The following is a 70317-nucleotide window of genomic DNA, read 5'->3' as shown; positions in this document are numbered from 1 at the left end:
CTCATGATCTGCCTCTGCAGCAGTATTCACATGGTTCACACCCATAAGCGCTTCAAATGCTTATAGATGTTATTTTAAGGGGAAAAAAGGGACTATAGTCATTGTACAAGTCAAGAAGAAAAGACAACATTTTGTTAGACCCTTTGAGTCAACTAATGAACCTTAACTACTTAATATTTTCTTGTCGCACTTCCAATGGTCCTCCAAATGAAATATTGGATACCTCTAGCAAGGACTAGATCAACATTCAAGTTGTTACTTTATCTATGTTATGCTACACGTATATGAGCCAAATGATTTTCTTTCATCCAGAATTAAGCCACATATCAGTTTCCAGAGATAATGAACTCAAAGGAAAAACAATCACAGGCATGTGCAAATTGTACCATATTTCAACAAAAATTTACCAGAGATACTGGCATGAAGTTTAAGAATTCAGATTATGACATAGTTGTTTTTAATACTTATAATCCAACATGTGATGCACCAAGAGTATGATGTCCAATATGTGAAATAAGCTTAAAAGCATTCAGAAGAAGTAAAATAGTAAGACAAACCTCAAGGGGCTAACAACGGCTGGAGGAGCATTAGGAAACCAGGTCAAAACAAGCCTAACAATTAATAATGTATTATAGATGTTCAGGAAATTCAGAATCCCATTAGTAACCACAATTCCAGCAACCGAATCGCCAGGTAAGATGGCTGCAAAGTTATGGTTGGACTGGGCATCCAAATGTCCATAGTTTCTGCACCGCATCTGTAAGGTAAAGTAGAATCAGGTGCACAAGTTCAGTGGCCACAAAGATACTCCTCTATCAATGACATTTTCCAATGCATTGAAAGGGTTAAAGAACACAAAAACGTTAATAACAAACACAGATATTTTAAAACGTGCTTGACTGAATCTTGAAGCAGGACTTTTTATACACCAAGTAACTGCACAAGCCGTTATTGTTAAAATATGTCGTTCAAACTATCTACTCTAGTAATAAATATTTCAAGCAGTACAAAGAGGGAAAGTATCTTGTTAGTCAGACAAAATTATGTTCATCTGATTCCTTTTTAGCCTTGACATTTGTTACATGTTAAGGCTAAAATCATACATCTAATGCCTGGACACAGAACACAAATAAGTCAGTCTGCATTCCCATCCAACTGATAAAGGATTAGATAACAGAGGTTTCTGATCCAATTTACATTAATTATTGGTCCTTCTATTTGTCTTCCTAAACTAGGGAAGTCAATGTTACCAAAATCCTCTTCTCCTTAAAACAGGCACACTTTGATCGCTTCCTCTGTCTTCTCCAGATTCAATTTTTCATACCCTTCTTCTCGTTTTCCGTCTTTCTCTTTCGGCTTTCCCAAAGAGGCAACAATATAAGAACAATATGAACTGCATTCTGAGCTCTGATTATTAACACTACTACTATATACCAGAAACTAAGGGCTGTTCGTTTTTCTATTGCGCAACGAAGAAATCATGCTTCATAGGCATAAAGAAGTCACAAAAAATCCCTCTCCGATCCTTCTTCTTCTCAACATTGTATTCATTCATCCTCTGACTACTATTCTTTCTCCAGTGTTTTCATTAATTTGTCCTTTGAATCACTTGTTATGACTATGACAACATTAATCAAAATAAAACCTCATCAAACAAGTCAGAGAAAAATGCTCAAGAGGAATGCTCTTTTGTGGAATGTATTGCTGAGAGGGGAGACACGTTTGGATTAAAGGAGAGGAGGGAGTGGCTGATGGGAGGGGCAAGCGGGGCAGGCAGGTAGAAGGGGGATGAAAAGTCTCTTTTTTTTTTCTTTTTGGGTATCGAGAATTACTGATGAATCTCAACGTAATGTGGACCAAAACTTACTCGTGTCTTTCTCAACTTTCTCTTAGCCCTCTGATATTCCAAATTTAAATCCCACCATAAATTTCATCATCTAGCCATCCTAAGTAATACGATTTTGCATAATCTACACTGCCCTAAAAGCTCAGTCAACCAATCTACCCCATCATGCTTAATCCACATATTTTCAAGAACAAAGAACGCATGCCAAATAAGTAAACTACATAAAACACAAACAAAAAAAAAAAAGAAAAAAGAAAAACAAAAGCAACCCACATCAAATATTCCTGCTGTTGACAAAAATCAAATGTTCATGCTCTTGCGAAAATCCTGCCTTGCAACCGACCATTCAGACTAAAGTTTGAATCTTTTCATTTAGTTTTATGCAACTTTTTCTCCAATAACCCAATGACGAAAGCCAACAAACAGTTATTATTTCCTACACTCAAATGCTTCTATTGACAAATTTACAATGTGAAAAAAGAACAGACGAAAAATATGGAACACATACCTGAGAGCTGAAACTTTGGAGATGAGAAGAAAACGATAGAAGTCTGCAGAGAAGGGGATTCTGTGAAGCTAAACCATGCAGCATGCTGAGGAATTTATCAGCAGATATGAGAATGGAATCATGGAGTTGAGTGGCAACGTGGGACGCTGCTACTTTTAGTAACTGTAGGTTTGGCTTCAAATGTGGAGGAGCCGGTTGCCTGAAATGCGGGGGAGCTGAAAAGGGTAGTAATGTTAGACAATTTGGGGTGGATTTTTTCGTTGCAAATCTTTCTTCTTCCTTCGACATTGTATCTTTTGACAATGGATTGTCCGAAGAAGAAGAAGAAGAAGCCATACCTTTTTCTTCTTTTGCACTGAAAAATGTGGAATTTGAGCTTTAGAAGATAAGGTGATGGGGTAGGCTGTTGTCTGTAGAAATGGGCGAGTCCGGACGGCGTCGCATTGATCCGCCGCTTTACTGCTATGCAAGAAGGCGTGGTATTTATCGGATGCTGTACGTTACGCTTTTGGAGAAGCAGACCAGCTGAAAGTGGGCCGTGTTTCGTTCTTCAAATGGGAACCCGGGCCTCTGTCTTAACCAATGCCAATTGCAGTCTAATACATATATAGTTAGTATGTTTGGATAGTAGATTGTACGGGAAAATTTTTTGAAAAAAAAAATATATTGTAGCACATTTTTTTGATATGACGTATGTAAAATAAAAGAAAATCAAAAAATGTGTTGATAATATATACAAATAATAATTGACAATTCAAGTAAGATATTCAAAAATAGATACTGAGGCCCTTGTTTGATAACTCAATTTAGCACTTAATTTAATGAATACAAATCTTAACATGTTTAGACGCGTTTAATAACAAAAAATTGAACATCTGAATTAATTAAAGTAGCACTGAATTTTCTAAACAAAACTTGTTCTAAAAAAAAAGTGATAAGCTATTCACTTATCACTGAACGTGTGACATACACCCAAATATATTAGATTTAATATTTAACAATTCAATAATTTAATGGATTCAATTTCAGTTTTCAAACTTCAATTTTATCAAACGCGCTACAGTTTTACGGAACGCTTTACAATGAGATTTGCAGCGTCTCTAAATACTAATCGATATAATCGATCAACCAAAGAAGTCGAGAAAATGAGATTTGCAATCTTTGCATTTAAAGATTTGCGATTGATCCTAGAAAGAAAATCGAACTTGGGGGAACATGTTTTGATGTACAGTTGTATCATTTTGTTGTACAAGTGAATTTTGCATTTCTTTTTTTTTTTAAATTTATGTATAAAAGCGTGAATTTTATGCCCTTCACAACTTAACTAACACTTTAAAGAAATAAAAAAAAAAAAAAAGAGGCTATCAACAAAAAAAAAATTTAAAAAGGGGTTACACATTTTTTTATGGAATAAGGACCCGCACTTTTTTGGATTCCAAAAAACCACCACGCCATTTTTTCCACCTGCCACCATTGACCTCCAGTCACCACCAACCATTTCTGTCCATCATTTATTTTTTCTATATTTAATTCCTTTCCACCACAATTTTGTTCACGTGTTAATCATGCCATCCTACTCATCAAAACTCATTTTGTATTAGTATGATATTATCCACTCTAAAACACATTTATTTTTGTATTAGTATTATATTATCTACTTTAACTAACATAAGTTGATTTAATTTGCCAGAATGAAGCACTTTTTCACAAAAAATCATCTGAATTCTACTGCTGAAGCGAGAACTGTGTTGATAAACTATCTGCGAGAACCTTTTTAAACGATTTATGATACGAAAGATATGTCCTGACTGACTTGTAATGGTGACTGAAATTGAATTCATCCAAATTTTGATATTAAAAAAAAAATTATTCAATCTTGACCATGAAAAGTTGTCAAAGAAAAACACACTCTCTCTCCCATCTGGCTATTAAACACTTGGATTAATTTTTAATAGTGATCTAATTCACGCCTTCAAATTTCTGATTTCTTTCTCTCAGCTCTTTCTTCCATTCATTCATTTCCTCGTCTGGTTTTCGGACAATGATGACGTCAGCTTCAGCTGCCGATCTTCTCTGCTTCCCTCTCTCACTCCCTCCGCACCCTTCTTACCGCTACTCCTCCTCCTGCTCTAGTAGCTCCTGCATTCCACTCCTTCAGAAACGGCGTCGCAATGCTGCGTCTCAGCATCCTTTTAAGCTGCTCTCTCACAATTTCCCCAACCGACGCCGTTCTACTCTCTCTGTTTTCGCCAAGGCCGTCGACTTCAAGGCTCCGTTGACGGAGAGCGTCGGGCCAGACGGAGACGGAGAGCCCAACTCGACGGTGCTCCTCGATGTCACGGGGATGATGTGCGGGGCGTGCGTGTCACGCGTCAAGTCAATTCTGTCATCCGATGACCGTGTTGACTCCGTCGTGGTCAACATGTTGACCGAGACGGCCGCGATCAAGTTGAAGAAGGCGGCGGAGCTGCCGGCCGGGGAGGAGTTCGCTGAGAAGCTGACGCAGTGTGGATTCCCGACGAAGATGAGGGAGTCGGGGCTGGGAATTCAAGAGAAGGTGAAGAAATGGAGAGAGATGGTGGCCAGGAAAGAGGCTTTGCTTCTGGAATCGAGAAATCGGGTGGCGTTTGCTTGGACGCTGGTGGCTTTGTGCTGTGGAGCCCACGCTTCGCACATATTGCACTCCCTGGGCATTCATGTTGCTCATGGTAAGAGCAAATTTTTCAAATTTCTGTCTTTTTATTTTGCAATCGTTAAATATTGCAAGCAGATGCTTGAAAAAAGTCGAGCTTTTGATGTTGAGAATGTGGAACAGGGTCTGTTTTTGAGGTGTTGCATAATTCTTACGTCAAATGTGGTTTGGCATTGGGAGCTTTATTGGGACCTGGACGAGGTTAGTGCATTTAATTCTCTTTTAGCTTCCCGAATCTTTCTTTTCCTTATTAAAGCTGTCAATGCCACTTGTCTTTTTGTGTTGTTTTCAGTTTTTGGTTTGATTGTCCATTTGTTGCATTTTAATCTTAATTGAAATTTCTCTCACCATGGCGCTTTCTTTGGACACAGAAATTTAGACGTTCTTTTCATTTTCTTTACACAGTGTGATCATTTGTGAAATTGGTCATGTTCGAGTTATTGAATTTATTTAGGCTTTCTTTGTTGGTTCTCTCTCACAGTAAAAATTATATTGAATTTGGAATCATGGAATATTCACATTAAGCTACAATGCTACATGTTGCAGTTCTAAATTTTAACTCAATTCCAGTTCTGGTAAAGAACCAAACACAGCCGTAGTAAATTTTAAATTAAGAGTGCTATGAGAAACAAGGTGTACATTAAAGTATAGGACCACGGAGATCACATTCTATTGTTTTTTAATGTTATTTAGATTGAAAGAATCTTTCTTGGACCTTGGACATGACTCCTCTATGATTTGTTAATCTTCATCAATAGAATCTAGTAATACAATCATTGTCTTGTGGACCTAAACAAGATTTCAAACAATCTTTGCCTGAATATCAATCGGAATTTCATTGCTTAAGTATGATCCTTGTTCTCAATGTCTACAAATTTTTTTTTTTTGGGGTACAAATTGTTGGCTTGTTAGTAGTTCTTCAGAACTCCAATTTATTCACTTCACTATTGATGAAATTCTGTGTCAGACTTGCTTTTTGATGGTTTGAGAGCATTTAGAAAGGGATCGCCCAATATGAACTCTCTTGTTGGTTTTGGATCTATTGCTGCATTTGCCATGAGCATGGTAAGAATCTAGTCGTTGCCTGTCTGAAGTTCTTCAAAGAGAACTAGTGTCGATTTTATTCATTATTTGTCTACATCTCACAAGCTCTTCTTTTTTGCAGGTCTCACTACTTAACCCTGAACTAGAATGGGATGCATCATTTTTTGATGAACCGGTTTGTTTTGTTGTCTCTTTCCTTTTCTTCTCCTTTAAGAATATCTTTGATATGTACTTATTTTTGTCTAATCATTTAAGTTCATTGCCTCAGTCTGATTTTCAGAAGACTTTGCTAGTTTGAGGACTGATTAGTATCCAGAATTTCAGATTCTGGTCATAGAGGAATTCTAGCTTATATGTCTCCTCTGATGTCTGTGCAGACAAAAACACTAGATAATTATTAAGAAGCATTGAACCTAGATATTTTCCTGGCTAAATAACCTTAATTAGCAGTAGTGCCCCATGATATTTTCCCATTTGATCTTTTTGTTTAAATTTCTCAGTCAACCTTGTTATTTTTTAGTAATCAGGTCATGCTTCTTGGTTTTGTACTATTGGGACGCTCTTTAGAAGAAAGGGCGAGGATCAGGGCATCAAGTGACATGAACGAGCTACTGGTATGCTATGCTTTGGTTCAGATAACCAAAATTTCTTGCCACTACATGATGCTTATGAGAATTTCCATAAAGAAAGTCATCCTGAAAATCGTATGTTTTAAGTGAGTAGAATCCTTGATGCGAAATGATGCTAGTGCATTATGTGTGGGAAAATACATGTTGATGTTTTCCTTCACTAACCACTGATGAAGGAGACTAACACTCTGAAACTGACATTTTACATATGCGTATCCTCATAGCATCTGACTGGATATAAGTTACACTCTATAGACCCAGCTTCGCTGTTGCAATCACAGTACTTATGCATAGTAGAAGTGTGAGTTTTAGCATCAGAAGTTAAAATCACAGTGGGACACTAGTTTCCTTAGAGTGGGCATGGAGATTTAGATGCACAGGGCTTTGTATAATTAATAAACGTACACAACAAACTAGAAAGACCATGTCATGCTTTATTGAATTGTAATGATAGACAATTCATATTTCAGGAAAATCAAATCCTGAATATTGGATTGACTTCAACTTCTAAACTTGAATATTCATTTTTTCTTGAAGTTTTCCTGATCAGTCAGTTTTTGTTCAGTCACTCGTATCAACTCAATCTCGCCTTGTGATTGCTCCCTCTGGAAGTGAGTCTGCTGATGATAGTGTGCTCTGCACTGGAGCAATGTGTATCGAAGTTCCCACTGATGACATCAAAATTGGAGACTCAGTGCTGGTTTTGCCTGGAGAAACAATTCCAGTGGATGTAAGTAAATTCTGGTTTCTGTGTTGAGTTTTTGCCACTTTAGAATTTCATACCACCTCAAATGGTTTCTATCACATATGCAAGCACCCTTTTATGAATGGTGTGATTTCTTATTAAACTTTGTACACTTAGAAATTTTGGTCACCTGTAATGCAAGAAAACTGTGTGTGTGTGTATTTAATATGAAGAACATATGAAGCCAAGCAATAAGTAGTAGTTGTTTATGAATTGGTTTTAATTTAATCCAGTTGTCTGATACTTGTAATCAACCTCAAGGAGGATTGGGCAAGTTGACTGCCTGGATTGTTGAATCTGCATAACCTTTTCTCTCCATGCCATATTCTCTTTCAAGAGTATCAGACCATAAAATAATAGAAAAGGTTTATTTGCATTTGATTTCCGTAAGAAATATGCAGAATTGCAACTGATTGCCTCTTTTCATGTTTTGCCTTTTGAGATGTCAGGTTAAAGCTCCCCTTTCTTGTCATGCATGCTAATTTGACATTCTGCACATATTGATTGAAAATCTCAAATTGTATATACAGGGGAAAGTACTTGCAGGGCGAAGTGTTGTGGATGAATCCATGCTCACTGGTGAATCTCTTCCAGTATTCAAGGAAAAGGGTCTTCTGGTCTCCGCTGGAACTATAAATTGGGTAAGTGCTTTTGAAGATATAGAGAACCTACTAACACGAATCTTTTCTGTTTTTCTTATTGACTCAAAAGAATTTTTGTTTGCCTTCATCAAAATAAGATGTGATTTTCGTCAAGTAAAAATTGGCTGAGGCTGTATGTAAGGTCCCATTACCTGTGGTATTTTTTTCAATATGAAGCATGAGCTTTAATTTGTCTCTTGATTTTTTCATTCCAATATATGAGCTTTATTTGAGTCAAAGGAACCGAACATCGAAAATGTTCATGTTTCTTCACATGATTCGCTATAACCTACTTTAGTACTGTTGCTAGGAAGTTACCTGGATATATACTAGGGAAAGAAATTGTTCTAGAAGCATTTATGACACAGTCTTCTCATTATCGATTTAGTCTTTGATTGAAAATAATTATAGTATTGCTATTCAGGATGGTCCTTTAAGGATACAGGCAACCACTACAGGTTCTAATTCAACAATAACCAAGATTGTTACCATGGTGAGTAATATGCTGCTTTTATGATAATCATTGCCGCATTTAACTGCTTCCTTCAGCTTCAGCAATTGCTGATATTGCATGAATTCTTGGTTAATTGTTTGATAATTTGCTAAAATTTGCTTCTTGTGTACAATATATTCCCCCCCCCCCCGCGGGGGGTTTTTATGTAAGAGGACTTAATAGTGAAAAGTTTGGTAAAAAAATGAGCTTATTGGAATCATTCAAGTAACAGCCTGTATCCATACACCGTACTTATGGTTGGCTGGTCTAGAATGGGTTCTGACCTGAGAAGTGCTAATTCAGTTCGGATAGACTTCATTCAAGAATGCCGCCTCTGGAACCATAAGAAAAGAAGTGCTTGATTTGTATCTTGGCCAAGTCACATGCGACCAAATGGTTGACTTTTTGTTGGCTGGTCTAGGGTGGGATATTGATTCATATTGCCGCCCACTCAAGTGACACAAAATGGGAAAGGGGAAAACAAGGATTGCAACATACTGAGTCTTCAGAACTTCTCTTTTCCATAAGGGCACTGCAATTTTAGTAGCTTCAAATGTGAGAAGCAGCGAGTTGGAATTGTGTAATTTGTAGGCTTCCAGGGAATATCTCTGTTTCATTCACTCTCGATCTAGCCTACTACTTAGCTTTTGTCAGTTGAAGTACTCTGCAGCTTGGTGCCAATTTTTGTTGAACTCCAGAAGTTGTTGAGCTAGTGCAAACTTGCATATGGCATACAAGAACCACTTCGCAGTCTCTGCATGTTGTGATACTTAAGTCACAAGTCCACGTCTTTAATGCGCATGATGCTAAGATATTGGGTGTTTGTCTCACATTTGATACAATATTGACAGTTTGGAACTTGGGGGTTGGTGCCATTGACAAAAGCTTGAGGATGTTGTTCCAGTGATTGTTAGCGTTTGTCCCAGTGTAATATCTGAGCTGGAAGTCCCCTGTTAATATTGGATGCACGGTAGCTAGGCATACTATTGTCTCTATTTTCAAGGATAGTCCTTTGCTTGTTTCATGTCTTGGGCTTTTGTGTGAACATTACCTAGATGGGTTCAAGATTGAACTTATGTCCGTATCCTCGCTCCTCCAGGTTGAAGATGCGCAGGGCCGTGAAGCACCTATTCAACGGCTAGCAGATTCAATTGCTGGACCATTTGTGTACACTGTAATGACTTTATCAGCTGCAACATTTGCTTTTTGGTAAGGCTATTACCTCTTGCAGTTCACTTACTTCTAAAGCTGATAGCATGCAAAGAGTAAAATGTCATTGAGAAGTCATTGGAATGGCTCTCAGAAGGATGTAAGGGTAGTAACATGATGCAGTAGCGGAATCACTGCATCATGTTACTACTCATGGGTTCCTCCATTCCTTCGTAGTGGTATTATGCTTCAAGTGTTTTGCTCCTTTTGTTGTTATCTACTAATTCTTTCTAGTTTGAACTTTAATTGAACTTACAAATAAGGTCTTTTATGCTTTAATTGATATTTGCTGGCTATATTGTATAAGGAACTATATTGGGACACACGCTTTCCCCGATGTATTGCTGAATGATGTTGCGGGGCCTGAGGGAAATCCTTTGCTCCTTAGTTTGAAGCTTTCTGTGGATGTCTTGGTGAGTTACACTCGAACGATTAACCTTTCAAGAGTAATGACCTGTCCAAGCTTAGAGTACCTGTCCTTCTGTAAGAAGTGGGATCTTTTCCTGGTTATGTATATTCCCTTTTATTTTTGCTTTGTTACCGTGGGTGGCCTTGTTCCTTGCAAGAACTGTGTTCTACCATTGCCGCTGATGCACATAATTTACCCAGATTCTCAGATGATTTCTGTGTGTATGTTTTAGTTTTTCGTGTCAAACACTGAAGTTTTCCTCTATTTGCGATTGATCAAAATGAATTTGTTGCATAAATTCAGATTAATTGGCTACATGTTCTTTTCTCCAGGTTGTCTCCTGCCCATGTGCTCTAGGTCTTGCTACACCAACTGCGATACTAGTTGGCACCTCTCTTGGTACTTCACTTGAGCTTGCTCTTACTTCGTCCTGTTATTTAGATGCATAACTGGGGCAACCAAATAACCCCAACTCACCACTCCCCCTCCACAACCTCTACACCAAAAATAAATAAATAAATAAATAAATAATCTCTCCCTGCTGGAGGTAAAAAAGGGTCGTCAGGATTATAGGAAGATATTAGCCTCCTCCAAGGTAATGACAGTTTCGTATTTATGGTCTATATGATGAAGATGAAAATGCCAAATTTTCATCTCAATTGGCTGACCTTTTAATGCTTTCAATTGAACACATCTAAAAATTTACCTTCAGATCTTCACATGTACTGTTCATGACAAACTTACTTTTGTTCCATCTATGACTGAATAGGAGCAAAACAGGGACTTCTTATTAGAGGAGGAGATGTGCTGGAGCGCTTGGCTGGCATTGACCATATCACCTTGGACAAAGTACGTGAAAAGTTTTCTGAAGCATTATGGAAGTGGTGCTTTTGTATGCTTAATTTTTATTTTTTTTCATACATGTGGATGGAGAGCCTGTTAGATCTTGAGAAAATTAGTATGCTGTACTCCTCTTAGAAGCAAAAAAAAAAAAAAAAAGTTTTCTAAGTACTTTATGCTGGTGTTGACTCTTTTAACTTTGATATGCCTTTTTAACTTTCAGACAGGAACTCTGACAGAAGGTAAACCTGCTGTCTCTGGTGTTGCTTCCCTGAGCCATGGAGAGTCAGAAATCCTTCGGATGGCTGCTGCAGTGGAAAAAACAGCCTCTCATCCGATTGCAAAAGCTATTTTAACCAGAGCAGAATCATTAAACTTAGATCTTCCCCCCACACGTGGACAAATAGCTGAACCTGGTTTTGGGACATTAGCAGAAGTAGATGGGCTTCTAGTTGCAGTTGGGACTTTGAGTTGGGTTCATGAACGTTTCCAGCAGAAAACAGACCCCTCTCATCTGAAGATTCTGGAGGAGTCTGTGATGCGTCAATCATCAATGAACAGTTCATCATCAGTTCATTCAATAACAGCTGTCTATGTTGGACGGGAAGGAGAGGGTATTATTGGTGCCATTGGAATATCTGACAGTTTACGTAGTGATGCCAAATCGACAATGCTCGGGTACCTCCTTTTTTTTTTAATAACCTGTCTTAGGGAGTTGACCTTGTGTGATAATCCTGACAAATAATCTGCAGAAAGGTCTTTTTTTTTTTAATGACCTGTCTTAGGGAGTTGACCTTGTCTGATAGTCCTGACAAATAATCTGCAGAAAGGTTGACAAATAATGTGCAGAAAGGTTTAGGTACTTTTAGGCACATTTTCTTGATCAATGATTTCGATCAAATGGTGCTCCCTGGTTTCTAGCTTTTAAATTTTGGTTTCCTTCGAAGTACAGCCGTGTTATGTGGCTTTTAAATACCTTCTATTCTTATCAAATGATGAAGAAATGCACTTTTCATACCCTTTCCTGCTTTTATCTTTCTGCAGTGTTATATAGTTGACATATAATTTTGCTCCTGCATCATGAACAGAAGTTTGTCAATCTCACTTCTTGGACAAGAAGTTTAGCTTACAAATCCCCACAAAATGAAGTTTGTCCACAGCCAGAGTCCACGTATGAAAATTATTAGCAGAGAATGTAATTTAGATCTTGGAAGGCAGGAATTTAATACATCTCTAAGTTGTGGAGTTTCTTGATATCATGCATAGTAATCAAATTCATGACCAAACGAGTAGTTGAAATACCTGATTTTCCATACTTGTTCCTCTGCAACCTGTTCCTCTAATGAGGATAATGTTCTCCTTAGACTATAGCATTGCTCCCTTGTCGGCTTAATTTTTCTGTCACTTTTGTGTTGCATTGTTATGCTGTGCAGCTTATACTATCTGACACGCTCTTGAGTATCCACCAAAATAAAATTCCTTGCCAACTGCTTCTAAGTTGGCTAAGAATTTGATATGTTTCTAAGCTGTGGAGTTTCTAGATACCATACACAGTAATCAATATCATGACCATATGAGCATTTGAAATACCTGATTTTCCATTCTTGTTCCTCTGCAACCTGTTCCCCTTATGAGGATAATGTTCTCCTTAGACTATAGTCTTGCTCCCTTGTTGGCTTAATTTTCTGTCACTTTCGTGTTGACTATCCACAAAAGAAAATTCTTTGCCAACTGCTCTGGACTAAGAAAAGAAAAAGAAAACCTTCTCTCACTTGCATTGTGGGCCTGTTGCACATGGATCTCTTGCAGCTCATTTTCTGGACTTTCCTTGTGTACTTCTGGACAGGCTCAAACAGAGGGGAATAAGAACAGTCCTCCTATCAGGTGACAGGGAAGAGGCAGTTGCAACTGTAGCCAAGTCAGTTGGCATAGAAAATGAATTTATCAATGCATCCTTGACTCCCCAGCAGAAATCTGGTGTCATTTCCAGTCTTCAAGCTTCTGGACACTCTGTCGCAATGGTAATTGTCCATTAGTGAGGGCTTATATATCTTTTGGAATTATATTCTGTCATAAGCATCAAATTTGGCATGATAAATGTGTTTATGTTTTTTTCCTCTTCTGAGTAAGGAGGGAGCAAGGGTAGACTGAATTGGGTACAGCTAAAGCTACTCTAACGCTATGCAGTATATTGGGTCCAACTCTCATTGCTACCATATTGCAGCAGCAATAGCAGCTGCCTTTAGGCTAGGTAAATGATGCATTGTAAATAAAATAAAAAGCAAAAAGTAGTGGAAGGATCATACTGATGTGATTCATGTCAGGATTGGCAAAAATGGTAAACCCACCATGCCAGCATCCAAGTCCCACCCATTCCCCATCCTGCTAGGCTATAGTAAATGATGTATTCAAAAAATCTAAATAAAAAATAAATAAAAAAAGAGAAAATACAAGATTGAAACTTGCGGTTGATGTCTTCTTCCTACCTAAGCTCCATCATTTAATAATTTCAATGATAATTTAATTAGCATGTGCTTTTGAGGGAAATCACATCACAGAATTTGTATGTAACCCTGTGAAGAGATGTTTTGGGAGGCTTCAGATGTTTCTTGTAGGAATAGCATTATACTGCTTATTTCCTTTCTTGGTGAATAAATTATTTGTTTAACCCAAGTAAATTTTATGTCTGCAAGACATTAGCATATGCTCAAATCTCAAATATTCAAATTGGTTGCAATTGCTGGCTTTATGATGACTGGGCCTTGTTGGAGTATTAAAAGATTGTATACTGGAGTAGAACAACCACATTGTGTTGTTTTGAAATTTTAGCACCTTTCTTTGACTTGACTTGTATTTTTGAAGGTTGGCGATGGCATCAACGATGCACCCTCTCTAGCCCTTGCAGATGTTGGAATTGCTTTGCAAATAGAGAAGCAAGAGAATGCTGCATCAAATGCTGCATCCATTATACTTCTCGGTAACAAACTTTCACAGGTATGCATTTTCTCTTTTTGTTTTTTTTGAAAATAACATTATTTATACCTTTTTTTATTGATATCAGGTCCATGGTCCATACTCAATTAGTAAAACTTGTATATTCTCTTTGCCGATTGTTTATGTCAATTAACGAGGAAAAGTGTAAGATTAATGCTTATTATTCATTAAATGAACTTCCGCTTTTTTTTTAAAACGATGGGTGCAGACTTTATCGAAAACAACCAAAAAAAAAAATAGTGGGCACAAATTGTGTGATTCAAAAGCATTGATGCTATGTAACTCTAAAGCACTCTATGAAAATTGATGCATGATCAGTTAGCTATCTTACATCTCCTTAATTTTGTGATTGTGTGGACCGTTATTCTTAAAATTACTCAACTGACACTTCCTTCAATGTTTTTCTGATCAAACGCTAGCAATGCATGTAATCGAACTCGAATGCCCCACAGCATGCTGAAATTTACTATGAGACGTTTATAAGGAAGTTTACTTCCTTTTTTCGCAAAAACTTTAAATTATCTTAGTGGTTTTATCCAGAGATGTATTGCAGAACGAGAAGAAGAATATCTTCAGCACAAAAGAGTGGATAGGAGGTCCAAATTTTTATGTTATTTGACAATTTGGAATTGAGATAGAGACGTGTGTATGCGTGGAAAGTAAATTAATTCTTCTTGGAATCTCTGACCATGTTTGTCTTACCTTTTTTAAAGTTCATATATCAAATTTTTTGTGGTCTCACGTGCGATCCCAAGTTTACATGCTTACCCTTTTAGCCAAGCACAAATGAAAGCTTCTTGTCTCACTAATAATGAAGTCATTTTGGGAGACATCTTCTCTATTTTGTGAATGGTCATTTCTGTGTAGAACAGTTTGATTATCAATGTTAATTCCACCTGGAATTTGTTGCAGGTAGCAGAAGCAATTGACCTTGCACGCGCAACAATGGCAAAAGTTCATCAAAATTTGTCTTGGGCAGTTGCATACAATATTATTGCAATCCCCATTGCAGCGGGTGTATTACTTCCTAATTTTGATTTTGCCATGACTCCTTCACTTTCAGGTAAGAAAAATACTCCTCTTCGTTGTTTCTGAGGACACTGTTTAGTAAAAGGAACTAAACTTGCCTTGCTTTCCCACTTGTGCACAAAGAACATTGCTAAACATATAGTACTAGTAATCACATTCTCTATACTGGGCTTATATTCTTTATTGGGCAACTGATATGACAATATAAGTTGGCTATTACTTTTCCCCTCGTGTAAACTACCACCCTGTGCACTAATGGTTTAAACCAGGCTTTAGCTGTCTCGAAAGAAAATAGAAGATTTTCATTTCAAGCATTTGTTCGAGGAACTAAGAGTTTGAGTGACTGAACTGAATGCTAAAGATACATTGCTCATGAACCTTTAAATTGAATCTGTTTGGGCAATTCCAAAGGAATTTACCACCATTTCATTTTCTGGTATTTTCATTTTGCAGGTGGGCTGATGGCTTTGAGCTCAATATTTGTCGTCACAAACTCATTGCTTCTTCAGTTTCATCGGTCTGACAGGAAAGAGAAAAGGGCAGACGACACTCACAAACCTGTCTAATTGATGAACCTTCCTCCTCCCTCGCCTATCTGTTCAATCATGAAATTTGTAATGTAATATCCCGTATAGCATGGAATTGTTTGTTCTGATTGCAATCAAATAACAGATGATCTCCGAGCAACAAAATGATCATATTCACTCGAGTAATATCCGTATCAAAATTCCTATTGTATACAGTTTGGAGTGAAGGAACTAGGCAATGCTTCAATGGCTGGGAGTGAAAAGTGAAAACCACTAAACTGAAAGCTTCCCTATTGGTATAAAATGCAAATTTATACCCTTTGTGTCTCTGAAAAAACAGAAGTAGAAAACATGAGAGTGCTGTGGATTGGAAATGGGAATACATTATTGTACTTCAGTTCTTTTTTGTTTGGTTCAAAGGGTGAATATCCTGTTACCATCACATTCTGATATATAGACGATTGTACAATCATGCAGTAGCAGGCCAGGCTGGTTAGCTTTCGTACAAGGGTGACTAAATTTTTTAACCTTTTGCTCAAGTTAGATGCAATTATTGACATAGGGAATATGTATAACTTTTACTTTACCTTAGTGTCAAGCGAGTTTTTTTTTTTTTTAAAGGAAAAATAACCACAAGAAACTCTTCAAGGGCTTGTTTGAATTGTAACTTTTTTAAAGAAAAATAATTACGTTTTTCGTAAACATATTTTTTAATCATCTTTGTATCTCAAAAATTGTTATCCTAGTACATTAATCTACAAAAATTTCTAAAAGTAGCAATCTAAATGGGATCATACTTTACGAAAAATTTACTTCTTAGTTTTTTTTTTTTTCTTTGTTAGGCAACTTGATCAAACCAAAACATGTGTCAGTGTCCCTGACAAGAAACTTTTCCTGTATCTTGGATAGAAATTCCAAGACACGAGGTGATAAATGCCTTCCAAAATTGTGATTGCCAGATCGTAGTGACAAATTTGGACAACGCACCATTTTACCATTTCGGGATATCTTGCTGATGATGTGAAAAAAACTGTTTTTTTATTTTTATTTTTTCCTCTCTATTCATTCATCCTTCTCTCCTCCCATGACCTAAAAACTTCCTCTTCTTCTTCTTCAGATTGCACCAGACAAACTAGAATCGAGAGTCGTGTCTTCAAACCTGTTTCACTTCAGCTTTGTTCGCCACAGTTTTGCTGTTTATCTATCTAATCAAGAAGAAAATGGGACCAAGAAAAGTAACGAAACCTTAAATAGATAGTCATTGAATAGACACGTGATTGGGAACAAATGTTGTTGGAGGCATTTTCATGCAAAAACGCATTGCATGTGAGACTGGGGTCCCTGGCTTGATCCCGTCGTTCTCAAACTAGCTCAAAACCCAAACTCCTCCTCCTCCTCCTCCTCCTTTTTCATCTCCAGTAATACTACAAAAAAAAACTTCGGGCTCTTGGCATTATTGGGTCCCAAATGCATGTTAGATTTGGAAGAAGGAATATGACTTTTGGAAAACAACAACTGCTCCTCTAGATCTAGACTGGTAGTAGCGTCCTGAGTTTTTCTCTGTTTAAGCTCGACAGCATACACAATCTAGACTATACCATCGAAGCAACGCTAAAGTATCTTTTCTCGAACAAAAGATGTATGCCAGTTTAGCACAGTGATTCCCTGACGAGATTCTGGGTTCCTCTGGAAAACATATTTGGATGGTCCAAATGTTTGCTTTGTACAATAAACACGTTTTCTAATTATATTTTTTTTACTTTATATACGTCATATCACAAAAAACAGACTACACTGCGACGGCAGCAAAGCAAGACCAATATCTTTTGTTGGGGGGGGGGGGAATGCACTCTTCATCGTCAAAATTTAGGGGGGGGGGGGGGGGAATGCACTCTTCATCGTCAAAATTTAGCCGGCCTAGTGACCAATTTCATCCCCAAAACATTGCTTCCTCAATTTCGATCGATTAAGGACAATTGCCGGAATTCAAAGTAATTTGGATGAAAATAGGTCATGTGAGGTGCATGCCTGGTTAAGAGTTGGAATCACTGACCAACAGTTGCTAAGACAACTGAAATCAGGACGAGCTAAAGACACCAGATTGTTTGCTCAAGCGAAGGAGATCAATAGTCTAAGCTCAATGTTTATGCAATGCTCATTTTATTTGCTCCCCGGTGAATAAATAGATAGAAGTAGACAGATAAGTTTGCATGCTGTAAGCATTCGGGTGGATGAGTTGTTTGGACGGGAGTTTATTTGAATGATTTATTTGAAAAAATTAATGTAACACTCTTTGTAACGTAATATTAAAATAAAACGGTAATTGAGAAGATAAAAACGTAATTAAAATTTAATCATCTCAATCCAAACACATACATATTGGTTTCCTTTAGTGTCTTTGTACACGATGCATACTTCATCGGGCCTTTGCCCACACTTTTGTAAAGTTACCATGGTGAATGGATATAAAACCTTAACGTTTGCGGTTTAAAAAAAGAAAGAAAAGATGCATGTCTCGTTGAGTAAGGTGCTTAACCAAACAAAAGAGGAGTAGAATACCTCGTTTCCTCCTCATTTCTTCTCTCCCGTCAAGCTTGACTAGCCTCCTTGCTTTTTCTTTTTACTCCAAAAAGGAGGGGTTAAAAAAAAAAAAGCTGGTTTGGTTTTTTCTGTGAAATGTTCATTGGGAAACCGCAACAGTGTCGAAAATTTATTTGTGTCTATTTTGGGGCACACCCTGTTTAACTGTTTGCAGTAATGTGTCGCCCAATTCAATTTTTTGGTTTGCAGAGGCTAGTACAAATTGGTCACGTGCCAGGAATTATTATCCCGGAAAAGCACCACCCTTTTTTTTTGTTTTTTGGCAACTCTGAAAAATCTTTTTCTGTCACATCGTGCAACTTTCCTTTTGCTTTGAAATGTCATATATGATATCCATTTCCAACAGAATTTGCAAAAAGTTGATGCAGTATTATACTTCCTATAATACTGTGTGTGCATGTTGCGCGGGAGGGGGTTGGGTCACCATCTCACATCGGTAGATTGTGGGATATTTATCCTGAGCTTAAGTTCCATGGGTACATCGTTCTGTCACCAATTGACTGGACGTGTGTGCTACGTGGGTCCCGCTTAGGTTGCCTTTGGGTCGATTTGCTGATGCCTGCTACGTGTTTGATATTATTTGGGTGTGTGTGTTTCATTCCGATTCCGGAAAAAAAATTATACTTCCTATAAATTGCACGTTTTTGGAAATTTATAATTGTAGAAAAATACTCAGAGTAGCACGTAGCATTTTAAGTTAAAAATTGGCCCAAGAAATGAGAAAAGTAACATGGGGGAACAAAAGCACTAGTAGTATTACATTCGTGGGACGCGAGGCCGGAACAAGTGTCAGATCAATCATCTCTAAATGAAATAATATTTTTTGAATATTTTATAATTTTAAATGAATTACTGGTATATTTTTATAATAGAAGTGTGATATTCTGTAACTGTTCATATAATTTTCACGCATAATAATTGCATATGTTGAAAATTTTGATTACATACATTTCATTAAAAAAATATTACATCGTTCAAAACTGACAACCTTCAGTGCCCTGATTCAAATTTGTAAACTTTGATGGGTTTCAACTTTCAAAACCACCAGCCTTTGGGCAGGTGGCCACCACCTAGCTTGGTGGGATGGGAAACTTTGCCTTTCACCAAAAATGTCATATTTAAGTGATTTGCTTCAAAAAAATTCAGGTGGATGTGTTGTGCACCCGTTTGGTCCGGTGATGGTTCAGTCCCCTTCGAATTATTCCTGAGCCTCCTTAGGTCCGCTCCTCCCCCTTAGTGTAGAATAGATTAGATTATACAAGACAACAAACAATGCCCAGTTGAAATTGACGTTTACTTTCCTTAACCCTTAAAAGGCTTGAGGCCGCTTAAGCATGTCACGTGATTAAGATTAAAGCAAGATACACTGTTCGAAAGGATGTGTACCTTAAATACTGCTATTTGTTTCACTTCTGGGAACATTCTCTAAACAGGAAACATGAATCAGCCTAAAGTCCCGGAATCGAACCAGCCAAAGTTAATGCCACTTAGTACGGGGAAATGCTAATCTAAGAACAAAACAACATTTCAGTTGGCTTGATTTGAAGTAAAACTGGAAAGATTTGTGTGGTATCTTCTCTCTTTAATGTTATTGTCGGCTAATTCGGCTTGCTAGAAAAGATAGTTGTAATAACATACAAGCAATATGCTGCTGCATGTCGCACCAAAAAAAAATTACTGCATGAACAAAAATTTGTGTTCGGTTAATTCGTTTGATTATTCGAGTTTTTTCTAATTTCTTTCCGGTAAGAGATAGAGCAGGGTGAAATTTAAGCAGTGAAGAGGACAAAGAGATATTAGAATCTCTACATTTTAAAACTTCGATCTTAATCACTAGATCGATGCCTTCTTGACAATTTATTGTCTTATTCTAGTTTTAAATACCTGTATATAAACTCAAGTTCAAGCATTTATACATGTCTTGAACTTTTCGTACTTGTTAGTAGGGCTGCAAACGCTCGCGAGCCGCTCGCGAGCGGCTCGAGTCGAGCTCGATGTTAATCGAACTCGAGTCGAGCTCGAGCTCAGAATATTAAACTCGTTAGCTCGCGAGCTATATATATATTTTTTTATTTTTTTTTATTTAATAATAAAATTACGTATATTATATGTATATTTTTTATTTTTTATTTTCATAGTAAAATTACGTATATGTCCTTAATATTTTATTATTTATTAAGAAAAAAATATTATTTTATTTATTTTTTTAAAATAAAATATTTATTTTTTATTTTTTTTCGAGCTCGACTCGACTTGATTCGAGTCGAGCTCGAGCTCGAAATTTGCCGGCTCGTCGAGCTCGAGCTCGAGCTCGAGCTTGGCAAAATTTAGTCGAGACTCGGCTCGATTAGCTCAAACCTCGACTCGGCTCGGCTCGTTTGCAGCCCTACTTGTTAGCGTGAAATGTCCATCGTTTTCTTTGTTTATAATTATATAAAACCCTAACTTATATAACTTGAGCTCGATTGGGTTTGATTAAGTTCAATTGAGCTAGATTGCATTGCATCTAGTTGAGTTTTAATTTGAATTCAAACTAAAGTGAGTTAAAACAAATTCAATATTGATTTGCTTAAATATTTTAGTTTGAGTCAAACTTGCATTGCACTGCTCGGATATCGCAATACTTGAACTTGACCCAGACGTTCTTTTATACTCATAGTTTTTTATAATAATTAAATCTTTTTTTTCCCTAATTGGTATGTTGTGCACTCATAAAAGCATAGAACTCACTTATTTTAATGCATATGTTCGAATCTATTACCATCATCACATTTTTTTCAATTTAATTGATAGTTTTGAAGAAATCAACGCATAGAACCCCAAATAATAAGTGCACGCTGGTATTCGCACGTTAGACAAATCAAAAATTAAATAATTCACACAAAAGTTATCATATGAATGCACGCTCGTGGTTACTATCTTAGTTTGCATTTAAATACATTTCTTACTATACTTCAATTTTTTAGATAGTAACATTTGCACCTTCTTAACGGTCCATTAGTGTAAGTCCCATCTAATATCTATTTAGGGTAAATTTATGTCAACGAAGCCTAAACAACTTATTACTTTTCCATCTTGTCCCTCAAAATATAATTGTGTCCAATTGAAGCCCTCAAATTACAAAACACATGCTAACTAATAAGCGTCTAAAAAAAATTAACAAATTTTAGTTAAAAAATGGGTAATTAGAGACAACTAATTTTGTCACGAGGGTAGTTGTAAAGATTTTTTTTTAAGGGTTTCTAAAGAGTGCTGCGGGGTACTTGTTAAAATATATTTCGGGTATCATATTTTTTAAATTGTAAGATTAATTAGAAAAAGTAAATAAATTTAAAGGAAGGTAGTTAAGATTAAATAGATAAAGTATACAAATGTAAGGAAGAGTAATAATTATTAGTATGTATATATATATATATATATGTGTGTGTGTGATAGGTTAGATAAATGTTAGGTGTATTATTGAGCATCCATTAAAAAAATTCTTTTAAAAAAGATAAGCAATAATAGCAATATGCAGCTTACAATACACTTCAAAAAGAGAAAAAAATGGAAAACAGAAAAGTTTTAGAGTCAAACCAGAAATTCATAAAAGAAAATAACAACAAGAAGAAAATTGATACTTGATTAAATTATAATGTGGTATCAGCCCACGGGCCTTGGCCGTGGCAAGGCAAAGGCCATCAAGGAACGCAAGAGATATTGGGGAACATCAACGGCCAAGGATGGGTTTGGGTTTGGCCACTTGCATGATGAAGGATGAGATGACAGCGACGTTAACGGCGTTAAAAGGGTTGTGAATTGGCTGTCAGGCTTTGGCAAAAAGAAGCGGACCCCATTGACCCGGGCCCGTTTTACATGTCAGAAGAAATTGTGATGGGGTCGACTGACGCCTGACGCAGACGGAGTCAGACTGACGATGCCAGATGACCCTTCCCGAGGTGAAACTTACAAAGCAGAGAAAAAAGGTTGCTAAGGTAACTCTCATTGACTGCACAGGTTAAAAACTTGATAAGTACAAGTGGGACCTCTCTTCCCTTTGTTTGCTCTTGTTTGGATTGCCACTCTTTTGTGATATTTTTTTATAATTATTTTATCAATACATTAGAAAATTTATTTAAAATGTCTTTCATATTTCGTTTAATGATTTTTTATTTTTTACTTTTAAAATATTGGCTTTCTACATTCTTTGAAAATTTGAGTTAGTAAAATGTGGTTCTAATTTAAGTTTTTTATCACTTTTAACTTGAAACCACCATATGATCGATATGCAGTGATTTTTTTTATGCATAAAAACATCAAATCTCATATTTTTTGTGAAAAAATGAATATAAATTGAGTCAAATATCACACCATTTTTGAAAAAAATGAATAGGGTAACGTCAGATCCTATTTTTTAAGGAACAAAAATGAATATAGATTACGCCATTTGTTTAATTACAAGTGGGATTTAACTTATTTGTCATAAAAAATTTGATCATGTGGAGATTGTGTAATGAATTCAAGGTAAAAAATAGTCAAAATTTAGATTGAAATTTAATTTTATAATTTTGTAATGGATGTAAAGTTAATATTATTAAAAATAAAGAACAAAATAATCAGTCGACGAGATGTGAAAAATATTTTGAATGATTTTTCCTAATACATTTATTAGTTACATTTTCACTTCGACTTCGAATATATAATATTTAAAAAATTATAATGTAGCATGTTTTAAATAAAAGATCAATTATAGTTTTTAAATAATAATACATATTTTTATGATATGATGTATGTAACATAAAATAATAGTTGAGAATATCAAAAAGTATTTGAAAAAGGAATTTATGATACACCTACAAATATTTAAAAAAAAAAGGTCTATCCAATCAAATTTATTTTGAAACTTCTAAAGACTTAAAAAAAAAATAATCCAAACAAGAAATTAAAAGTAGAGAAAGAAAATTCATCGTAGAGAGGAAAGAGGTTCCAAAAAAAATTTTAAGACAGCAAAATATTTACGCAATTCGTAGAATAGTTATTCTATACATTTTAAGTACAAAAACGCAAACAACGATTCCTTCCAGGAGTCAAGAAAAGGGTTACTGTGTGATGGTACTCCCTAACAAAAAAAGAACTTTTCCTCGTACGGAAGATGGAACTTTTGTAATGAATAACCTCCCATTGCAAATAATTTCAGAAACCTCACTTGAGGTTTGTCATAATATTAGTCAATTCCTCTGAAATTTTTTAAAATCGCACTTACCTCCCATGTTAATTTGTCAAAATAGGGCTTTGTTTGGATTGTTTTTTTCTGGACTTTTTATTGAAAAGTTACTGTAATAATTTAATATATATGAGATAAAAATATGATTGAAAAATGTGTTTATAAAAAATGTAACACTTTTTCTTTAGAAAAAAATTGCAATCCAAACACACGCTAAATATTCCCATCAAAAGTTACAAATTGACAACATTACCCTTGATCTTAATAACTATTTAACCAAAAAGCCAAAACAAAATAAAATTTTAAAACCAAAAAATGTAAATTAGAAAAAATTCTAGCTAATAACGGTTCATATTTCTTTACATTGGAATCATGGTAGGATAGTAAAAGACGTGAATAAATTAAATCTAATGAAGATCAAACGCTTAGAAGAATTTTGGTGAGTAATTACCACCTTAAACAATTTCATGCATAGTTACAATTAAGGAAGTTAAGTTTTTTTTTTTTTGTGAAAATATGTTTTAATTCATTGTGTAATTTAAGTTGTATTGAAAATTAAAATAATTTTTTCATACACGTGAATTTTTCGAAGTGTAAATTTTACTTTTGTTCTAATACAATTAAAATAAATAGTTTACATTAAGAAATTTATACCTTATAAAAATTTAACCTTACTTTATTTGTTGTTGTTGTTATAAATTCATAAGTAGGATAACATAAAAATAGTATTGGAACAAAAGTTTTATCTTTCTTGTATTTTTTCAAAGAGGTTAAAATGTTATAAAAAATGGCAATTTAAGGGAGATAAGTAAGATTGTAAAATTCTCAGGAGAACTGAATAATATTATGAGAAACCTCAGGGAAGTTTTCTGAAATTACCCCCCAAACACAATGTAGAAATTTGCTCTCACGTTTGATTTTTCTCTCCTCGATAAGGTTTCGGTTAGGCCTGTCAACGGTCTGAGTCTAAACTCGGATCCGAGTCGGATCCGTCAAACTTTTACGGGTCCAGGTAGGGATATAATTCAATTATCTGGACCTGAATTTGGATCCGTTTTGTCAAAAAAAAAAGGTCAGATACAAAATACATAATTTCGGCTCGTATTTGACCCATATTCAGATATAAAATAGATATATATATATATATATATACCAATAATATATCCCAAATTTATACCCCAAATTTACTTCTATACCCCAAAGGCCCAAACAACTAAATATTATCCACGGATATGCAGAGCCTTTGGCATATACAATACCTGTTGCAAAAACATGAATTTGAATCTTACAAAAAGTATTTATCAATGCTAAACATTACATCTAGAAGATGTTAATTAACACATGCAATATAGCCCTGCTAAGACTTTAACCAAATGACAACATTGAAATAATACTTGTTGGGCAAAAATTAAATTGACCTTTGTCGATAAAAAAAAGTAGTACTTTTTCTAATTTTGTTGTAAAACAGGTTTCAACTATTTTTTTCGGGTAAACCCGGACCTGGATCTGGATTCGGATGCGTAACATAGAGTGGATGATCCGTCGGATAAACAGGCCAGATACGGAACCGGTATAGTATAATGGGTCCGGATCCGAAATAATGAATTTCGACTCAGATTCGACCCGTTGACAGGTTCTAGTTCCGGTATTTCATGATTCTTTCTTCGTGAGCCGAGCTAGGCCATAATAAGCTATATAGCAGAGTATGAGAACTCAAACGAGAAATTAAAGACAACAAAATAATCGGGAGGCTATTAGATGCAATAAAAACAGTTCAATTAATACAATGCCCCAAGCTCCTGATCTTTAATATTCATGAGTAAATGAAAGGAGAGGCCCAAGAATTGGTCATGAAATCAAATTCATTATTGTTTGTTGATACTTGATACCTACTAAATGCAAATGCTAAGGAATGAAATTAAGTCATAACGACTTACATTGGCCCATGGAGCTCGAGGTAATATTTAATAATTAATACGACTACACTTATGTAATGTTTGTGAGAAGATTAAAGTAACTATTCATTATCTTTAAAAGGGCACGTTTCATGAAGGCGATAAAAATTCGGGTAGAAGAAATATTCACTAATAAATGAGGGAAATTTTTCCATTAAAAATTAAAATCCAAACAAGGTATTGCAAACAATAAAATGGTGTTTAGAGAGGCGAAAGCTCAAAGCTGTCGATGTAAAATCAGATTCTCAGTGCCATTTAACCGGTGGCAATTCGGCTCTATCAGATTTTCGATGCCACTGGCAATTCAGTGCTATTCCTTCATCCGATGTCAAGTGTCTAATTAATTTAAATTAAAATCAAATATCACGGAGTAATTTAAGGTCCCGTTTGAATTATGATTTTTTTCAGAAAAATTATTACGTTTTTTGTGAACATATTTTTCTATCATATTTTTATTTTATATATATTAAATTGTTATAGTAATTTTTTTATAAAAAAAAGTCTAGAAAAATACAATCCAAAACGAGAAAGATGATGCTGGTTGCGATGATGCTGCTTTTGTATCCTTAATAATAATAATAATAATAATAATAATAATAGTAGTAGTAGTACTACAATAAATTACTAGTGCCTATAAAATGATGCGGACAGTAAGTTACATAATAACTCTCCCCAGCCATGCAATTACAGCGTGATGTACTTCTACTACTGGAGAAGCAGACGAAACAACAGCGGTGGTAACACAACAGATGGACAACAGAACAGAGTAGTGTGTGCTTGTCAAGAAAACATGAAAATTTACTCCCACAAACGAAGAAACTGTGTGTAAAATGATGGAAGAAGTCATCATCAACAACACAAGTAAGCATTACCCTCTTCAGCTTTGGGTCTCTGCCAGGAGAGCGACCTGTGATGGCCTTTTGCCTCAGGCTCTTTCACATACAGACACCCCCCATTACCCACCATTAATAAAGCTTTAATTTTTCCACACAGATATCTATGATACTAGTAGTAGTAGTAGTAGAATTTGATGTGATGATTCTCTTCTCTATACTCCCAAAAAAAACACACACACACACACACTTTTCTGCGTGTACTAATGATAAAAGGGCTGGCTCTGGCTGAGGCTTGCTAGCTGTGTATTGTGCTATGTGGGCTACAGGGGCTAGGACTCAGAAAAGAGAGCTGTACCTGTACGCTCTCTATTGTAAGTAATGCTGCAGGCCTTGTTTCAGAGCTCTGCCATATGCCCTTTTAACTTTATCTTCTCCTATATCAACCCACCCGGGGGCGCCCCACCAAGAAAACCAGAAAAAAAGAAAAAAAAAGAAGAAAATCTCTCTCACTCTGGCTCTCCAGTCTCCAATATATATATATATATATATATATATATACAGTATATATATAGTAGTAGTATAAAGTGCTCATTCAGTTGCTGTGTTAGTGTGTGTGAATATGGCCGCTGTGTAATGGAGAGTACTACATCTCTGCCAGAAAAACAGAACCGATGTGATTGAACAAGAACAGTGAGCAGTACTCCTCGGAGGCGGAGAGCTCTTTCTTTTTTTCTTTCTCTTCTGTTTTCTTTCTGACTTGCCTTCACATTTTTTCACAATCGTTGAGTAATTATTCTCTCTCCCATTCCCCATCTTCCTTCTTTTAACCAGTAGTATCTAGTATCAACTGTCACCAATGTCGGTGAAGTGTCCAACCCCAGCTTCATTACTGCCATTACTACCGGGCTTCCTCAGGGCCAACCCTCCAAGTTTTTGACTTCGTACTGCTGGAAGTTATTCGTTCAAAAATATTGGTGGGCGTTTTCTGGGATTAAAAGTTATGGCATTTACGTTCAGTATTGTACGTGGAAGTAGCAAAAACCAAGTCGTTCTTCTTCTGGGATTTCTTCTCTGCTTCAGTTTTGGTTCCGTGGATTCAGATGATGGTAAGTTGTTGATGTTACCGGTACCATGTTCTCCTTTGTTTCCTTTTTTTGTTTTCGGTTGGGTTTTGGAGATTTTCTAATTTTTAATGAGGTACATGGTACTAAATAATTGGAGGACTAATATATTAATCCATATATCAGTGTTAAAATAACCGAAGCTTTGCACTTCCTTTATTTAATTAATTCCATTCTTAATCGTTTTTGTTGACCTTGTTATGCCTGGGTTATACCATTGTCGTTGTCTGATTATTCCTCACAAGTACTTCCATTTCCAAGCTACTCTTATACGACCTAATTTGCTCGTGTTGGGCCATCCTTTGGCGTTTTTCATTGAAAAAAGGAGCTACTTTGCTGGAGATAAAGAAGTCATTTAGGGATGTAGACAATGTGTTGTATGACTGGACAGACTCACCATCTTCAGATTGCTGTGTGTGGAGAGGTGTTACGTGCGATAATGTCACCTTCAATGTCGTTGCACTGTGAGCTTCTCTTTTTGTTTTATCTCCTTCAATACTACTTCATATTAGAACAAGTTCATTGTTTTAGGAACAGACAGCTAGGCAAATTATCATACGGTATGTTTTTGCAGTTAGGCAAGAGTTTAACTTTACCTTTTTTTTTCCATGTTGCGGTAGTAATCTCTCAGGGTTGAATCTTGATGGTGAAATTTCACCTGCAGTAGGACATCTCAAAGCACTGCTCTCAATGTACTGTCTTCCAGCTTGTAGCTTTACTTTTTATCTTTAGATTTCATTTTTACGAGTTACTATTAGGGAAATTGATTTCACATAACAATGTGACAGTGATCTAAGGGGAAATCGTCTTTCTGGACAAATCCCAGACGAGATTGGTGATTGTTCTGCTTTGACAAGCTTGTAAGCTCCTGATTAGACTTAACATTTATTTAATGTAGCTACATTAGTATATTTGCTAGGGCATGTAGAACCTATGCAGCCATTTCTACCTGATTAAGTCTTTTTAGATGTCCTCCCAAATTGTGCTCAGTTTTTTTTTTTTTTGGGGTTAAACCTTTACTGGATACGTGTGAGTTGTGACCAGGGATTTTTCTGTGTTCAGGGATTTTTCCTTCAACGAGCTGTATGGGGATATTCCCTTTTCAATCTCCAAGCTGAAACAACTAGAACGCTTGTAAGTTTGTTTCGCAGTTATAGACTATTTACGAAAATTTTGCCAACATACTTTCTTGCGCATCCTTTCTTTGCTATAATCTGGCTTGGTGTCTGAAACCAGTTATTGTTTGTGTGGGTGCCAGGATCTTGAAAAATAATCAGTTGATTGGTCCAATTCCTTCCACACTATCTCAGATTCCTAACTTGAAAATTCTGTAAGTTCAAGATATTACTGGTCTTAGAGTAATTTAATCTCTAGAGGAAATGAGAGTTTTTTTTTTCTTCTACTTGAGCTTTTGGTACTTAACGTCAGAAACTGTACCATTCCAGTGACTTGGCACAAAATAGTTTGAGCGGAGAAATACCAAGACTCATATATTGGAATGAAGTACTGCAATATTTGTGAGTACAGTAATTTGGATTTTAAGTGTATTCAAGTACAAGTATTTGTTTAAGTTCTGGATCCAAGTTTAGTTTAAAAATGTGTGCGGCTATGCCCTCTATACAGGGGTTTGCGTGGGAACAAGTTGGTTGGAACTCTCTCACCAGATATGTGTCAGCTCACGGGCCTGTGGTACTTGTAAGTCACCCGTGCTTTACTTCAAACTTGATATATCACTAGCCTGCTACATCAGGTTCATTGCTCATTTGTTTCAGTTGTTTGTTCAGTGATGTCCGAAACAACAGCTTGACTGGTTCTATTCCAGAGAATATTGGAAATTGTACAGCCTTCCAGGTTTTGTATGTACCTCGACAAAAACACTTGAACCGAATTTTGAATTGGTTTTAGTGTTTTGAAATTTAAACTGGCTTTTGCATCATTCCTAGGGATTTGTCGTATAATCAGTTGACTGGTGAGATTCCCTTCAATATCGGTTTCTTGCAAGTGGCTACCTTGTAAGTGCTTGCATATTCCTGTACTGTATGGTCCAGTTTGGCTTGTTATTTTAGTGGTACTACTATTTCTGCTCTGATTTTGCTGTACATGCCCAGATCTTTGCAAGGTAATAAGCTTTCTGGGCAAATTCCATCAGTTATTGGCTTGATGCAGGCACTTGCTGTGTTGTAAGGACTTTTGAGTTTCTTGTGTAATTTTATAAAAAGACTTTCCAAAGTCAGTTATATGGTAAAGTAGCTCGAAGTATGCTGAGTTAGTGGAATTCTCATATGCAGAGATTTAAGCTGCAATAATTTGAGTGGACCAATACCTCCAATCCTGGGAAACTTAACTTACACAGAGAAACTGTGAGTTTTACAATCATCTGTTTAATCAAGTATAATTTCAGTGTTTGACATGTCTGCAGCATCTACTCAATGTAATCCCAAATGGTTCTTCAATTCATTTGGTCGGATAGCTGGCCAAGTTCTATTTAACGTATAAAGCATCTAAAGTCAAAATATTGATTTTTGCAGGTTTTAGTTTATACTTTTGTTAATTTAAAACTACAAATCTGCTGAATTGCCATCATGTGCATGGTTTCTGAAGACACTGTACTGGTTCAAATAAGGAAGTTATTGTTTCAATTATTACGTCATGTTGTAGGTACCTGCATGGGAATAAGCTCACCGGTTCTATTCCACCAGAGCTTGGAAACATGACAAAACTCCACTATTTGTATGTTTTTGTTTTTTTCCCTCTTATTTTCTGATCCCTTTTCTTCCTAAATTCTGTTTACATCTACTGTTCTATGCACTGTTCAATAGGTTTATCAGGATTAGATTGCATACTGACCTCAAATATGATGGTCAATGGTTATGAAATGTGAGATAAATATTCATGGTCCTAGTTGGTGTGTTGTCCTGCAGGGAATTGAATGATAATCGACTTAGCGGCCGTATTCCACCAGAACTTGGGAAGCTCACAGAGTTGTTTGACTTGTATATTTCGCCTCCCTTTAAAATTTTCTGGGATGATTGTTCTTGGCCTGCAGAAAGGTTACTTATGCTAAATTGTTTGCAGAAATGTTGCCAATAACAACCTTGAAGGGCCCATACCTGAAAATCTGAGCTCTTGTACGAATCTTAATAGCCTGTAAGAATAAAATCTGTCACTTGATTTCCTTTATATCCATTCATAGCTTTCACGCAAAATAATTAAATTTTCATTTTGTGGCAGGAATGTGCATGATAACAAATTGAATGGGACCATCCCCCGTGCATTTCAAAGGCTCGAGAGTATGACTTATCTGTGAGTTTCACGCCTTGTGCTTTCCAATTTGGAAATCTTTAATTTTCTTTGTGGAATTTGTATTAGGTTATAGCAATGGCTGAGTAACAGCAAATTTTATTGTTTGATATGCATCTGTTCTATGTAGCATGGGGTGAAACTCCCCAATCTTCCACCACCTCCCGGAGTGGGGGTGAAATTTGCTTATGAATTAGTTGTACTTTCATGGAATAATATACCTTTTCCATGTATGAGCATTAGGGATTCTTTTGTTTTGCTTCTAAATTCTGATAATGTGTGAGATCTAGGGATTGTAAGCTAATCGTGATTTGTTAATTTTTGGTAGTAACTTATCCTCTAACAACATTAGAGGACCCATTCCAATTGAGCTCTCTCGCATCGGAAATTTGGATACTCTGTAAGTGATGGTTTATTTTGTTGTTGCCTGGTAATTCTGCATCATTGTATTCATTTTTCATGTTTTTTTTTTGGAGAGAGATTGAGATCAAGTCCATTTAATATCACTTGTATATTTGGTGGCTTAAGGGACCTATCAAATAATCAAATCAGTGGTTCCATACCTTCTCCCATTGGTGACTTGGAACATCTTTTGAAACTGTGAGGACTATCCTATGGCTTTTTCTACTCTCAAGGGTCTGCTTTGTAGGTAGTCTTAACTTTTTACTTGCCTGTGTAGAAACTTGAGCAACAATGCGTTAACTGGGATTATACCAGCTGAGTTTGGCAACTTACGAAGCATAATGGAGATGTAAGATAATCTGTAACTGTGAGATTGAGCAAGCTTCTATTATAGCTTTTGATCAATTCTAAGCTTGTACTTTTCATGGTGTTCTTTCATTGTAGAGATCTCTCAAACAATCATCTTTCTGGTGCAATACCACAAGAACTTGGTCAACTTCAAAATATTTTCTTGCTGTAAGTATTTTTCAAATAAAATTCCTCTTTGTGCTTCTTCCTTTTCACTGTTTTCCTGGTTATTCGGAGGGTTGGGCTTTCTCTCTACTTGTTGTTTTTATGTCTTTACTGGACTCCATAATTATAAAGTACATTACTTTTTGGGTTGAGCCACTTGTTTCATGAGAATTTTTTACGAGGACTCTTTACATCCTAAAGAATGACAGTCCAAGTACTTTAGAAACATGTCTTAATTTGTTGTTGAAGCTTGTTTACTCTTGTCACCCTGGAGCACTGCAATTTATTTGGTTCTGATTTTGAAGTCATCTGTATGATTTCCTTTCCTGGCACTTATTTTTTCGTTCTCAAAAATAATTAACCACAGGAAAGTAGTAAACAACAACTTATCAGGTGATGTGACTTCACTTGCCAATTGCCTCAGTCTGATAGTCCTGTAAGTTCATGATTATATTGAATGCATATCTTGCATTTGAAAACTTATTATCTGACTGAGCTAATCTTCCGTTATCTCTGCAGAAATGTGTCCTACAATAACCTGGCTGGAAATATTCCTACAGGCAATAACTTTTCAAGGTTTTCACCTGATAGGTTAGTTAATACATGGTTGTTTTCGTATTATAATTTGGTAGTAAATCATTGAATTATTTTTTCCCACCTGATCTCCTTTCAACTCTATCCTACAACACCAGCTTCATAGGAAATCCCAGTCTTTGTGGATATTGGCTCAGTTCTCCTTGTCATGCATCTCATCAGACAGAACGAGGTAAGAATGCCTTGAACCATAGATTCTCAGCCATAACTAGTAACGGACGATAATTACTGGCTCTGTGTATGCCCGGATAAGTTTTTTCTATATAATGAAAGGGGAAAAAAAAAGAAACTGGGTCTGTGTGAATGTTTTCTAGTTTTCGTTTTCATGAGTAGCTGGAAAAGTTGGAATAAAAAAGGCTGGACATGATTTGGTGTGTGATAAGTTGAGTGCTGAGTCATATTGTGTATTGTTGTATTGTTCTGGAAGTTGCATAATGTTCCTTTATCTTCTTCTGCCTTTGCCTTTGCAGTTTCAATCTCTAAAGCTGCTATATTAGGAATTGCTTTGGGTGCTTTGGTGATTCTTCTTATGATTTTAGTGGCGGCTTGCCGTCCACACAATCCTGCACACTTCATGGAAGGATCATTGGACAAACCAGGTATCCCATCTTCAGCTTGCCAAGGGATATCCAAGTTACTAGAACTGCACAAGTAGGCATTAAGTTTGCAAGCAACTTGGAAGGTCCAAGGCATTCAATTGTTTGTTTTTGAGAAATTATGTTCTAATATATTGAGATGAAATAATCAAGAAGTTTTTTGTTTACCATTGATTGTTTCCCATTTGGACAGTAACCTACTCAATGCCAAAACTTGTAATCCTTCACATGAACATGGCACTCCATGTGTACGAGGACATAATGAGGATGACAGAGAACTTAAGTGAGAAGTACATAATTGGATATGGAGCATCAAGCACTGTGTATAAATGTGTTCTGAAAAATTGCAAGCCTGTGGCTATCAAGAAACTGTATTCTCATTACCCCCAAAGCCTGAAGGAATTTGAGACTGAACTTGAGACTGTAGGGAGTATCAAGCATCGTAACCTAGTCAGCCTACAGGGCTATTCCCTTTCACCATTAGGGAATCTCTTGTTTTATGACTACATGGAAAATGGCAGCCTCTGGGATCTACTTCATGGTAAGTGCTGTAATATTTTAGTTGGCATCCTATCTTGACTCAAGAAATGAGTTTAAATTAGATGTGTTAGGTGGTTTGATGCATTGGGTACTTATGTTATCATTCGCAATGCTTTCCAGGGCCTACTAAGAAGCAAAAGTTAGATTGGGATACCCGTCTTCGCATAGCACTAGGTGCAGCTGAAGGGCTTGCCTATCTTCACCACGATTGTAGTCCTCGGATTATACACCGGGACGTGAAGTCATCCAATATTTTGCTGGACAAGGATTTTGAGGCTCACCTCACTGATTTTGGGATTGCAAAGAGTTTGTGCACAACTAAGACCCACACTTCTACCTACATAATGGGAACCATCGGGTACATAGATCCCGAGTACGCTGGTACTTCGCGTCTCACCGAGAAATCTGATGTCTACAGCTATGGAATTGTTCTATTGGAGTTGCTTACTGGAAGGAAAGCAGTGGATAACGAATCCAACCTCCACTATCTGGTGAGTGTTAAGTGCCTCCCATAGAAGTTTACTCTGAAGCCAAGTCATTTGAAACTTGTTTTGAGTGTTTTGAGTTCTTTTAACTGATATTTAGTGCGAATTGAAATCGAAGAATGATCCTCGTGAGGTGGAAGTTATGAGCTGTTATGAATTTTGAAATTTAACTTTTAATGCACTACCTATTGCCTCTGGCATTTGAAGTGGAAAGTCTTGTTCTAGATCATCCTTTTATTATAAGGTCTCATGGTGGCTTTTTTCTCATTTGTAGATCCTGACCAAAGCAGCAAACAATGCCGTGATGGGGACTGTTGATCCCGAGATTAGCGCCACCTGCAACGATCTAGGAGAAGTGAAGAAGGTTTTTCAGCTTGCGTTACTGTGCAGCAGGAGACAGCCATCAGAAAGGCCTACCATGCACGAGGTGGCTCGAGTCCTGGGGAGCTTAATGCCATCATCGACACCAAAAATGTTGACAACCAACCCAACAGCTAATCTACTTCCATCGGCTAAAGTACCATGCTACATGGATGAATATGCAAATCTCAAGACTCCCCAATTGGTAAACTGTTCATCCATGAGCACTTCTGATGCTCAACTATTTCTTAAATTTGGAGAGGTGATATCTCAAAATAGCGAGGGAAATTAGTTCTGTGGACAAAAAAAGAAGTCAGTATTCCAAGTGCATGGAAAAAATAAGCATATATTTTCCGCAAGGTAGATGGAATCAAGATCCTGAAAGTTTTGTATAAAGTAGCAGGAGTAGTAGTATCCATATCAGAGGACCAATTATTGCAGTAGTACTTTGGTAGACTCAAAAAGATAGGCAGGCTTTTTACTGGCAGCAGTTAAAACCGTGTAGTATGATATCCCGCTCTTTTGATGTGTATAGAAACCTTTTTTTTTTTTTTCTTTTGCGTATGGAGGTAGATTTGGTCCTGGGTTTTGGGACCACTGGTCCCCCGATCTAGGGATGGTAATTGTACTTCTGGAGCGGACCGGCTGTTGTGATCATTGGCTGGTACTACCCAAGGACCGAAGGAGGCTTAAGGGCACTGCATTCTTGTGTGCAGCAGCAGCAATAATGCATTGTGGACCTTAGGCACTTTGGCAGAATGAATGAATGCACATGTTTGGTAGTACCCTTGCCAACATTGGCAGTATACATTATTATTATTATGGTAAAATATCTATGGTGATGGACAATGAAGGGTTCTCAGTGACAAAAAGAAACAAGGGTTGTATTTCTCTTGGTGATATATATATAAAGTTGTTCTGCAAATAGCTGCATTAGGGAAAGAATCTATCCAACAACCACTTATTGGTCAATTCTTGCTTGTCCAGAATCTCTAGATGTATGCTGACAGAACCTTAAAACCTCTAGGTAGTGGTGGTGCAATTCAGCAAAATATTTAGGTTGTGTTTGGATTATATTTTTCGTCATTTTTCATGGAAAAATTACTGTAGTGATTTGATATATGTGAGGGAAAAAGGTGATTTTGATATATGTGAGGGAAAAAGGTGATAGGGAAATGTGATCACGAAAAACGATAATATTTTTCGACGGAAACAATCAATCCAAATAAGGCCTTAGGCATCATCTTGTAGAAAATGTGGGAATTGGTACTACTACGAGTTATCAAAAGAAACAATAATGCGACAACCTGAAGTTCTTGATTCATGTGAAGAAAGCTTTTGAGCGATTTACTAGCATGAAATTACGAATTATTTTGTGGTGCATGGACAAATAATTGTCGTTTGTGTTCAAGGGTAAAAGGATTTGAATTTGAAAATAGAGCAGTGGAGTACTTGCAATGGGTTGATGTTCTGCGGATTCTAAGCACCCTAGGCTGGTGTAGTCCGTACTTAGTAGTACTACTAGGAAGCAGCATTTCATAGAATTTCCCTCCCTCCCATAATTGTGCAGCTTGCAGATCTTGACTTTACTCATCACCTTAAACCTAGCTTTTCTCTCATTCGCCTTCGACATTGTTGGTGGTGCCCAAAGCCCGAACCTTAGTTGAGACTTGAGAATGCTTTTAATCTTGAATCTTTTGTGGTTGGACATGCAAACAATTTAATACTGCTGCTACTCCTTTTTTTTTTTTTTTTCCTAGTTGACGCAAGGCGCAACGGATCTTCTGTCCCACACTCTGTGCCATTCTTTGTCCCACTTTTTACTATATTGCTATTTCTCCTTCATAAATATCATGTTTTAGTTCTTTTTATTTCCTTAAGATCCAATAACTATTAATTCAGTAATACACAAAATTTAACAAACTCAAAAAATCAAAATGCATAAAAAATGAGATCTTTTATGCATTTTCTGCTGTATTTTTTAATTTTCTATTATATATTACTTTTTTTAAACTGTTGTATTTATTTTTTACTGAATTAATAGTTATTGAATCATAAGCAAACAAAAAAAGAACTAAAACATGATGTTTATGAAGGAGAAATAGCAATATAATAAAAAGTGGGACAGAGAATGACACAGAAGATCTGTTGCGGACGCGCAAGGATATCCTGATTTACGTCAAACTAGGTTCTTGTGTTAGTGCAGAGCCTGTCACAAGAATGTACTATACGGTAACAAGCGGGAGTCGAAATGATGACATTTGGGTAGGGATCCAATGAGGTCACCACCGAGCCACCTGCTGGGGCCTAGTTTAATACTACCACTCACACGGGTGAATTTCCAACTACACAAGATGATATGCTTGAATTAGACGAAAATTCAACATTCATGCTAATTTCCCGTTTGTATTGATTTTTTTTTTTTGAGTCTTTTGTAAAAAAATGTACTGTTGCAATTTAACATATGTAAGATAAAAAAATGATTGAAAAATGTGTTTATGAAAAACGTAGAAATTTTTTTGGAGGAAAATAACTTTCCAAACAAGTCTTGTGTCCTTTTGGAATGCTACTTTTCAGAATTTTGATAGAAAAATGCATTATAACGATTTGATATATGTGAATTCAAAAGGTAAATGCTACATGTGTTCGCCAAAAATATAAAAAAAAAATATTTGAGGAAAAAAATGTCAATCCAGACAAATACGAAAAACCAAATTCAAAATTTTGAAGATTACTAATTAAATTCCAAAGCCTGCCTTAGCGGGAAGAATGACGATCTGTGCTGACTCGAGCATGCCCATGTCGGATGCGGCCTTGTGAATCTCGTCATTAAGCACCGATGTCGAAGGCGGCAAAGTTAGGCCCAATCCACATGCTGACAGCCTTTGACGGAATCTTCCTTCGAGCCTTCCCTCCCGGCCCATTATTGGCAAATTTCTTGTACTACAACTTTAGCCAAGATTTTGCGATTTTTTTATTTGCTAGCCCCATTTGCATTAGCTATTTTTTAGGATATTTTTAAAAAATTTTATTGTAGCGGAACTTTTAGAGTATATTTTAGAATATTTTTGAAAAATATTTTAAAATATTTAAGGGTAGTAGAGTTTTAAAATACATTTGTTCACAAAAAAAGATTAGGAGTATATTAATTAAACCTCGTGCATGAAATTAGAGCATCATTTTTCGTTCAAAATAATTTTAATAAGCAAGAATTTGTCACCTTACATCATCAAATTTTTGGGTATTAAAATGACTAAAAGAATTTGCTTTCTTTGCTCTTGTATACGAAAACAAATAAGATTTTGTTTAGATTGAGAAATTTGATAAAAAAAATTTTAATTTTAGTATCTTCTAAATAATATATAAACAATTAAAATAATTTGGAAGGATTTCAAATTATTTATCAAATTCCTCAATTCAAATGCAGCGTCCAATCATGTGAAACTATTAAATTGTAGTACCGATTTAAGAAGTTGATGTGGATTAACAAAACTTAAGAAAAAGCATTTGGATTACGGGAAAAGCTGAGAAATTATGAGGTGAAACCTGGCACTCTAATCTATACAATTAAATAGTACAATAATCCTTTTACAGCCGTAGCTGAAGCTTAAAGCAATAATTACCTAGTGATTAGCGAGCAAAACACAGCAATCAGTTAACAGTAAGTAGTCTTAGTCAAACCAAGACTTAACAGCTAAGCTATTTAACTAGTCTTATTTGACGTGTCACCCACGTACTACATACCATGTCCACACGAAGCAAAATCCTTGTAAGTTCATAAGCATGCATGTATTTTATTTGTATTTCTGTGTAGGTTTGATGCACTAATTTCTGTCATTAGGGTAGATTTTAATGAAATTATGATATTTTATATATAAAAAAAAACATATGTACAAGCCTAATCATTCTAAAAAATAAAAAAAAAGAAGCCTAATCAAGCATATCATTTCTTCGGTGATTCTAAAATGTTGCTCAAAATTTTTTATTTGAAACATCACTCGAAAATTTTTATTGGACCAAGAGGGTTGTTTGGATAGGTGATTATTTACCCAAAAAAAAAAAGAATTTACATTATAAACATATTTATAATTACATTTTATGTCACACGTATCACATTACGAAAAAGTATTATTTGAAAAATTTTCCAAATAATCCCTTATCTAAACATTTTTTTTTAAATGTAAGTACTTGATAGTTATCCAACACACGAAAATTTTTATTATTCTACACTTGAGTAACACAAGTTATTAAATAAATAAGTGAATCTTCCGTATACTGGATAATGTATATACTTTCATTATTGGATGCATGATAAATAATTCAAATTTGAATTTAAAAACCAAATTTTACATGTATGTCATGCATCCAACCATAATATTGTATACACTGTTAATGCATATAAAATATTCTATCAAATAATAAATTCTATTAGTGTGTATAAGATATAAGATAATAAATCAATCTTCTAAATAAATTAATTAAAATTTTAGATTCTATCATGATAAACTTATAAATTTACACTCTATCACACAAAATACCCAACAAATATTGGAGTTGGAGGGACAGAATTTAGTACTACTAGTAGGGAGTGTTTGGATATCAGATTTTTTCAATTTATTTGCATTATAAATATATTTTTTAATTTATTTTTTTATTTCATATATATCATATTAAAAAAATATTATAATAATTATTCTAAATAATATTTCAAATAATACACACTCTCCAAACAAATTCATAATATGATCAAACCAAAGTCATATTCAAATTGGCACATGGGAGCAGATATTCAGATTTAGTACTAGTTGTGGAGTATTATTCTATTGAGTTGTACATTTTGGTTAGGGCGGGAAGTGAAAAATGTGCACGTAACATCTCTCCGCTCTCGCTCTGTCAGTTTGTTTCTTTATCTCTCTAGGGCTTATTTGTTCAAAATTCAAAAAGTTTAGTATTTAAATTTCTTCAAAGATTTTCAGTTTTCAAACAATTTGATGCTCTAGCAAGACGAAGGAGACAGGGAAGATGACTTTGCGGAAAGGCTCCAAGGTTTGGGTGGAAGACAGAGACTCAGCTTGGGTCGCAGCTGAAGTGACCGATTTTATAGGTAAACAAGTCCAAGTTCTCACTCAGAATGGTAAAAAGGTAAGATTTTTGAAGGAATTTGTTCTTTTTTTTTTTTTTGCTGAATTTTGATTGAACATGTGGAGGAATTGCTCAAATTTTGATTAAGTTTGGGCTGTTTTGTTTGTTTTGGGTTGTGTTTATGTAGGTATTGGCGTTGCCGGAGAAGCTGCATCCTAGGGATGCGGAAGCGGACCACGGAGGAGTGGATGATATGACGAAGTTGACGTACTTGAATGAGCCTGGAGTGCTTGATAATCTTCAGAGGAGATATGGACTTAATGAAATTTACGTGAGTTTGGATTTTAATAATTAGTATTAGTTCTTCTCTAGAAATGTGTGAGTGAGTAAAAAATGGTTAATTTGTTATGAGCAAGCAGTAAACTTGAGGTTGAAGGCAGTGAAAGTTGTTTAAGAAACTGCAAAACGTATCTGCTGGAGAAATAATTGTGCTGGGTCAGATTTGGAATGAGTGGGTATATTTAGTGTGCGGAATTGTTCTGCTTCTGGCTTCTGTATGAAGGTGAAGATGGAGAAAATTAAAATATAAAAAAGAGAGACCTATGAGAACAACATGAGAATTATGTTGACAGATAATTGGAAAAAAAGCCGGACAATGCAGAAATCTAAAAATGTGCATTAAAGAAGCACGCGAGTTTCTGTGAAGATCCTAACTTTACTATCTGACAATGTTTCCGACAGAAATAAATGGACACGAGGAAAAAACTTAGTTAATTTACTAGCCAAATAAGCTGGTAATCCATCAGTTGTTAGGATTGTTGACTTGCCTTTTCAACAGATGGTGCTTTTTGTTTCAGTCAGCTCCATATTGTGCATTGGTGGCCAATGGGGAACTGTGAAATTTTGTTATACAGATTAATGTCCTTTTCAGTGAATCTGCTGCTTATTTCTGAAAAGGTCTTGAATGTTAGGGAAAATGAGTTGTCCACTATGACAAGGAGAAAACTATTGGTGCCATCATTTGACAATCAATATTCTTGTCATATTTGTACATAAGATAGATTACGTGCTTTCTTGGAGTTCAGTGCAGAGTAAGCTTGAGGGAGAAGATCATCAAGGGTTAAGTTTATTTTAGCTCATGCCAATGGTTCCATTACTTAAATTTGATCATCAATTTATCCACAAAGAATCTCAGTTTGACCAACCTATCGCCAAAAACAAGTTACTCAGGAAACAAACAACATTATGCAATAACAACCTTCACTAAAATGCTTCAAGTTAACTGTTGTACTTTGTTCAATTTATTCTTGAGTTTGAGTTTCAAATACATGGTTGTAGAGAAAATGGATAGGGTTGCACCCCAAGGGTGTAAAAGGTTCTTATTTGAGTGGCATTAAACGTCTATAGGCTGCACATGGAGTTCAAGAACATGAGGATTAGAAATCTTTGATACTATTATGCTTTCCTGAGAATGGTGGATAGCTAACTTCTGGAGTTGAGTTTTTCTTCTAGTCAATGCCTTTTTTCTTTCTTTGTTATAAAGGAATAAAAAAAATTAATTGCATCAACCTTTTTACTTCCTAATGTTAGAAAGAAGAGAATTGAACCTATATCTAAGTCCTATTGCTGTCCAATGTGGGTGAGAAGACATATATACTGGTTGCTTCAAAAGTAACGTTTAAGTGTCTAGTAGTATGTGCCAATATAAAGATGGGGATGAAGGGCAGTTTAACATGTACTTTCATGGTAAATTAGAGCTGAAAAGGTGGCTTTTGGACAAAAAAATAAAAATAAAAAGCTTAAAATCTTTAGATGGTTTATTGTCATCACAAGCTAAATTCTTCTTTCGTTCAAGATACTTTGCATTTGCTACTTTCATTAGATTCAGCATAGTAGCATCTGGTTAACTAACCGAGATCTTTAGGACCTGTGCTAGCTAAAACATGATAAGCCTGAGATTAATAGAAAGTAACTGTGAATGTGTAACATACACACACACACATATACCTGGATACTTCTCATTAGATTGGAAGGCTACAGCATTAGATTCCTTTCAAGGATCACCATGTTTTGTAATGTCTCCTTGTGCAGTTACCAACTGGTAACTGCCTAAATATTTTTTCCATTGTCAATTAACAGGAGATTGTCATTTTGTACTTTTTGAATTTGATATTCCTGAAATGCTTAACTGACATTCTTCCATGGCTTTTGAATTTTTGTGTTATTTGCCTACACTAGACCTACACTGGAAGCATTCTTATTGCTGTCAATCCATTCACAAAGCTTCCTCATCTGTATAACCTACACATGATGGAACAGTACAAAGGGGCTCCATTTGGCGAGCTGAGTCCGCATGTGTTTGCTGTGGCAGATGCATCTTATAGGTTTGTGAAGTTTGATCAAATATGTTGCAGTTTGTAACATTAGCTGTGCTTGCTGCCAAAATGATGTGGTTCATGTTTCTTTTAACCTTGTTGATCAGGGCAATGATGAGGGAGGGTAGAAGCCAGTCCATATTAGTTAGTGGTGAAAGTGGTGCTGGAAAAACTGAAACAACAAAACTAATTATGCAGTATCTTACTTATGTTGGTGGTCGTGCAGCTGGAGATGACAGAACTGTTGAACAGCAAGTTCTTGAGGTAAGTAAAGAAAATTAGTCAGTGTTAAGGGGATTTTGGCTTGAAAGAATATTCTATTTAATATCCCGTTTTGAAAGTTTTAGGAGGGAAGTGGATAGCCTTCAAATGAAACTGCCTTCAAATGAAACTACTTTTTGGCTGATATTTTCTCTTTGGTTCTTGTTGCAGTCAAACCCCTTGCTGGAGGCATTTGGTAATGCTCGGACTGTGAGAAATGATAATTCAAGGTTTGTCTGAGTCCTTTATCTTGCAAGTCTTGAATGGTTGAATGTACAGCATGGCTGAGACAATGTCTCTCAGTTGTAAAAACTGAATCGTCTTTGATTCTTCTTGTCTGATATTAGGATGTGCAGCATGGATTTTGCTATGCTGATTTTCTTTTAATTTAATAGTTGTGGATGTACTGAACATGTACATATCTGTTCAACGTGGAATTTGAATAGGAGCATCATCATTGGTTCTAGAGCAGTGTTTCATTTCCTGCTTTGCATCACATTGATGATTCAAAAGTACTAAAAACTGTCAACTAAACAAATGTTCTGGCGGCTCTGCGTATTGAAGTCCATATGAAGTATATTCTGTTTAGTGTTCCTTGCAATTTAAAACGAAGATTCTGCATATGCCGTATCACCGTACTAGCAGTACTAGCACGGTGCTAGTGCTGTGACATTTATCTTGGCCTATTTCTTTGCTGTAGGTTGTTTATCTTCATGTAATGGCAAGAATAGTGCCAGCATTTCAAGTATGATGCTGTTATGGTTGTTGAACTGTCCGCTCTTTCCTTTTTACCATTCTTGTCAGGGGAGTCATGCTCAATGTTTATTCTGCTTATTCGCTGCAGTCGCTTTGGGAAGTTTGTTGAGATCCAGTTTGATGCAAGTGGTAGAATATCTGGTGCTGCAATTAGAACGTACCTTCTGGAGCGATCACGTGTTGTTCAAATAACAGATCCTGAAAGAAATTACCACTGCTTCTACCAGTTGTGTGCTTCTGGATTGGTAGACTCTTTATCCATAGAACTTGCTATGCATGAAACATACTTGACTTACAATTTCTGTGTTAGTTTTCCGAAGAGCTCATCATTTGTCCTAAAGATTAATGCTTACTCTATCATGTCACTAGTAATATGATGCTGCAAGTGCAGGGGATGAGGATTCTCATTTTGTGATATAATTATCATTTTTGCCTTAGAGATAACCTGGCTAAGTTTGTCAAAGGAATTCGTTGGACAGTCTTGTAGATCATCATTGGTTAGGATACCAACAGAAGATTTCTTTTCTTGGTAGATGCCTTAGTGAAAACTTGAACTTCATCCCAATGAATACCTTTAGCTCGCTACTAACTAGTGTGTCTTAGTCTGTGTAAGCTTCCTAGTGTGTCTATGAACTTTGCTTATTTTTGGGTTCATTTTCTAACTAACTTTTAGTAATTGTCCAAATGATGAATTTTTTTTTTTATTAATTGTTAGATTGCTGCTGGAGCGGGTTTGGTAGCAGACACGTGGGATCTCACCTAATATGGCTATAATTGGTTATGACTTATGTGTGTTCATTCCAACTCTCCAATAACTAAGGACAGATTTATTACTAAGGACAGATTTATTATTTCACAAATGTGTAGGGGCTCTTTGATATATGTGCTAGATATGAAATATAATTTTTTACTTACAAACTAGCAAGTGGCTGCAAAACGTTGCATTCAAGGAAATAGGTATGCTGGAACGGTGTGCTATGTGCTAGTTGTGCTTGTCTTAATCTCTAGTTGTGCCTTGATCAAGAATCTTAACCTACTAAAGTTAATCCGGAATTAAGCTCTAGAAAATAAGCATATTGATTCTGTGTTCATTTGGCTTGTCAAAGTAGAATGAAATTTTATGCATTAACCAGCATATTTGTCCTAGACAGGGTTGAGGTATTCTTTATATTTCGGCTTCTTCTGTCATTTGGGAACCCACAAACATTTTCCTGCCATAAGAAAGGAATATTTATATAGCTCCTACTTGAATAAGGCATTTCCTACTTGGCCAACATTTATGGTCCTTTCAAATATCAAGAAAGGTTTATGTTCTACAATATTGAGTAGAGCAAGATGATGTTTCACAAGAAAATTAAGTAAAAGAAATCTAGCATTTACATTCTCGTGTTTGTTTTACGAGAAAAGACTTTGAAGGATCACAGGTAGCTGATTGTTCGTTATGAAAGTCATAGGAGTGCAATCTAACTTTCCATCATAAACCTGCAAATTTTGCATATGAAAATGTTACCTGCAGGAAATGCTGGCATATACATGATAGGAAATAAGTCTCTCCTGCACTTTTTTTTTTCGCCCTCATGTTTTTCATCGACTCTCATTGATGGCTGTAAGAACCTTATGTGGGTGCAGGTTATTATTGAACCTCAACTCCTGTTTGGGTCTAAGACATTATTGATTCCAAATTTTACGTTCTTAGCCATGTCCCTCTACAAATTAGGTGTTATCACAATGGACTTAGATCTTATATGATGGTCTGATTTGAAATGCATAATAATTGTTTCTTGCTTTAAGACCGTGATTCTACAACCTCCTTATCCTTGTCCTATCCAACATGTGTAATGTAGAACTGCTCATTGTTGGGAATGCAATGAAACCTCCTGGAGGATTTGTGACAATTAAAGGACAAATGTTTTCAATTTGGTTTCTCTTGTTTCTGTTACCTCACTTGTGAGTCTGACCTTCAGGCATTCGTGATTCTTGATCCAAGTATAAGCACATTTTTGTGTTATACATTTATAGAATGGCGTACTAAAGGAATTTTGGATCCAGATGTTAAGAATTCTCATTGTTTTTATCCTTGTTTTATGTTTCTTGAGCCATTATGGTTGTACAAAGTTGTATAAAAGGAGTCTTATTAGGCCATTTTTACAATGTTTTGTTTGCAGGATGCAGAGAAGTACAAACTTGGCCATCCAAGTACCTTCCACTACCTGAATCAAAGCAAGATTTATGAATTGGATGGCGTGAGCAATGCTGAGGAATACGTCAAAACAAGAAGGGCAATGGACATTGTTGGCATTAGCTCTGAGGAACAGGTATTCCAAAAATAGTTAAGTTGATATGAGGAATCTTAGGTCCATTTTAGTGTGGTTTTAAAGAATATTCTGATTATGTGTTTTAAGTGGTTCATTCCTTCATCAGGAAGCAATATTTCGGACATTGGCTGCCATACTGCATCTTGGAAATGTAGATTTTTCTCCTGGTAAAGAGCATGATTCATCAACTATAAAGGATCAAAAGTCTGACTTCCATTTGCAGATGGCCTCAAACCTTCTTATGTAAGGATTGCGACTCGATGATTTAGTCTCCTTGTTCCAAAATACCTCTTCCTTTGCCTTTGCTGATTGGTTTTTCCAATCAATGCTTCCTTCTCTCGGATTGATTTGGAAACTGTTTGCTACTGGACAATTCCTAATATCTGTGGGTTGTGTTGTTTCTTTTGCTTATTATTTCATATGCTTTTGAGTTAGATAAGCAAACATCACATTTTTTATTTTTGAGCAATTTTATTAAATACTCAGGTTAGTTGGTTGGAATAGAATTTGGATTCTCTACTGTCTTCAACTTCTTCAGTAGCTTGCATCTTCAGCTTTTGGACTTTCATTTCCTTGAGTAAATAGGTCTTCCCCTTTTCTCGTAGCTGTGAGTTCATCATTGAAACTTAGTTTTTCGAAAGGTACCTTTAATTTCGTCTCTTGTTGCTCTGGTTTGCCTTAATTCGTTCAAACTACATAAAAAGTTTTGGTGTTATAGCCTGAAGGCCTAGACCATACAATTTTTATTCTTTTTAAAATCTAGCAACATGTTTGCTGAATCAAGTGAAATCCTTATTCTGCCTTGTCTCTCTCTCAATTCGTTTTTAGGTTACAAGTGAAGGGTGGAACTTACTGGTTCAAACAACTAAACAAATAAGTTCAAACAGCTAAGCAACAAATATGCAATCTGTGTAGTCTTTCTCTATTGATCTTCTCTGAGCCTGAATTGCAAATGTGCTTGGAATGAGGACATTGACTGTGAACCATTATCTTAAGTGGGCATGTTCTTGCATCAACATGGAAAATGAGTCGCTTAACCTCTTTATCTGAATGAATTTCCATTTTCATTTCTTAGTGTTATTTATTTGTTTGCCTCATGTATTCGTATAATGTTACTGTTTAATCATTTCTGAGTTTTGAATCTAGATCTGTTAGTTTTTTGTTGTCATCTCATGTGCACAAACAATTTTAGTTCGTGGTGCTGTTCAACAATGAATTTTCTGATAATCTTGATGACTGTTCTGTGATGTGAATCTTGATGACTGTTTTGTTAGGTGTGATGTGAATCTTTTGCTGGCTACCCTCTGCACGCGCTCAATACAAACTCTTGAAGGAGTCATCATTAAAGCTCTTGACTGCAATGCAGCCACAGCTGGTCGGGATGCTTTGGCAAAAACTATCTATGCTCGGCTATTTGATTGGTGCTGGCATTTTCTGGCGTTTTATGTAAATAGTGGTTTTGTTATATTGAACTAAATTGTTTGGCATTGAGACTGCACTCCTTGTGTCTTTTCAGGCTTGTTGAAAAGATCAATCGATCCGTTGGACAAGATCATGATTCAAGGATAAAAATAGGAGTTTTGGACATATACGGATTTGAATGCTTCAAACATAACAGGTCCATTGTCATGGCTTCTCATTCATATTTTTATTCCATTGTGCCAGGGAAACAAATCAGAAAGTCAAATAGAGAAATTTGCAGAATTGGTTTTTTCTTGGACAAGAAAGCCTGCTTATATTTCATCGGATAAATAGTTAGGTTCAGGATGCCATGTAGCTATAATTTACTTAAAGTATTTGTTAGCTTTATTGTCTTCAAATATCCACGTTATCATGAATCTGAAGTGGCTGCTCCGTTTATCATTGCCCTTTAGGATTCTCATGTGAACTGACTTTTGCAAACTAGCATTTACTCATAAAAAATTAATTCAGTTAGGTTCAGGATGCCATGTAGCTATAATTGACTTAAAGATTCTGTTAGCTTTACTGTCCATAAAATACCCATGTCACCATGAATCTGAAGTAGCTGATCCATTTGCTGACTGCCCCCTAGGATTCTCAAATAAACTGACTTTTGCAAACTACCTGTTTCTCAGTAAAAAATTATTTTTGGACGTATTTAGCTGTCAATTGCTCCATGTGTTGATGTCTACATTACTTAGTCCAAGTCCTTCTGGAGTTGCACTATTGAGGCAGTGTGTTTGTCCTGATCAATTTATCCTCTTCTCTTTGTTATTTTTTGGGGAAGTTTGAGACTCTTTCCATGGACAAGGTAGTGCTAGGCTTTATTGTGAAAAGCTCACTCTTTTTCATGTCTTAAAGGAGCTTGACAACTGACATTGATTTGCATATGTTGTGACTAATGAATCGTTGGAAACTCTATTCAACAGTTTTGAGCAATTCTGCATTAATTTTGCAAATGAAAAGCTTCAACAACATTTCAATGAGGTGCGGCATGAAGTTTTTATGACATTGTGTTGTTTTTTATATTTTGGATTGCCTTTTCATTTTGGAATGAAGTTTTCTTCTCACTTTGTTGCACTTCTCCAGCATGTGTTCAAGATGGAGCAGGAGGAATATCATAAAGAAGAAATAAATTGGAGTTACATTGAATTTATAGACAACCAAGATGTCCTGGATCTGATTGAGAAGGTTTTTTCTTAGCTCCCCCTAATTGCATGATTAAGCTCCGAGTATTATTGAGCAGATAGCATGTGCTGGAATGAGATAATTGGATCAGTCCAGCAATTCTTTAGAAATGTAGTTGGAAATCTGAATCTAATTTTTCTTGTTTCTTTAAACATATTTCACACTTGCATCTGTCTCAATGTCCTAGTTGATCCATGCAACATTTACAAGGAGTTTTGTCCTTGGGGCGCCTTTCCTTTTGATAATTCTTACCTATATACAGTTTTTCAGTATAAATGCATTTAGTGCAAGATTTAAAATTACATCTAGTTTGCCTTGACGTTTTGCTATCAAATGCATTTTACTTGCTGTTTTCCTTTGTTTTCATGCCTTTTTTAACCTGCCCTTTGCAGAAGCCCATTGGGATAATTGCACTTCTGGATGAAGCTTGGTATTAATATATCTTATATGTCAATTGGTGCGTATTACTCTTTCGGGAATCATTTGCTGCTGCTTGTCCTCATCCTGATTTCCTACCCTTGCAGCATGTTCCCTAAATCAACTCATGGAACATTTTCGAACAAATTATTCCGGAATTTCCCGACCCATCCACGGTTGGAGAAGGCCAAGTTTTCTGAAACAGATTTCACCATTTCCCACTATGCTGGCAAGGCATGTTGATGTCTTAGAGACTGCTTGAAAGTGAATTGAGTTTTATTATTGTGAAACTGGGAATTCTTTTAATGTTTGTTCTATCTGCAGGTCTCATATCAGACAGAAACATTCTTAGATAAAAATCGTGATTATGTGGTAGTTGAGCACTGCAATCTCTTATCTTCTTCAAAATGTCCCTTCATCGCTGGTCTCTTTCCTTCATCTGCAGAAGAGTTTTCTAGATCTTCATATAAATTTTCTTCAGTGGCCTCTCGGTTTAAGGTATGAATTTTCTACTGTTCCAAATACTCGAAAACCTTGTCTTTACCAACGTAAGTATGGTAAGGGTTATGTGGATTTTGGAACATGAAGACTTGAAGGGAGTATGGTTATGGTGGACGAGTAAGCACATCTAAGGACTAAGATGTATTGATTTCTTTAGATTTTCAGAGACAATCATTTTGATTATGGGCCTTCAACCATGTAAATGGATTTTGAGAAGGCGCTGAATGAAAAGTAGCAGAGAGAAGTATCTAATGCACTTTACTTTCGAAATGGTCTGTTGGGACTGGTTATGTTGAGGGAGCAGTTGTCATCTATATCCTTCCTTGGTCACCTAAAATAAAATTAGATTGGGTAGGTGGGGCATCATTCAAGGAAGGTGCATTGATGCTTTATTAATGTCATAGATCTTATGGGTGGGTCCATTTACATGCTGCAGTTGATTACTGTTCTCATTTAGGCTGGTTTATTGAGTGAGCTTCTGTAGTTTTTTTGGTTAAGCGCTGTTAATTTTCTAGTGAATGTATCATTTTCTTTCTTTGTTGGTTATTCTTTTGGATCTATCATCTTGTCTGAAGTGATTGCTGACAGAAGTGTTAAGCATAAGCACAAATATTTATGTTCTTTTTTGCATGTAGCAACAACTTCAATCTCTTATGGAGATCCTTAGTTCTACGGAGCCTCACTATATCCGCTGCGTCAAGCCAAACTCTTTAAATCGGCCCCAGAAGTTTGAGAATCAAAGCATCTTACACCAGTTACGCTGTGGGGTCAGTATTATCTGTATTTTTTAGTTGCTTATAAGTTTGTCTATTTGAAGTTTCAAATTAAGTATCATTCCATTCTCTTGATTTTGTATATTTGTTTTTGCTGTTCAAATTAAGTATCATTATCTCTTGATTTTGAAGTTGATTAGGTTCTGCCATGTTTGGCTGTTGAATCATGATTCTTGTTTTTTCATCCCATATTACTATTGTTTATTTTATGTTGTGTTGTTGCATCACAATTTTGATTGTTCCATTCCTCATACTAATGTTTATTTTCATTCATGTCACACACATGCACTTTGCCAGCATCTAGTATTTTGCTTTCATGTTGCTTTCTTTGTTGAGGAGGTATCATTAATTATCAAATTATTTTCACTGCACTGCTGCTTTGTCTGGATGCAATAACTTTGTCAACTCTCACTGTATCAAATTTGAGCCTCATGTGCTCTTGTTATTATACAGTCAATTGGTCTGGAGATTATGCTCCTGCCCAATTCACTGAACATGATCAATTCAGTTGGATGTTTCAAGTATCTAAAGAGTGGGCTTTTAGGATAATTGCAACCTTGATGCTGAGAAAATAAAGATACATTCTTGTTGGTTGCTGTAAAGGGAATTGTTAGAGAAAAGCATCAACCATTTGACAATAATACAAAACCAGAAGTTAAATCAGTACTTGTTCTTTTGATATAAAATTTCTGATCCACCAAGTTTCTAGTCAATTTTGGTTGGTAGGTGCTAGATCCTACATGTCAATAGTTGTTCATTTACTGCAAAGTGTTTAGGGGTTGAAGAAAAGACAATTATTTTCTTCTGTAGAAAGAGTTTATATAAGTAAAACTGTGTGCTATTTTGAGGTCTCATATATTTGATATCCTGATATTGTGCAGGGTGTATTAGAAGCTGTTCGCATAAGTTTGGCAGGTTACCCCTCTCGGAAGACCTATAATGAGTTTGTTGATCGATTTGGTATTATAGCCTTGGACATGATGGATGGACGGTGAGTTAGTAAACGTTTGTTGAACTTTCTGAATGCATTTGGTGTAGGCCAAATCTGGAGCTTTCACCTAATGTTCTCCTCATATGTCCATTTTCCGTTAAATGCATTGCTTCTCAGTTGAACTTTGTCTGTTGTTGCTTTTTAAACCTACCCAAATGTTTTCATTGGTTTCAGTGTGGTTCTCTGTGGGTTTGCACTTTTTACCTCTTCTAATACTCCCTTTCCTTGGTCACTCTTCTGAATTCTCCTTTGTCTGTGGGTTTATCTGTCGGTTTATGAAACTTAATGTGATTCCCTGTCTTAAAGTTAATTTCACTAATGAACAATCACGATCCAATGACTGAAGAGCCTATTTTCTTTTCGTGGGTTTCGGTTCTTTGCCTTTCATTCATTTTGGGCGGTTAGGTTTTCTCTTGTTGGCTTACAATGTCTTCTGTACTTGGACAGTGAAATATCTACTTTGAATGGATCATTTTCCTTCGTTAATCTGATACATTTGCTGGCTTGATTTTGACTTTTGTTAAACTGTATGGCATAGAGGAGATAGTACATTGACTCGTACTTTGGCTTCTTGATCCTATGGTCTATAGGGAGATTTCAGTGGATTTCACCAATATCCTTTGGTATCTGCTTACAGGTATGATGAGAAAACTATGACTGAGAAAATACTACAAAGACTAAATCTCAGGAACTTTCAGGTTGGCTTTGACTTGTTTGAAGTTATACCTAGTGGTTTCCTACTCAATTGAATAGAAATATATATCGTTGGGTTTCTCTTTCTCAGTTGGGAAAGACCAAAGTTTTCCTCCGAGCTGGTCAAATTGGTGTCTTAGACTCGCGTCGTGCAGAGGTTTTAGATTCTGCTGCAAAGTGTATTCAGGGTAGATTGCGGACGTTTTTTGCACGCCGGGATTTTCTCTTGCACCAGTCAGCTGCAATTTCATTACAAGCATGCTGTAGAGGTCATTGTCTCCTCAACTATATCCATGAAAAGCTGCAGCTGCTCCTGTAAAAGGGACTTGCGCTATATCAACTATATCACTAGCTTTTATTTGTGTTATCCTCTTCGCATCTTCCTTGATCTTCCTGGCAACAACACGAACTCCATTTAGATGCTTAAATAAATTTATCAGCTGTTTAATTTCTCTTTACAAAATTATTAATGAGACATAACTAACAAAACATGATTGAATTTCTGTTATGGCCTAGTAAATGCAGGACTAATCGTGGTAACTAATCCCACATAATTTAATCTGCAAAGTTGACTAACCTTTGTAAACAAATAATAATGAAGGAAACGATTAAGTTTTTTTTTTCCCATTTAATAAAGAAAATGGTGTAAAGATATTAGCAGACTGTTGTGCTTAAGCGCTGATCTCCTGCATCATCTTAAATACAATGTTTGTCTTTTTCCACTAGGTTACTCTTTTAGGAGTTTATTTCATATAGGAGAAAAATAAAAAAAAATTAAATTATTTAAAGGATTGGAAATCTGCTCACGTGCTTTACCAAGTAGCATCTTTGTGTTGTATACTGAATCTTATTCATGACTTTCAATCCATTATTTATGGTTTATTGAAAATTTTTAATGGTTTGACAACAAAGTCTTTATTGAAAATTTTTTATGGTTTTATGAGAGAATCTTTTATGTGTTGCTTTTATGTTTATCCCAAGAAGCAGCACTTGAGTACGGTGCTTATATTTTGCAGGTCATCTTGCTCGAAAACTGTATACTTCAATAAGAGAGGAAACAGCTGCTATTGTCATACAGAAATATGCCCGGAGATGGTTGTTCAGGCATGCCTATGTTCAGCTTTACATGTCAATTGTATTCGTACAGTCTAGCATCCGTGGTTTCTCTGCACGGCAAAAGTTTTTGTACAGGAAGGAGCACAGAGCTGCTTCTATAATTCAGGTAGAGAATTGTACCTTGCCATATTTCTTTTTGTAGTTTTCTTTGAAACATTTGGAATATGGATGTGTAAGTTGAAGTACTTGGCAGCTTTGTTTCGTTCATGTTGTGATGTTAGTAACACATTCACGAGCTACATTTCTTGGAAGTGGACTGAATTCAATACAATCTACTTCTTGCCTCAGTGAAAGTGTATAGTAGTGATTCATTTAAAGAACAAGAAATCATGCTCTCTTTCACAAATTAAATGTATGTTTGGTTGGGCACAAGTATTGTGAGATGGTTGAAATTCTTAGTAGTATGAAGAGATTTAAATAATTTGTGCAGCCTAATGTTGGACAGTTGCATTTTTTGGTGCGTAAAGTATGTATTGGGAAAGAGTATGTTGTCCCATTTTGGTGGAAAGTGGACAGACGAGGAACCATAGAAGCAAGATATTCTTGGATGATGGGAGATTATGATACTTTTAAGCCCACTATGAGCATGCATCATAGAGTTGTTGAGATTGTCATGGATGCTGAAGAAGTTCTTTATTTTTCTCCTTTGGTGTATGAAAGTCTTTCTTGGATTTTTTTCCTGCTGAACTTGCTAGTTATGCTGTAACCTCTCAAATTATTGACTGCTGGGTGAGTAAATCCCTGTTAAATTCTTTACAATGTGAAAACACATAGAAGCATCAGATGTGTGCCATAATAGTGCACAATCAATACTTAACTGAACCAATGAGGGTTGCCTCAACTGGTGACATCACAATGCCTTTGCTGAGAGAAGCTTTAGGTCAAATCCAGCTGCTAGTGGACCCTGGTCTGTAGGCAATCTGGAAGAACCACCATAAGCCCCTGTGGGGCTGATGGCATGCCTTGGCCTTGGGATGGGGTAACCTCAGCTAGTGAATTTTTGGTACCAGGAGGAGGAGGAGGAGAAGGAGAAACGAATACCTCACATGTTCTAAAGCCCTAAAATTCCCTTTTACTTTGGTCTCCTTGTGTTTGTATCCTGATCCTGCGTGCGTTGTCTTATTAGTTGGCATTACAATTGCAAGTACATTCTGAACTGTTGTCTTGTTATCTCACAGGCTTTTTGGAGGATGTGTAAGATTCGCTCTGCTTACTGTCATCGGCAATCTAATATTATTGCTATACAATGTCTTTGGAGGCAAAAGATGGCTAAAAGAGAATTTAGAAGGCTTAAACAGGTGACCAATGCATTATTGATGCTTATAGCACGCTTGTCTGTTTTGAGACCTTTGTTGTGCATTAATGCCTGTTCCACACACCTTATTTTTTGTTTATTTATTGGACTTGGCAAGACACATTGTGAATGTCATTCAGGATAAAGGATGGTTAGCATTCAAGTAATTCTCATTGTTGAATTGCTTTTGCTGTTTACGTTATTTATCAGATTAGAAACATGTATCTTGTGGTGTGCTAGTAATTTTCTTGTTCTGTTGAGCTAACCACTGTGGGAGTTCCTTTGTGGGTCCTCTTTTCTTTCCTTACTATATTTGATGCAATTTTCCAGTTTGGTGAAAATAGGATATGAACATAAGTAATCTCTCCAGCCACTGGTTTAAAGCCAAACTGGTTATATATTGTCTGGACTCACTTATTTCAGACAACATCGGATTTTGAGTTTCTAGTGCGGATTTTGAGTGTTCCTTGACTTCATTCATTGTGTTGAATATTAGTTCAAACTAAGATTAGATTTGTGTTGGACAGATTTTGTTGGTATATTGACTCGTTTTGCACACTAAGGCTGTGTTTGATAACCCAATTCAGTACTTAAACTTAATTGATTCAGATTTTAACATATGTAGACCGTTTGATAACAAAAAATTGAACATCTGAATTAATTAAGTGACATTGAGTTTGTTTGGATAAGAGTTTATTTAGATGATTTATTTGAGATATTTACTGTAGCACTTTTTGTGATGTGATGTGTGTGAGATAAAAAGGTGATTGGGATTTGTGAGGCAAATTTTTTTTTTTCCAAATTCTCTCTATCCAAACAAACTCATTGAATTTTTTAGACAACTTGCTCCCAAAATTAAGTGATAAGCTATTCACTTATCACTGAATGTGATATGCACTTAATTGTATTAGATTCAATACTTAACAATTCAATAACTTAATGAATTCAGACTTCAGATTTTAGATTTCAGACTTCAGTTTTTATCAAATGCACCCTAAGACTAATAGTGGTCTTAATAAGAAGAAAGCAAATAGTAAGAAAATGCCTAAAAGTGTGTATATTTGATAACCTATGCTTTGTGCATGGTGAATGCGATTATCTGCATGAAGGGGGCTAAATTTGTTTGCTTCCAGATACTAAGGTACTAAATTATTCTTTGTGATATGCATCCAAGCATTGGGAACTGATTTCACAGAATACAAGTGATATTATTTCACAATTTTTGTTGGAAGTGTCATATCCTGTGTTAAGACAAAACCAGGAAAAAAAATAGGAGTGTATTTCTCAGGGTTATTGAATCTTTATCTTTTCTTGGGGAACTACATTTGAGAAGTGATTTCGGGAAAATTTCCTTTATATGCAATTTGAACTGATATTATTGACTAGTTCATGAAAGCTAGATTCTATGCTCACCAGTACCTGGTTCTTCAATGTCACTGAAAAGTGTAGCATCCTTGTTGAGAGAGGGGGATGCAGAAAATTGGTCTAGATGTAAATGAGAGTCTTGTCCTCTAGCTTGGAAATGATGACTTGGAAAAGCATTTTTCATAAATATCCTAGGTGAAAATTGAGGGCTGCATGCATTGTAGTGTTTTTGTGTTGCTTAAACCATATGAAATGCCACAAACACTATGCATCCTTGCTATAGGATGGTATGTTAATGGTTGCGATTAAAGTGATGACAAATATTTGCTATTTGAATTTATATTTTTATAAATGTGCTAATTGCAGACAATCAATTTTTTGAGAATATTGATAAGGATTACAAAAATAGATTTGATGTAAATTGTTTTGGGTAATGAAGTGTCTCAGACGTCTTGGCATCTCTAGTAGTTTGCATCTGCCGGACCTTTTAGCATCTATTGTTTTGCCTGTATTGGTTTGTTGTAATAAATTTTGCTTGTTATTTCGTTGAGAATCATCCTTTTGTTGATTTATCCTATTTTTCTGTGTGCAGGAGGCTAATGAAGCTGGTGCCTTGCGTGTAGCAAAGACCAAACTTGAGAAGCAGTTAGAAGATCTTACTTGGCGATTGCACTTGGAAAAAAAATTACGGGTACTAATTTTTAATTTGTATATTATGTTGTATGTGTTGGAGTTCTTGGATTTGTAAGAATACCTTTCAAAGTGTTGAATAAAGTTTCTTGGCTTTTGTGTTGCTACAGAAATCTAGATTTGTTTTTGGTAATAAAGAAATTCAATTTGATGCTTTATCGACTCTGGCTAACCTTGTTCCTAGGAGACACCTGGAGTAGGAGGCTACCTGTGGGAAGGTTACATCTACAAAGCAAAATGTGTGTTATTTTGTGAGGGTTTTGAAACATTTTGCCTGGCATTTTAAAGTTGAATAAATATAGGGTATCAAGATATTTTACTCCTTCACCCCCCTTCCCCGTGAACAAAAAGAAGAAGCTGATGTAAGTTTGAAGTTTGTCTTATTGCTATAACAATGTCTAGTGCTTGAGATCACTGACTTTGTAGGTTGATTGCTCTTGCTTGATTACGCTCTCTATGTGCATGTAATGGTAAGTCATTTAGACCAATAAGCTAAATTGCAACTGTGGCGCATGTTTTGTAGAATAGGACCCTGTGAAATTCAATTTTTGATCAGCAGATTTACTCACTTAGATGATTGGTTCTGTTTTTGCGACAGTATAGCAGATTTACATGATGCTTGCTTTGTTTTAGCTCATTAGAAGTGTATTCAGCTGGTTGTGACAAAAGTAGTACACATTCTAACTTTCTAATGACAAAAATGGGGTTGATAATTTGCAGGTTATATTATATAGATTCTTCAAGAGATACTTTATTCTTTATATATATGTAAACAAAATCTGCAAATTTCAGGTGTCTAATGAAGAGTCTAAGTTGGGGGAGATATCAAAACTTCACAAGACTGTCGAATCGTTAAGCCTTCAATTAGATGCTGCAAAACTTGCTACAGTCAATGAGTTCAACAAGAGTGCAGTGCTTCAAAGGCAATTAGAACTATCAATGAAGGAGAAATCTGCTTTGGAAAGAGAAGTTGTGGCTCTCTCTGAATTAAGGAATGAAAATGAGATTTTGAAGGTACTTTTCTGATTTTCTTCTTCTTGTATTGCATTAGGTATGACCAATCTACCAGGTGGTGTCGCTACATCTTTAGGTATAGATTTTGGCATTTTGACTACTCTTAAAAGTCAGGAAATGCTCAATAGTATTTCTTCTTCTTCGTTTTCTGTCTTTCTATTTGTCCTTCTAAATTACAGTATGCATGAAGATTGTCATGCATCTAATTTTCTGATTTCTGCCAGTTGGTATGACAAATTTTTGATTTGTTTGTAACATCATTACATATTTTGAACCTTGATGCATGTGTATTTCTGGTTCTTGCTGCAGAATTCTCTGCTTTCCTTGGAGGAGAAGAACTCTGCACTAGAGCAGGAGCTTGTCAAGGCTAAACAAGATACCAGTGCTACTATTCAAAAGCTGGAAAAAGTTGAGCTCACCTGTTCAGAACTTCAACAAAATCTAAGAAGGTGCTCTTTCATATTGTATAATTTTCTGATTCTGTTATGACCCTCATTGTAACTGTAAAGAATAAGAGATAGGAACAGTCCAACACTTAAGCTCTTGCTTCCAGATGGTCTTGGAAGTATCATAAAAGGTTGCCTCTAAATGTCAATATGGGGCTTTATTATTATTATTATTTTTTCATTTAGGTTAGGGGGATCTATTAGGAACATGTCTGCTTGATGAATTGGCAATTTTATGAATATTGGATACCTTTTTAATGGGGTAACTGGGAGTTTTGTTTGCATAACAGGGCTAATTCTAGCCACCAAAAAGTTATTCTTGGTAATATTCTTGAATTATGTGATGGATTAGTTTTCTTTTCCCGTTGTTATTCATAGCAAGCTTTTGAAAGTGCGCATTTATACAGTAAACTACTACAAAAATCTAGGGAGCTGCTTCTTACATGTATTTTGTTCGCTATCGTTTAACTTCAAGTTAAACTCAATTGTTGTCTCAGGGTGTTTCTTTTTTTTTTTTTAGCGTTTTAGAAATTGCTTCTTCTATTTTTTATCATCTTTGTTTTTTTGATTAGTTTGGAAGAAAAGCTCTCAAATTTGGAAGATGAGAACCATGTACTTCGACAAAAAGCAATAAGTGCAACTCCAAAGAGCATCCGTCCTGGTTATGTCAAGCCTTTTCTGGATGTAAGAACCATTTGTGTCATGGTTCATATATGTTTATATTATGCTTCACACTGTTTTGTTCTTGTTTGGTTTTCACATTGCCAAAATGCATTCTTTGAACAATGGAATGGCTTAACCTCAGCTGTATGTGCCTGCTGAATAACTGATTTTTCTTTGGTAATACTGTTCATCATTAGCTTGATTTCTTCTCCACAGAAATTTTCAGGAGCACTTGCTCTTTCCTCTGCAGATCGGAAGCCTTCATTTGTAAGATTGGATCTCTGGCACTGTCTGATAAATCGTGCATTCCAGTTTGTTTTCCTATGTACTTACACTAAATTTTTTTGACTTAGGAGTCTCCTACTCCGTCAAAAATTATAGCTCCTCTATCACAAGGGTTTTCTGATTCTCGCTACACGAAATTGACCACTGAAAGGCACCAGGTTTTCTTCTTTCCTTGCACTAATTTGTGAATTTTATGAATACAACTTACTGTTGCTTTAAAAAAAAAAAAACCAAATGTACCTTGATCCATGAAGCAAGTGCCTTTTCTTGCTTTTCTCATTACTTCTAAAGATAAAGGTCTTCTGCAGGAGAACTATGATATACTTTCAAGGTGTATAAAAGAGAATTTGGGTTTTAAAGATGGCAAGCCGGTTGCTGCTTGTGTCATCTATAGATGCCTCCTCCATTGGCATGCCTTTGAATCTGAGAGGACTTCGATTTTTGATTTTATCATTGAGGGAATCAATGAGGTTCTAAAGGTGATTTTCGCTTTTGAACCCGGTACTGTTCCTCTCATGCCTTTGACTATAATGCCAAACAATTTGCAAAGTCAACAAATAGGCAGATAATATTAAATGGTTCCTCTTGATGCTTGCAATTTGTTACTGATCAAGCCAAAACGAAAATGCAGCTTTGAAGCAATTGCTTTTGCTGTTGCTTGAAGAGAAAATGGGTTTTCCGCTGTAGTACAGGACAGGTTTAAACCAGTTTGCTATGGATAAGTTATATGCTTTTGTTACTGTTTTAGGTTGGGAATGAGGATACAACCTTGCCTTACTGGTTGTCAAATGCATCCGCTCTTCTGTGCCTTCTTCAAAAGAATTTGCGGTCCAATGGATACTTAAATGCAAATTCTCACCGTTCCCCTGGTTCCAGTGGGCTTAATGGCACTGTTACACATGTAAGTTATCCAATGAGATTGATCAGTCATTTACTGTTTACTTTTGACTAATATGTACTCATTTTGGTGAACTACAATGTCCCATTCGCTGAGTGGGTGTGCTGCAGCTCATAAGTTATAACTGGTATTAAGCAATATTTGGTGGTTGATAGTAGCATAACGTACTTTACTTTTTGTGCAAGTGAATCTTTCCTGCTTTAGTTGTTTGTTCCTCTGGGTGTGTTAATGGGGAACCGTATTCACTTAATGTCTTTGAAAAATGCACCTAATTACTTGTTATTATCCGAGTCTGCATGTTTGCCTGTTGTTATTCTTTCATTGTATCTTTCCATTTATCTTGGATTTGTAGTGCAAGTAAATGTGGCATGACTCGTATGTTTCATATACTTCATAGTTCAACTTCTATGGTAGGATTGGCTGTGTTACACTTAGCTGTGTTCTGTGAACTACTTACAGCGGTGAAACCTTTGTGCTTTTCTATGATTTTATTATGCTTCATAGTCCAACTTCTATGGTAGGATTGGTTGTGTTGCACTTGGCTGTATTCTGTGAACTGCTTACGGCGGTGAAACCTTTGTGTTTTCTATGATTTTATGCTTGAGTGGTACTTATGGTTAATTTTGAATGTCACCTTTTCAGGTTTCAAAATCACCATTCAAATATATTGGATTGGAGGATGGTTTATCTTTTGTGGAAGCAAAATATCCTTCACTTTTATTCAAACAACAGTTAACTGCCTGTGTGGAGAAGATTTTTGGGTTGATACGTGACAATCTGAAGAAAGAAATATCCCCTCTTCTGGGTCTATGCATTCAGGTGGGTTCCTCCCTCCCCTCGCTGACACGCATACACAACCCATGCCCAAGATTTAGAACAAAAAAAAAAAGAGATTTTTGTTGATATGGTTTACTTAAACTGTAAAAGTGCTTGGTTGCATTCCATTTCCTATGTTTTTAAACTTCTTTTAATGTTTGAGCTGATTTGGTTGCGGTTATGGCTGTGAAATGATTTTGTTGGTTTAGGTTACTGAATCTTCTTTAAAACGCATCTTCAGTATCTTTACCAAATTTCAGTATAAATTTTGTGCCTTTTTTAATTTTTTCTTTCATCCGGCTATCACACGAAGAAAATAAAACTTTATGTATTTTCAAGTAAGACAATTTCTGAAGCTGAAGTGATGCTTGCATGAGTTAGAACGAGGTGAGAACTGGAAAATTTTCCTTTTTGCATGGTTGACTTTCACCACTATGATTTTGGCTTCCTTTCATTATCCTTATAATATAGTATAAATGGTAGAATTTGCTTTCTATATCTTTAGATGTTGTTGACTTGGATTGTTTGGAATTTAGCTTGGCCTTTTTGCTTGTGTGTACTAATTGCCTAAAGACTTCCATCATTTAGCTCTGTACTAGAAGAGTGTTCACATTGTTCTAAAGATAGCACAGATGTTCTCGTTTAAGCAAAGAACTTTTTGCTTGTTAAGATTTCATAGTTTTGAATTAAAAGTTCTTGCTTCAACTGTGCATATTTTATTCCTAGTGTTTAGTTATAGTTTTGGGAATTTTACCAGATGTATTAATTGGATATGTACTAATTGCTTGGTAAAATTTTTTTGCAATTCCAAAGGCTCCTAAAAATCAAAGAGTACATGGAGGTAAACTATCACGATCACCCGGAGGAGTTCCTCAACAGTCTCCAAGTAGTCAGTGGGATAGCATCATCAAATTTTTGGATTCCCTTATGAGCCGTCTTCGAGAAAATCACGTATGTTAGACTTCCTCTAATATTTTTGGTTAGTAGTTGAACTTGAGTTTCTTTTATTGGTTTGCCTTTACTATTACTTCTTGTTCTTGTTCTCTTTTTTTTTTTGGGGCTGTCTGAACCTAAATGCCTCATTATTCTCATTCCATTAAATGCCTCATTATTCTCATTCCATTTAAAGGAATCCCAATGGTCTCTGTTTAGATTCTAGGCTTTGGGGCTTAATATCAGATACCTCATTAACCTTGTGAAGTGGCACTTAGCAAGTGCTTTGTGCTGTTTGAATCCAAATTCCTTATTGCTCTTGTTACCATGTAATGGAACTTCTGGATGTTCCAAAAGGAATAAAGGACAAGCAATATATTTGCAGCTGGATGAAAGCACCAGTTGAGGAGGCGAAGTAAAACTTGAACCATTCCTTCTATGTGGTGAAGTTTCTTTTTGTGCAACGAAACTATCTGAAACCTGAATTTGACGGGTTTCAAGAGCTGAATGACTTGCCATGGGTTAAAGAAGCAGCTGAAATGTTGAACGTTCTTTTGAATGCCTAAATACATTTCAACTGCTTTAGACTGACCTGTACAGACAGCACAAGTAGGCAAACCAAAATTTTCATATGCAATAGTTGTCTCCTTTATATCTTACCCTTGAATGATGACCGCCTGGTCTCATTGGATAATCTTAAAAAATTCTTTTTTGGCACCTATGCAAATACGCTTTGTCAGTTTTTAACAAATCTAATTTTTTCAGATTTCTTGTGCATGTATGCATTAACATGTGGTAGTCATCTCTATTTTTTGTGATGCCATCAGGTTGTATTTTGTACAGTTGTAATCTTTGTTTTGAGTTGTGATCTGTCTTTTGGTTTATGATCCGTGCCTTACTTTCTGTTTATAATGATTGTATCTCCTATAGATTAGCAACTATGGAAAAAGCGCAACATCCTTCTTTGTCTCGATTAAGTGTTAAATTGTTTTTGGGTGAAAGAATCTTAAGAGTCGTTTCGTAAGTGGGTTTCAATGCCAGGAATGGGGTTTTAAGTTAAAAGATACCCATACATTGTGTTTGTTTGAGGCCAACCAGAATTAATCAACGGAATAAAAACCAATTCTATGGGTTTCGTGATTAACCAGCTTGTAGTTGGGTATTGATTTGATTACCCACTTACTCTTATGTTTTAATTATAAAGAACTGAAAAAGAAAAAACAAAGCTGAATACTCGACGTCGTCTTCATCTTGTCAACCCCAACCCTCACTGTCTCACCTACTCTGCTTCCTTCTTCGACCTTAATTTCTCACCTTCTCGTCCTCTTCCTCCTTCATCACTCATTCTCTCACCTTTCCCTCTGCTTACTCCTTTAATTCTCATCTCATCAGTTTTGTAAAGCATTTTGTTCTATAGCCTATCTGCAAAGCATCCAATCTCTTAAGAATCATTGGCAATGGGGCTTGCACTATTTGTCCTACTATTTTTCGTTGACCAGAATGAAAAATCTATCTGCTCTTGAAATAGATGATGCGAGGAGCACTCTGATGTATTTAATTGGAATTTCATGTTGCATATTTGGTACATCTACATGGGTTTGTTGAATATTAGAGTTTCCTGAAGCGAAAGTTTGTTGTGTTTTTGACCACATCCAAAGAAAGATGTTCACAGCCTAAAGAGAAGTTTTATGATTTATTTTATGGTGTTTATATGCCAATGAGGAGGGTGGTTTGACGATGTCTGGCATGAGGCGGCAGCAGTGGGTAATGGGCAGATTTCTATTCTCAGAAGGTGATGCTAGAGGAGTGGGAACGAAAATAAAAAAGAAAAAATGGGAAAAGTAAAACATTTTTAAATGAAGAAATAAACTATAAAATCTATTCCTGAATCTAAAAAACCAAAAACTCTATGAGTCTTTATAACAACCCATTCCTATAAACTAGTTAATAGTGATTGGTGATTGTTGAATTTTAACCAAACAGGTTGTTAAAGTGAAGTGGTCTGACTGTGGAATGAATGCCAGAATTTAAGTGAATACAGTTCCTATTTCCATGTTTGTTCACTGCATGCATTTGGTGATGTAAATTGGTAGGCACAAGTGTGTTTTTGCTAGTGATCGTTCAGGTGCAAAACTTATGTTTTATTTTCCTGCAGGTACCTTCATTTTTCATCCGCAAGCTCATTACTCAAGTTTTCTCTTTCATCAATATATCACTTTTTAACAGGTATGTATATAATGATTCATAGCCTTCTAGTTGTCCAAGTGTTCCAATCACTTAGATTGCCTAATTTTAATTTGCAGCTTATTGCTTCGACGAGAGTGTTGCACTTTTTCAAATGGAGAATATGTTAAATCTGGTCTGGCCGAACTGGAGAAATGGATAGTGACTGCAAAAGAGGAGGTTCTAAAATTGTTTTGTTGATTATTGACATTGTGTGCAGAATTTGTCTCTCATACTCATCCAGGCCTGAATCATTATTACCAAATCTAGTTTGCAGGAACCTCTTGGCATGAACTAAATTACATTAGACAGGCTGTTGGCTTTCTGGTATGAAACCTACTGCTTCTGAAATATGAATTATACTCTGTTTTATTCTACTCAACCTTTTACTCGATTATTTATTTATTGTAGGTGATTCATCAGAAGAGAAAAAAGTCATTAGATGAGATAATGCAGGATCTTTGTCCGGTAATATCTTCTATAGTGTCTTAATAGACATGTACTCCTTTTAGTCCAATATCTCCTTTCTTGACTCTTACCTTGTTCTTTCAGGCATTGACGATCAGGCAAATCTATCGCATAAGTACAATGTACTGGGATGACAAGTATGGGACTCAAAGTGTGTCAAATGAGGTAAGTTTCTTGTTTTCAAACTCCTTAGTCTAATTAAGTACTCCTCTGAGTTTTTGGAGAAATTTAATTTGCAGGTTGTTGCTCAGATGAGAGAGACCCTAAATAAAGATTCTCAAAATTTGACATCAAATTCATTCTTGTTGGATGATGATCTAAGGTAAAGATTCTCAAAATTTGACATCAAATTCATTCTTGTTGGATGATGATCTAAGGTAATCACCTGTCGATTCTGTGGTAGTTCAGGATTGTGTTCTGGTAGAGAATGTTAATACAGGATTGCGTTTGCAACTTTCTATCTTGGTCATCGTTTTGAAATTCTATATTTCCTACTGTAGTAGTTGCAATATATGGAGTCTATTCTGTTCATCCATTTGGTAGTTTCTGCATTGCATGTATTAGATATTCATGCTGTACATATAAATAAATATATAATTTTCCTTAACTTTTGTATGTGTGCTCTTAGCTGATGTCACTGAGTTGCTTTTCGTTAAAGCTTCCGTGTTACCTTTTGTCTGCATTAGTTGGTTCGCGGCCTTAGATGAAACTTACCAATATTTACCAAATAGCAAATGCTATGCTTCTGAGTCATGTGCATCGCAAGCTGTATGTTACTAACCTTGGATGCTGTATATGTACTGCCATTCACACAAAAATTATCACTGAATCAGTTAAAGAGTTTTCTTCACCTTAACATATCGAAAATCTTTTGCAGCATTCCGTTCTCAACGGAGGATATTTATATGGCACTTCCGCCAGTAGATCCATCAGATGTGGAGCTCCCCAAGTTTTTGTCAGAATATCCTTCTGCACAGTTCCTGGTCAAGAACATAAACGTAAATACCTTACCTTGATGCTATCAGCTGAAAGAATTGAGCTCAGTTCAGGAGATACTGGACCAGCTTTGCATCCTGAGCATATTTCTTTTCTTGATCATCATTGGGCTCAGGGTTAATACAATGTAGTGTTGTTTTCCAAGGCCAGTCTGTAGTTTCTCGATGCTGCTATAATTATCGGCAGGAAAAGAGAAATTTCTTTTTCTTAGTCTACGGGGATTCATTAGGGTGAAATCCCCAGAATCTAGATAGGTCACACTTTTATTTAGGAAGTGGATGATTTGTATATGGGATAGATAACATCTGCTTGAATCACAATATTTATCTTCTCAAAAGATTAGCCTTTTGAGCTCTGTACAGTGTACATCATCTTGTAATATTTGGTAATACAATCGTTTCATCTCTCAGCCTCTCTAGCTACATGAATGAGTATTGCCACTTGTGCACCCTTAAACGGCTTTCATTAATCAATAATTAGACGCGTGCCTTGTATTATCGTCTTTGAAGCAAAATCCTGTTGTATGGTGTGAATTTGCACTTGAGATGCATTGAAGGGTTTCAGAAGTATTGACTTGAGATGCAGCAGTCCTTTGTTCGCCCAGTAATTAGACTATTTTGGGCTTTCGCGTGTCAATGTGCTCCCAACCTGTAAGATTGACAGGTTAAAAGCAAACGGTTGGGGAATGCAGGCAGGCTTGAAGAGATCCCTCAGAAAAAGACCGGATCTCCAATAAATAAAGAAGTGAGGGAAGGAGCAGATTTACAAGTCTACTGATCAATATGGCTTCTCCTGGAGCTCTTCTTGGTTAACAAGAAAAAACTTATGTCTTAAGAGGGCTTTATATCTAACCGACTTGTACTAGAAGATGTACAGGCAGCTGTAATGGAAACACATTGCTGTAAATCAGCCAAGGAGAGTGATCTCCAGGCAGAGAAGTTCTGTCGTGGAGGCGGCGCCGCCAAGGATGATCCGTTATGCAGGTGGTAGTCTCTGAATTGCGAATGGTGACAAGCTCCAAGAAGGGATGGTGGAGAAGCCGATATCACATCTTTCGGCCAAGGACTCGCATTTTCATTCTTAGCGTGGTAGATTCCAGAACTGCTCATTGTGACTGCAAGAGCCAAACTGGTACGACCTGAGTTGATTACTCTTTTTGACACTCCACCACTGTTGCTTCTAAGTGGGGAACTTCTGCTCTTGTTGCTGTCCCAGGCAAGACTGCAGGCAAGCTGGTTTCTTCTCTTCCTAATGTAGGCATTTTCCGGCTTCCCGATGTCTTTGATGGAGGAGGTTGAAGAAGCAGCATCAGCTAGACTTGCAAATGACTTCGACTTGCCATTGTAGAAGCTTGAGATGCCTCTTCTGCACAATAACAAGATGATATATCATCCCACCACGGAATATCTCAACCATGTTGCATATATATATATATAGAGACCATTCATTCAAGCCTGAATGTATTACTACTAATATGCAAGGCAACAGAAAACTTGACTAGCACTAACCATGCGCAGTAAAAGAAAAACTTCAAAAATTTTACTACTTTTCTTTACCTATTTTTCCTAGAAGTTGGAAGTAAAGGGTTACAAAGGAAATATGACATTGACTAAAGGGAATCCCAGATTAACTTTTGAAGATACTAAAATCTTTTCCACTTCGGATGGGTCTCACCAACTATATTTGTTATTGGTGAAAGTTGCCACATTTGCCTTTGATCAGGGGAGAGTACCATACCATGAGCTGTAACCAGGCTTATGAATTGTGATCCGTTACTCTAGTAACTTTGGTTCAATAAACTTCCCTTCCACCTCATGCCACCCTTTCAGTATTTGACTATATTTTGTTCGTATTAGCTCACATAGGCAAGAGCAAAGGGGGGAGATAGGGGCATTTCCAAGATCAATTACCACTGGCCAGAACTCAAACTTACTAGCTTTCTGTCTTGAACTTCACATAAAATAAAGCCGACCAAAACTTCTAGTACATTATTTAAAAGCTTTCACAAGTCATAGTGTATCGTACTCCGGCTATTCAATCATTCTTTAAAAGTATTATCAGGTGTCAAACCACTCAAGTACAATGTTAAAGAGGTCATGGTGGAATCTCTACTTGTATTGTTCGTGTATTGTATATAATCCGCCACAGATCCATTGCTCTTTGCAATATTTTCACTCTCCTAGACATAAATTCCATACTATCATTTGCAGCATCCTTTATAAGGAGGCCAAAATTATTACTAGAAGAAACTATTATGTATCTAATCTAGTATGTTTATCTATTATTGAGCTAAACAATGCAGTTCCCTAGTAACACTGCGTACCATAATGAATGCCCAGGAGACTTCTTGGCTTGCCGTCATTTCTGACGCACCAAAAGAGTGTGTTAGTTAACATATTTGACCAGAAGAGTTTCCAAGATTCACACAAACCACAAAATGAATAGAATTTTCCCAAAAAAAAAAAAAAAGAAGAAGAAGAAGAAGAAGGATAGAGAGTACAGGAGATCGAGGAACATCGCCACTAATCGATCGATCTACAAACAACGCAGTTGGATCGTGTTATACACATTGTACTCGAGGAATGGTGACCAAGAATTGAAGTACCTTATGGGTAAAACCTCTTCCAAAGCTTCCATTGCATCTAAGGGGCCTCCTTTATAGGAGCTTTGTACCTCAGCAGAGTCCCCGGGATTCTCAACTGACCTGCCGGAAACATCACTGTTCTTTCCAATGGATGATGTTGAGGAACTGCTGCAGCATGTATTCATTGCCTCAAAATCTTCTCTTTTGGTCTCCTTTCCCACCACTTTCTCTTCAACCAAACATCTCCCGTCTTCATTGCAAATCTCCGGGGAATCGATCGTGGATATGCATGACATCCCATGCACGTATGCAGAACTCTTTACCCCACCTTTATTCATCAAACTTAAGGACCCTTTTTCCCCTAGAACCATCAAAGTTTCATGAATCAAGAAAATGATAGTACCAATGCACGGACAGTCAGAACCCACAAAAAGGAAATAATTTACCCAAAAAAAGAAAAAAAAAAGGAAAAGAAAAGGGTTCTGTGCTATAAAAATGAGGTCTTAAAGGAATGGTTGATGGTGATGAAGATGACGATGATGGTTAGTATGATATTGCTATGGAGGAAAGATGGTTTCGCCATTAAAGATAATGATGAGATCTCTGATGAAAAACAGAAGAAGAAGTGAATTATGCACAATCACAAGAGAAGCCATGTTTGGTAGTATTACTATAAGTTATCATTAAGACAAAATAATAATATTTGTTTTATCCGAATTCTTAAACAAATAAAATAAAATGAATGAAAAAGTATGATGAGAGGATTGAATTGGATAATATAGGTGTTTTTTAATATAGAAGTATGTATGTATTAAATAGCTGAAAAGAGTGGGGAGGTTAGGTCTTATCCTCTCAATCCTCATCCATTGTCTGTCACCCTGTTAGAAAAGAAAAAGCCTTTTAACGTACTACAATTAATTAATTAATTAATTAAGATATTAGTTATTGTGGTATTAACTCTAGGGGGGAAGTTATCCAGTGGTTTACGTTTCTGCTTAATCAATAAGTACTATAATTAAGTCCTAGTGGTTACCTAACTTGTGGTCAAATTTGAGGTCTAGTAGCTTAAATATCAACTATGATTAGTTAATGGTGATTAATTAAGCTAATGAAACTGGTCTTAATCATCTCCCATCCAAAAGTTATCCATATTTTCATGCGTGACTAGACTATGCGCTAAGCAATAATAAGGGATTAACGTCAACAACAACGTGTCCTAACCTTGGGGCAAAAAACCAGCTTTGCTAACCTGTATGTATTATGTATATATATGTCTCTTTTACTATAGAAGGACAAAAACAAAAATGCTGCAAACAAAAATTACTAGGGGATGGCAACGGGCAGGATTGGGGCAGGGGAGGCTGCCGCGGTACCTACTAATTCCCCCACTCTCGCCCCATCTCCGTCCCCGGCAACCCCGGTCCCTGCCCGTTTCCTCGATGGGTTAATAAAATTTTGTTATATAATTTTATCATAATTAAATTTTAACAAATAAGCAAGTAATAAAATATTAGCATATCATCAAGTTATTATTCATTATAATTTTACGATTGAAACTCATAAAAACAATCAAATAAAAGTTATTTAAATACAATCTACATGATGAAAGTTATTTAATTTTTTTCAATAGGTGCCGGGATAGGGGATAGGACAGGGATATACTCTCCCACCCCATTTCTAAATGGGGGAAAAATTCCCCCCACCCCGCCCCATTAGCCCCGCGGGTCAATTGTCCAATTGTCATCCCTATAAATTACTGGAAAAATAACGCAATGCCTAGCCAGCAGCAAAATTCACCAACAAAAAAAAAAAAGAAGGCTAGATGATTGATTATCTGATGTGATGTTTTATTGGTGCAAAATTCCATCCTATAGGGCTATTGAGACGAAAAATGACTGTTGCTATTAATGTGATCATGAGTTAAAGAGTGTGAAAATGGTAGGGCCCTTAATTTGTTTGTTTTGTGCAATGCTTTTATGGGTCAAATACAATTAGGCCAAAGCTGAAAGAAGATTAAAGGATGATTAGAAATCAAAGGACAATGGGTGGGATAGAATTAACTTTTAAGGAGAGAAAGAGGAAAAGATGGGAGGAGGAAATCGAGTAGAGTAGCTGGAGAAGAGGAGACAATTAATGTCTCGTGTCTAAAACAATGATTGATGTGGGTAGCTTTTTTCTTAGTGCTTATCCATAATTCTTCCTTCAATCTTCCTTTGTTATCTTCGAACCACCAACAAATTTCAACCCGTGGCTTTCATTCATTTGATTTGGGACTCCCAACCCAACATTTTCATCCCCCATTTTTCCACCTCGGGTCATAGAATCTTTGGTTACCAATAATATGACTATTGCTAATTGCCAATTACACGCTACATTTTTTGTTTCTTGGGCTAATTACAAACTACTTTTTTTTTTTCTTTTTATCAATTGTCACAATCTACTCTGCTCCTACTCCTATTTCTACTCTAACCTATTTTAAGAGGCGATCCAATTAGGTCAACAAAAGGATTGAACCATCATCGGACCAAATATATGCATTATATATCACTCGTATGAATTTAGAGAAGTTACGTAATAACAATGCGATGGAAGATAAAATTTGAACCTTTAACCTCCCGTTCCGTCAAGACTTTAAACCGTCAGTGGTGATCAACAGCACGCACGAACAGTTGTTGGTTTAATTACACACAGCTTAGCTGGCTCTGTACTTCTCCACAGTAGATACTTCTAGTTGAAAGCTTATCCAAATGAATAGCCAGTGTTGTGTAGTAGTGCTAATTAGATGAAAAAAAAGCCTGAACTCTCATTAAAATGGAGTGGGGTCCCTTCATCTATTGCGCTAAAATGGATAAGATCTCAACAACACCACCAACATCACCGCCACCACCGCCTACATCTCCAAATGCTAAAGCATTGATTACTAATGTTTTGAAAGTGTAATCTAGAAGATTAAGATGCAGGTTTGGTTGTGTGTTTACATGAGAATTGAAAGAGACAACATACTAGTCTCAATTGCTTGAATTGGCTATTATTCGTATTACTAGTTGAAATAAGTGCTAACAAGAATGGCAGGTTGCTTTTCGTGTTACACATCTACTATGATTTAGCATAATTCTATCTGGCCCTCCCTCAAAGCTCAAAGCGCTTAAGAGTCAATTTTCTTGGAAAAAGTCCTTATCCTTGTATCTGTAATCTGTGGATCCTTTTCCTCTGTGGGTCGCTTGTTTCTGACTCACAATTGTACGGATGCCTCAGCCCACTTGATCCACTTGAAAGGGACAACTTCCCAGCCTAGACAGTCTTAAATAGTAGTGTTACATTCTTTCTTGCTGTTCCATCTATCTTGGCAACAGCAGAGACTTTTTATCACTCTCTGTCGCGTACCCACCTCCCATATAATAAATCATGTGTAACGGGTAGTTCTGCGCACACATGGAGCGGTTGTTGGTGGATAAGGGTGCCGGCGTTTATTTACTGTTGTTGTTGGTGGATAAGGAAAATCATGGAACGGTAAAAGCCGAAATGAGCCTTTGGAAAATAGTCGTGATGTTTCTTCAATCCCTTTTTCTCTATCCCACATCGATTGTAATTTGTGTGTGTA

The 70317-nt window shown here is 36.2% G+C and overlaps 5 protein-coding genes across 17 annotated transcripts in view; 3 read left to right on the top strand and 2 right to left on the bottom strand.

Annotated features, from left to right (window-relative positions):
- Positions 1-2744, bottom strand: part of LOC113706288 (ylmG homolog protein 2, chloroplastic-like) — a 3391-nt gene extending 647 nt beyond the window's left edge. The window contains exons 1-2 of the mRNA XM_027228157.2: positions 2355-2744; positions 558-757 (exon numbers count right to left, since the gene is read on the bottom strand). Of these exons, the coding sequence (XP_027083958.1) occupies positions 558-757; positions 2355-2690 (536 nt within the window). The 5' untranslated portion in view covers positions 2691-2744. The remainder of the gene's footprint in view (positions 1-557; positions 758-2354) is intronic.
- Positions 2745-4315: 1571 nt separating this feature from the next.
- On the top strand, positions 4316-15792 carry LOC113706776 (copper-transporting ATPase PAA2, chloroplastic). Its single transcript, XM_027228767.2, has 17 exons — positions 4316-5062; positions 5170-5247; positions 6014-6111; positions 6212-6265; positions 6618-6704; positions 7285-7449; positions 7995-8105; positions 8530-8598; positions 9698-9807; positions 10115-10220; positions 10549-10615; positions 10986-11065; positions 11280-11734; positions 12903-13077; positions 13919-14050; positions 14963-15113; positions 15533-15792. Exons 1-17 carry the CDS (start codon positions 4396-4398, stop codon positions 15643-15645), a joined length of 2718 nt encoding a protein of 905 aa, XP_027084568.2. The 5' UTR covers positions 4316-4395; the 3' UTR covers positions 15646-15792.
- Positions 15793-26130: 10338 nt separating this feature from the next.
- Positions 26131-34961, top strand: LOC113707439 (LRR receptor-like serine/threonine-protein kinase ERECTA). 2 transcript variants are annotated; one of them, XM_027229774.2, is made up of 27 exons: positions 26132-27307; positions 27648-27786; positions 27943-28014; positions 28111-28182; positions 28385-28456; positions 28581-28652; positions 28768-28839; positions 28946-29017; positions 29107-29178; positions 29266-29334; positions 29431-29502; positions 29611-29682; positions 29981-30052; positions 30244-30315; positions 30398-30469; positions 30554-30625; positions 30951-31022; positions 31151-31222; positions 31302-31373; positions 31469-31540; positions 31905-31973; positions 32057-32128; positions 32230-32303; positions 32602-32730; positions 32921-33268; positions 33388-33758; positions 34027-34961. In XM_027229774.2, exons 1-27 carry the CDS (start codon positions 27202-27204, stop codon positions 34402-34404), a joined length of 2979 nt encoding a protein of 992 aa, XP_027085575.1. In that variant the 5' UTR covers positions 26132-27201; the 3' UTR covers positions 34405-34961. The 2 variants fall into 2 exon arrangements, with proteins under 2 accessions (XP_027085576.1, XP_027085575.1); XM_027229775.2 differs by lacking the exon at positions 31905-31973 and having other exon boundaries at positions 26131-27307.
- Positions 34962-38867: 3906 nt separating this feature from the next.
- LOC113706892 (myosin-15) lies at positions 38868-64541 on the top strand. Of its 12 annotated transcripts, none has more exons than XM_072063469.1 (39): positions 38868-38980; positions 39089-39254; positions 39382-39525; positions 41433-41578; positions 41677-41833; positions 42002-42060; positions 42675-42831; positions 44752-44901; positions 45008-45144; positions 46176-46322; positions 46418-46519; positions 47292-47349; positions 47452-47553; positions 47943-47980; positions 48075-48201; positions 48292-48465; positions 49104-49235; positions 50123-50232; positions 50870-50930; positions 51017-51194; positions 51942-52147; positions 53220-53339; positions 55293-55391; positions 56183-56404; positions 56714-56853; positions 57423-57534; positions 57730-57780; positions 57867-57956; positions 58107-58277; positions 58547-58699; positions 59339-59515; positions 60326-60463; positions 62601-62671; positions 62749-62848; positions 62939-62995; positions 63080-63136; positions 63221-63301; positions 63376-63458; positions 64014-64541. In XM_072063469.1, the coding sequence occupies exons 2-39, from the start codon at positions 39135-39137 to the stop codon at positions 64150-64152; spliced, it is 4566 nt and encodes a 1521-aa protein (XP_071919570.1). In that variant the 5' UTR covers positions 38868-38980; positions 39089-39134; the 3' UTR covers positions 64153-64541. The 12 variants fall into 12 exon arrangements, 11 of the variants coding, with proteins under 11 accessions (XP_071919570.1, XP_071919569.1, XP_071919571.1 ...); XM_072063468.1 differs by having other exon boundaries at positions 38868-39004; XM_072063470.1 differs by having other exon boundaries at positions 38872-39004; positions 39113-39254.
- Positions 64542-64826: 285 nt separating this feature from the next.
- On the bottom strand, positions 64827-67557 carry LOC113706896 (protein OXIDATIVE STRESS 3 LIKE 1-like). The gene is made up of 2 exons (XM_027228950.2): positions 66738-67557; positions 64827-65497 (listed from the first exon to the last, which is right to left on the bottom strand). Exons 1-2 carry the CDS (start codon positions 67085-67087, stop codon positions 64963-64965), a joined length of 885 nt encoding a protein of 294 aa, XP_027084751.1. The 5' UTR covers positions 67088-67557; the 3' UTR covers positions 64827-64962.
- Between the last annotated feature and the right edge of the window lie 2760 nt (positions 67558-70317).

Source organism: Coffea arabica, chromosome 8c, assembly GCF_036785885.1.
Source record: "Coffea arabica cultivar ET-39 chromosome 8c, Coffea Arabica ET-39 HiFi, whole genome shotgun sequence".
Taxonomy (NCBI): domain Eukaryota; kingdom Viridiplantae; phylum Streptophyta; class Magnoliopsida; order Gentianales; family Rubiaceae; genus Coffea; species Coffea arabica.
The sequence above is the reverse complement of the archived record's forward strand: the minus strand, read 5'-3'. Positions and strand labels throughout refer to the sequence as shown.

Bases quoted from the DNA above. Each gene is read 5' to 3' on its own strand.
- LOC113706776 (XM_027228767.2), top strand. From the start codon at position 4,396: ATGATGACGTCAGCTTCAGCTGCCGATCTTCTCTGCTTCCCTCTCTCA. The intron at 5,248-6,013 runs GTTAGTGCATTT...ATTCTGTGTCAG, and splicing joins TTTATTGGGACCTGGACGAG to ACTTGCTTTTTGATGGTTTG. The intron at 8,106-8,529 runs GTAAGTGCTTTT...ATTGCTATTCAG, and splicing joins CCGCTGGAACTATAAATTGG to GATGGTCCTTTAAGGATACA.
- LOC113707439 (XM_027229774.2), top strand. From the start codon at position 27,202: ATGGCATTTACGTTCAGTATTGTACGTGGAAGTAGCAAAAACCAAGTC. The intron at 30,053-30,243 runs GTATGTTTTTGT...GTTGTCCTGCAG, and splicing joins ATGACAAAACTCCACTATTT to GGAATTGAATGATAATCGAC. The intron at 31,023-31,150 runs GTAAGTGATGGT...TGGTGGCTTAAG, and splicing joins ATCGGAAATTTGGATACTCT to GGACCTATCAAATAATCAAA.
- LOC113706892 (XM_072063466.1), top strand. The intron at 53,340-55,292 runs GTGACCAATGCA...TTCTGTGTGCAG, and splicing joins AATTTAGAAGGCTTAAACAG to GAGGCTAATGAAGCTGGTGC. The intron at 56,854-57,422 runs GTGCTCTTTCAT...TTTTTTGATTAG, and splicing joins CTTCAACAAAATCTAAGAAG to TTTGGAAGAAAAGCTCTCAA.
- LOC113706896 (XM_027228950.2), bottom strand. From the start codon at position 67,087: ATGGTTCTAGGGGAAAAAGGGTCCTTAAGTTTGATGAATAAAGGTGGG. The intron at 65,498-66,737 runs GTACTTCAATTC...GTTATTGTGCAG, and splicing joins GAAGAGGTTTTACCCATAAG to AAGAGGCATCTCAAGCTTCT.